General features: G+C 39.3%; 2 protein-coding genes across 2 annotated transcripts in view; both read right to left on the reverse strand.

Annotated features, from left to right (window-relative positions):
• Positions 1-9,451: 9,451 nt before the first annotated feature.
• On the reverse strand, positions 9,452-59,192 carry mtr (5-methyltetrahydrofolate-homocysteine methyltransferase). The gene is made up of 33 exons (XM_071546124.1): positions 59,073-59,192; positions 55,986-56,197; positions 53,945-54,034; positions 52,999-53,068; positions 51,926-52,018; positions 51,095-51,201; positions 50,341-50,400; positions 48,094-48,188; positions 46,942-47,042; positions 45,130-45,191; positions 44,619-44,686; positions 43,631-43,710; positions 43,152-43,264; positions 42,894-43,034; positions 41,166-41,351; positions 40,894-41,073; positions 40,604-40,720; positions 38,886-39,026; positions 36,867-36,956; positions 35,863-36,015; positions 34,583-34,690; positions 33,597-33,697; positions 30,771-30,838; positions 29,874-29,994; positions 29,286-29,367; positions 25,075-25,173; positions 24,192-24,267; positions 22,608-22,763; positions 20,647-20,846; positions 19,594-19,794; positions 16,211-16,403; positions 12,760-12,872; positions 9,452-9,575 (listed from the first exon to the last, which is right to left on the reverse strand). The coding sequence occupies exons 1-33, from the start codon at positions 59,107-59,109 to the stop codon at positions 9,486-9,488; spliced, it is 3,804 nt and encodes a 1,267-aa protein (XP_071402225.1). The 5' UTR covers positions 59,110-59,192; the 3' UTR covers positions 9,452-9,485.
• A 9,294-nt stretch (positions 59,193-68,486) lies between these two features.
• Positions 68,487-72,089, reverse strand: part of LOC139666803 (alpha-actinin-2-like) — a 3,681-nt gene continuing 78 nt past the window's right edge. The window contains exons 2-3 of the mRNA XM_071546122.1: positions 70,159-70,321; positions 68,487-68,645 (exon numbers count right to left, since the gene is read on the reverse strand). Of these exons, the coding sequence (XP_071402223.1) occupies positions 68,487-68,645; positions 70,159-70,321 (322 nt within the window). The remainder of the gene's footprint in view (positions 68,646-70,158; positions 70,322-72,089) is intronic.

The raw sequence follows: 72,089 nt of genomic DNA on the forward strand, positions 1-72,089 counted from the left end.
ACTCCATTTCCATCTTCAGTCTGACATTGCCTCCACTCTAACCGATTTCCGTGGGGGAGGGGGATTCGATTTTCCCTAACCAATCACTAGAGACCAACGTATCCGCCTGAATCTAACGTCATTTTAAGTCGACACTGATGCGTAGCCATGACAACACCAGAGACGGTTCAGAAAGTATAGAGCATCTTTGACAACACGGAGCCAAGTAAAAACAAAGTACGACGACTTTTAATGGATTTAGAACAGCCTCGATAGCAGCGTCTATCTTGTCTATAGCAGCCGCCATTGTTGTTATTACTCCTCCTTGGTTCCGGCGCACAGCTTGACAACAGCTTGACAATGGCGTTAGTCCTGCCCGTGGCGCTGATTGGCTAATCGTTAGTCCCCCCGGCGCTCATTGGACCGATCATTTTTCAACCGAGAAACCGCTGTTTCATGTCACGATGCCAGACCAGAATCAGTCAACTGGTGGAGTGGGCGGATTCAAAGGTCTGGACCCAGGCAAACCAGGCCTGGGAGGAAGGGTAAAAGATTGAGCCACAGAACAACCGTTTGGAAACCACACACAAAAATGAAGGGCTTGGTAGGTTGTTTTGTATAGACGTGTTTGGGATGCGGGGTACGTAGAAATCAGCACCATCTAGTCTTTGAGGCTATCTATTGCCAATCCCTGATGTCCTGATGCCTGTCAAAGGTTTGGACCCACCTGATAGAATGTACTATGTTTTTCATTCTCTTAAAGCCATTTTGATCTAAAGGCTTAGGCCGCGGCCACACTGATCCGTCAGAAAACGGGCAGAATTACTAACGGATAGATTTCTGTCCGTTGGGCTGTTTTGGAACGTCAACACTATTTTTAAAAAAATGCCTCTGATTTGCGGTGAAGAATCCGTCCGTCCAGAAAAAGTTCAACTGGGTTAAACTTTCTGTCCGTCAAAACAGACGGAAATCTGACGGAGACGGATGTGTCATCAGCGCTGCCAGGACAACAGACAGCTCTCATTGAAAATGAATTGAAATGAACGGAGATGGACAGACAGAACGGATCAGTGTGGCCCCGGCCTTATGCTTAAATGCTTGAAATGTGTTTCTTAGAGAAATATAAGTAGTGAAGCTGATGCCTATGTGTGAATTTCTTTCCAAAGCCTTTGCCTTTCCATCAAGGCAAAGGGCGGCTACTTTAAAGAATCTAAAATATAAGATAGTTTTAATTTGTTTAACACTTTTTCAGTCACTACATAATTCCATTTGTGTTATATCATAGTTGTGATGTCTTTACTATCATTCAAAAATGTGGAAAATAGTAAAAATAAAGAAAAATGTGGTGTCCCCATACTTTTGACAGACAGTGTATTTGTCCAATCGCCCAACCCTAACCTAAACAAGCTGGTTTTTGGCTTTGTTAGCTAGCTATCTAGCCAGATCAGATGTACAGTGATGGTTACCTGAAAATATATTGGTAACACTTTACAATAAGGGTACATTAATTAAGGGTTAGTTAATGCTTAATAAGCATTAACTAAAGTGTTACCCAGATATTACGGTTAGCTAGCTAACAAGCTGGCATTACCAATCAGATGTAGGCTATCAGTGATAAAATGATCAGTTCCCAGTCAAAAACAGCACAGAAATTAACCATATCTATTAAATTATGTTGAAACGGCCAGTTATATATTCAGAAACATAATCAGCTGTTCACAGCCACCGTTGCCCAAGAGCTGAGGACCTCTAATATGGCTGCCAGAGGGGTTACATCACCTGAAAGCCTCTATTGGCTCTATATTGGACTCCTCTGCTCAGTCTATTTCTACTGTCTGCAAACACCAACACTTCTCCTTAAGAGATGGAATGAACACAAACACACACACACACACACACACACAGTTTCTCCCATGCTGTTTGCTTTGTGTTGAGACATCAGCAGTCGCCAGTAATCATGTATTGATCTCCATTCAAATTGCACTTTACAGGGGGTGCTGCAGGATTAGAGGGAGGGGAGGAGCGGAGGAAGATGAAACGTGGGAGTGGAGGAGGAGGAGGAGGGAGAGTAGAGGAGGAAAAGGAGGCGATGAGGGGATACACAGAGGGAGGGGGGAAAGGAGATAGAGCGAGGAAAGGGAAAGCCTGAATATGATTTTACAATTTCTACTAGAATCTCAGCATTGTTGGATATAAAAATCTCATTTTTTTCTAAAGGGAGATACTGCTTTGCTGCTTTTTGGAGTCCTGGACATGTACGTCCCTGAGGAGGAAAGTATTTAATGCAAATTTAAGCCCTTTTTAATGGACATGATATTCAATTTAAGACCAATTTTGCAACCATAATAAAGAAACAAACCTGGTGAAAACAGACTATAATGAAGTTCACCAAGATATTACATGTTTGGCGTGATTATGTCCAATGTGTTATGCAATATGTGCATATTGTAGGATATTAACCCTGTTCTGTAGGCTATTCATCTAAGAGTGGACTTCTGTAATGTGACCAACTGGAAGACCAAGTAATGTAATACAGCATTTGAAAATAAAACCAACACTATTTACTATCTTTTGGTGAAACTACACAATTCATGGCATTTGTCTCCTGTTTCATTTGTCTTTGGCTGCTTTCCAACTCTGCCTCACTATAGTCTAGTCTTGTTTATTTATATAGCTCTTTATCACAAGCATGACTCAAAGGGCTGTCATATCCATACTACATCATATATATACATCCTACACTATGTCATGTAGGTCAGTGATTCTCAACCTTTTTCATATCAAGGACCCTAATTTAGTCCACATTAGGGCCACAGACCCCCCATTTGATGAGATTTTGTCTCTCGGACCCAAATCTGAGAATATCTTTATTGTCAGATATGATTTTGTCCAGAATTCCATGACTATCTGTATTGTAGGTAGAGAGATAACAGTGAAACTATGATCAAAACAGTCATTCTTCTACATTCTCTAATTGTGTTAACTTCTTGTAAATGAAATAATGGTGAAGTTTAACAACTCATCAGTTTGCTGGGGACCCCCTGGAACCCCCTCAAGGACCCATGGTGGTCCCCGGACCCCATGTTGAGAACCACTGCTGTAGGGGGCAAATTGTCCTTGTAGGCCTACTGCAGCAGTTCATGTTAATAGTCTACTGTCTATATTATTTCTAGCAGTATATAGCCTTATTTTCCTTGGTTGTATCCTATAGTATTTGTAATTTGCTGGGGACCCCCTGGAACCCCCTCAAGGACCCCTGCTGGTCCCCGGACCCCACGTTGAGAACCACTGATGTAGGTTACATACTTCATATACATCATATACATACCATACATCATAGCTATCACTAGATATCACCTAATATACAGTAATGTGTCAATACCACTGTCTAATTGCACTGGCCTGGTTACATAACGACAAAATTAAGACACCAGAAACTGTATTTAAGAATACTTTTCATACGTTTAAGGACCTGTGGATAACTTGGGGGGGGGGGGGAATATCTGCGGAGAAAAGGGCGGGACACCGGTATGGTTTGAGCGGGCAGGGAGCCGCTCAGTCAGCCTGGTATTGACAGACGTATCATGAGCTATTTTCAAGTGGATGGAGCTCGACACACACAGTACCGGATCAATGGCAGAGCCGGCCGCAGGTAGGCGGCATCAAAAACAGCTCAGTCACATAAAGCAACAGCCGAGGAAATCATTTACAGCCAGCAGCCTTCTAGAATTTGCTGTAGCCGTAGTGTGGAGTGAGCTGAGCTGCTCCCAAAATTAGATATGAAGAGTGATCTTCTAAAATGGTTTACAGCAGCGATTCTCAACCTTTTTCATATCAAGGACCCCTAATTTAGTCCACATTAGAGCCACGGACCCGCATTTGATGAGATTTTGTCTCTCGGACGCAAATCTGAGAATATTTTTTATTGTCAGATATGATTTTGTCCAGAATTCCATGACGATCTGTAGAGAGATAACAGGGAAACTATGATCATAACTTCTTGTAAATGAAATAATGGCGAGGTTTCATAATTTCACAATTCATCATTTTGCTGGGGACCCCCTGGAATGCCCTCAAGGACCCCTAGGGCCACGTCATCCATGGCCCTAATGTGGACTAAATTAGGGGTCCTTGATATGAAAACGTTTGAGAATCACTGCTATAGGATACAACCAAGACAAACAGGCTATATACTGTAAATAAGCACTGTAGCTGGGGGATATTAAACTCTATTGTAGCTGCTAGAAATAATATAGACAGTAGACTATTAACATGAACTGCTGCAGTAGGCCTACAAGGACAATTAGCCCCCTACAGCAGTGGTTCTCAACGTGGGGTCCGGGGACCACCAGGGGTCCTTGAGGAGGTTCCAGGGGGTCCCCAGCAAACTGATGAATTGTTAAACTTCACCATTATTTCATTTACAAGATGTTAACACAATTAGAGAATGTAGAAGAATGACTGTTTTCATCATAGTTTCACTGTTATCTCTCTACCTACAATACAGCTAGTCATCGAAATCTGGACAAAATCATATCTAACAATTGAAATATTCTCAGATTTGGGTCCGAGAGACAAAATCTTGTCAAATGGGGGCCCTAATGTGGACTAAATTAGGGTCCTTGATATGAAAAAGGTTGAGAATCACTGACCTACAGCAACCATAGGAGGATTTTAGGTGCCCTATTATAACCCCAGTAGAAGCAGGAGATCAACTTTTCCTACAATATAATCATGAGAAAATTACAGGGTTTTTTTTTTTTTACACATTGTTCTTATCATGCTGTGATTATAATAATGACCATGCACTCATAAGGTGCTTATAATGCGCTTATGATGCCTTCTAATCTCATATGAGCACCACGCCAAGCAAAGTGTTACCACCGGTTATACTCCGCTTATGATATTTTGACATAAAAGCTCAACTGTGGGAGAGCAGGATCCCCATAGATGATTATAATATAAAAGAAATATGGCGAGCAGCAGCAGGCCTACAACTGATCTGCTGTTTCCGAGGCTCGACAAGAATTAAATTCCAAATTAAAATGTCAAATCTAGATATTGAGTATACTGACACAAAATGTCGGCTATAGGGCACTTATCAAAAGCCAGTATCAGTCAAAACCTACAGTAAATGTAGGCAGTGATGGGGACCGGTGGCCTGTTTGCATACTGAGCAGGAAAGGCTCGGGATCCTGAAACCCTGCAGGGGATTCTGTCCTCACCGCAAACCACCAGGACAACTCCTGCTGGACTGTCCGATGATATCCCCCAAAAAAAAAAAAAAAAAAAAAAAAAAAAAGTCACATGTGAAAACCTACTTGTGAATTCAGAGCACATGTGCTTTTAGGGGCACATTGAAATTTCCCATTTCCCATGTGAAAAAAATGACATTTCCACCTGTGAAATGTGTGGAAGTTTTCTCATGTTTTCTCATGTGAAATATTGTCATATAGGGTAATGGCAGGTGAAAATGTGAAAAATGCTCTAGTGGGAAAAAAAAACACATAGGCTATGAATTGGAAATTTTCCCTCCCGAGGTAAAAAAAAAAAAAAACAGCCGCGTGATGTCAGAATAAAACGTGAAAAAAAAAAAAATGCTCATGAAATCCAACATGTGTCCAAAAGCCTCCTGTACTTTGAATTCACATGTTTCATTCACATGGTTTTTCATATGAGCATGTTGCTGTCTAACTCATATCTCCGATTCAATATCTGACAAATCTAGTGTCAAAAAAAACAAAAAACAAAAAAAAAAACATGATGTGGGCTGAGGTTTTAACGCGCTGGACTGAAAGTGAAGCAGCAGATGCAGCAGCCTTCATAACTGCCGGTGTTGCACCGCACTGCGCCCCGCAATTCCTCCCCAACACACACACACACACACACACACACACACACACACACACACACACACACACAACACTGGTGGAGAGACACGGGAGTCTGGGGATGCTTGCTTTTTGCCGTTCGTTAAGGAAATCACAGAATAACACCGGGGGGGGCTGCAACACACCACAGACACCACGGACACCCCCCCTCCTCCTCCTCATCCTCCCCCTCTCTCCTTCTCTCTTTCTGTCTTTCTTTCCATCTGTCAGTGTTTTGTCACACCTCATCCATCCATCCGTCCGGACTAGTGTCGCCCCCCCTCCACCCCCCCCCACCCCGGGGCGCTCAGGTGAGAAAACGCATATTCATAATCGGGGTCCGTCTGTCAGAGCGTGATGCGCACTCACTGACTAATAAATATCTAGTGGAGCTGTCATCCTTAATGCGGTAAACTCCCCTGCCCGCACCACACTCACACACACACACACATATAGACTGAGCCAAGCAGCAGCGGGGAGAGGGAGAGAGAGAGAGAGAGAGAGAGAGAGAGAGAAACACACATCTAACCGCTCTTGTATTAATAGGAATTAGAAATCACTTACAGTCCGCAGGAACTGGATTTCATCCTCGCCTTCTCCCCCTTCAGCCATGGCTCGGTTTCCCGTGGACAGGGAGGATGTACTGTATGTGTGTGTGTGTCCGTGTATATGTGTGGTACAGATAGAGAGCGAGAGAGAGAGAGAGAGAGAGAGAGTGTGTGTGTGTGTGAGAGAGAGAGAGACGGCCAAAGCCAACGTACGGCGCTCGTCGCTCATTGGATGGCGCGCACACACCGAGGGAGGAGCTGCGCAGGTGTGTGTGTGTGTGTGTGTGTGGGGTTCGCTTGTCAGTTTGCCCCCCCTCTCGGTCAGTTTGGAAACAGGTGATGCAACAACAGGTTGATGTATAGATAATAAATCAAATATTTTATTTTATGTAGATCCTTCAAATCTGACGTTTATACATTTAGTAGAAGTATATTAGGCTATGCATATTTATATACACCTGCCTGTTTATTACATTTAAGACTATAAATATCAGGTAACACTTTACAATAAGGGTCACTAAGTTAAGGGTTAGTTAATGCTTAATAAGGGTTAGTTAATGCTTATTAAGTATTAACTAACCCTTAATAAGTTAACTAATTTGTAATTTACTAATGGTGTTCATGTTAACTAAGGTATTAATTTATGCATTATTTAATAGTTTATAAAGATGACTTAAATAATGTATAAATTAATACCTTAGTTAACATGAACACCATTAGTAAATGATTACAACACATTAGTTAACTGTTAATTAAGGGTTAGTTAATGCTTATTAAGCATTAACTAACCCTTAACTTAGTGACCCTTATTGTGAAGTGTTACCAAATATCATAATGAGGTTCCAGCTCAAAGAAAGGCAGACAGCACATTATCTTGAAATGATTTATTCTTAACAAAATAACACTGCCATATTCAACAGTAAACATTGTGTTCTTTTTCAATCTTCTATTTAAGACAATGAGACCCATTAAGAAACCGGCTTCATACAAACTGACATCAGCCATTGGCAGTCAGCGCTGCAGCACCTCAGGGCTTTTAAGACGCAGTGTGAAATCCAGTTCAGTCAAGTCTTGCAGAAACCTTCCATTTCCAGTTTTGACATTTTTAACCTGTCTGTGATTGGCTGCTGAGATTTTGTTCCATGTGTAGATGTTTCAGGATCCTGGGAACTATACATTAATAATACATGGGAAAATGTAAAAAAAAAAAAAACTGCATGGATCTCAATGGTAAACCAACAGGCTTTTTCTGAATTTGTAAAAATGTCCACATTTTTTTTTTTTTTTTTTAAATAACATGTTTTATGATGACTCTTGGAATTAGCCTAAATATTAATAACCTGTGATTTAATGGAGGGTAAACCCACCTTAACTAAGTTTACCAGCCTTTTTAATTTGAAGATTAGAGTTTACCACATTGTTAGTCTGACATAAATCTTTAGGATTGAAATAGTACATCACAGTAAGTGGTACCAAACTGATGCAAGTTTAGGGATAGAACATTTTAAGGAAAAAGTATAATGGAATGCTTGAAATATAATTTACTTCTGTTCATATTGGTGGTTGTTCGCCTTGTGATGATCAAAATTTACCCTCATTTATATTGACCTCTCCATCACTAGTACATGGTAAAATGCAAAAAAAAAAACACATGGACATTGATACATTTTTGAAAAGTTGGCAGTTTTTTGGAAGAAAAAGATGATTCTATAAGCCTCTGATGGTTTACAGCCATCATCACTCTAAGCTGCAACACAGAGAGGTTAAAGGAAACTAGGAACAGTGACACTTGGAAGATTTTGCAAAACTATTGACGACTGGAAAAAGGCATCTACATCCCCATCAGAAATTATGTACACATGTAAACAGACGATCAGCAATTGTAAACCAGCCAATCGACGCATCAATCAATCACCAGAACCTCCAATACAATCGATAAGGCAACACACAACACTTTCTGAAGTGAACGATGACAAGTAAGAGGTTGAATGAATCTACTGTGAAGTGTGGCTTTGAATCTTACATGGTGTTAAGACTATTCTATAAGAACTAGAAAACAGTGTTAAAAAAAAAAAAAAAATTAACAGAATCTATGCAGAGATCCAGTCTTTCACTTCTACATACAGATCTAATTATTCTAAATCAAGCTCTACTGTCAACTTTTTTCTTTTCTAGATGGTCTAAAGCAGTGGTTCTCAACGTGGGGTCCGGGGACCGCCAGGGGTCCTTGAGGGGGTTCCAAGGGGTCCCCAGCAAATTGATGAATTTTTAAACTTCAGCATTATGTCATTTACAAGAAGTTAACACAATTAGAGAATGTAGAAGAATGACTATTTTGATCATAGTCTCACTGTTATCTCTGCCTACAATACAGATCAATACAAATCATATCTAACAATAAAAATATTGTCAGATATGAGCCCGAGAGACAAAATCTCATCAAATGGGGGTCTGTGGCTCTAATGTGGACTAAATTAGGGGTCCTTGATATGAAAAAGGTTGAGAATCACTGCTCTAAAGGCCGGTCACCTTGGATTTAATTCAATTTAATGATCCAATTAACACCTTCGATACTGGAGGGACATCCAGATTTGATTCTGATCTGGAGCCAGCTGGCTTATTGCTTTCAATGGGAAATGTCACCTGATGTAGGCTTGAATGAATCGCTCAATTAATAAAAAAAAAAAAAAACAGGGAATATACAGTATGTAAGTGAGGACTGAATCATTATGAGCAATGTATTGTGTGTGTGTGTGTGTGTGTTTGTGTGTGTGTGTGTGTGTGTGTGTGTGTGTAGTGTAGTAGTAGGCAGTAGTAGCAGCTTAAGAGACAGCAAGGCAATATGGTCCCTTCCCAACCGGATTAGTTCATATTCAACATGATAAGACTTCCGTTGTGAACTCTCTGCCTGTATAGAAACCTACGGTAACAGGATAGGTAAGCTCAGCCTAATTTGCATGGCTTAGAGTCCCCGAAATGAAATGTAATCTCTTATCCCCGGCATGCTAAATCATGCCCCCCCCCCCCCCCCCCCCCCCCCCCCCCCCTCTGTATTCCAGTTTTACTGACGGAGGACTCGGGCTGCTCTCTATGCATCGGCATCATAACCCAGGATGGGACCCAGCCATCTCTCCGCCTCCGCCACGCTCATCTCCTTCCTCCTCGCGTAGTCCTCCACCTGAAGAGAGGGAGAGCGGAGGAAGGAGGAAAAAAGTCAAACCTTATTTAATGTGCTGGGGGCCCGGTGGCACAAAACACCTTAAGTTTTCTCCTTAAGTATGACACTTAATTTCTCCTTAGCTGAGGGACTTACTTAAGGGTGTTGCACAGAATCCCTTAAAAGGTTTCCTTAGTTAAGGAAAAACGTTAAGGCGTTTACTGCATTGAAAGAGATTTTACAGCAAACAGAAAAAACAATAAATGTGGGAGGAAATTGCAACGAAAATCAATTCAAGAAGTCTGGTGAAGAGGTTCATCCAAGAGGTCCAAAAAAAATACAGCAACTTCTTCATTTATCGCCATAAACTCGGCCATGTTGCGGTTAAGATAGAGTCAGAGGTACCTTAAGTTTTTTTCCTTACTTGGGTTGCTAAGGTCTTTTGTGCAACGGTTTAACTAACTTTAAGGGACTCCTTAAGTATAAGACAAAGATAAGGAAAACCTTAAATACTTAAGTGAACATTTTAAGGAAACCTTAAGGAGAAGACTTAAGGGTGTTTTGTGCAACCGATTTTATTTTAAGGAAACCTTAACTCGGACTTTAAGGAAAGTCTTAACTTAAGGTGTTTTGTGCAACCGGTCCCTGTCCTTTAATGGCATCTTAAAACCTACAGGAACAATCCACCCACAGATCCTCCATCCTGTTAGATACCAATCTGTGATGTTCATTCCAGGCCTTATTTTGTGATGAAGTGTTGTAATTAACTTTTTTAGCGTGTCCAATGTCCCTTAACCTGTCTGGTCGACTCCTACTTCTGTTCATTTGCTACGTTTCCCAGAATTTAAAGTATGACTCCACACTAAAACACTTAAACTGGTATTTAGTACTATTTAGTTATGAAATATTGTATAATGCGTCTTGTCAACATTTAAGCACAGATGTGCTGGTGCTGTATTTATCTCGCTAAACTGAATTCACCTTCCAGAGGTTAAAATGAGCCGTTTGTCTCCTCGCCAACTTGGTCCAACCCCAAATCTCCCTCCTCTCCCCCTCTCTTCACACCTGCTTTCTTGCATTTTTTTCAAAATCATGCAGTAGGCAGAGAGAGGAATCCGTGTATCATTCGTTCTTTTCATATTCTATTGAGAATCCAAAATCGGAAAATGAAAAAACGATTCGTTATTTCGATTTGTATATTCGAATCTGATACCAAAAAAACAAATAACGGTTTGTTTTTTGTACTGTCGATTTTATGCTCAGATCAAAAATTGGAAATGAAAAAACGGGCCACGGGCCGAACTTGATTTTGATATTTAATTTGTCCGATTTGTGTGACCCATTTCTTCATTTCCTATTTTTGACTTGAGCATAAAACCGAAAGTACGAAAAACAAACCGTTATTTGTTTTTTTGTAACAGATTCATAAACGAATAACGAAATAACGAATCGTTTTTTCATTTTCCGATTTTGGATTCTGAATTGAATATGAAAAGAACGAATGATACACGGATTGAGAAGCTCAAAATGACTAGTTGGTGATCACTGGGGCGTGTCTATGATCGTGACTCACACAAAATATACACGAAACACCTTAAGTTAAGATTTTCCTTAAAGTCCGAGTTAAGGTTTCCTTAAAATACAATCGGTTGCACAAAACAGCCTTAAGTCTTCTCCTTAAGGTTTCCTTAAAATGTTCACTTAAGTATTTAAGGTTTTCTCCTTATCTTGGTCTTATACTTAAGGAGTGCCTTAAAGTTAGTTAAACCGTTGCACAAAAGACCTTAGCAACCAAAGTAAGGAAAAAAACTTAAGGTACCTCTGACTATCTTAACCGCAACATGGCCGAGTTTATGGCAATAAATGAAGAAGTTGTGGTATTTTTTTGGACCTCTTGGATGAACCTCTTCACCAGACTTCTTGAATTAATTTTCGTTGCAATTTCCTTCCACATTCGTTGTTTTCTGTTTTCTGTCTGTTTCTTTCAATGCAGTAAATGCCTTAACGTTTTTCCTTAACTAAGGAAACCTTGTAAGGGATTCTGTGCAACACCAACTGCTGGTGGGGCAGTTGGTATATCCGCTTCTGTAACCATAACCAAAGTTTTCTGATGTAATTTGCCGGCATTTAAAACGTTCCACCCTGCATAAATAAGTCAGTAAATGGAGCCGTGACAGTATGGTTGTTTTAACCTGATATCAACTGTTGGATGGCACAGAATTGTTCAGTCCCCCAAATTCTATCAGTCATATTGACAGTGGCCTTGGTCCTCTGTCTGCAAATGTGAAGCCCGCTGCCAGAAACTTGGGAGTACTATTTGACTCTGACCTAAACTTCGAACCACAAATTAAAAGAAAAATGTCCAGTCCTGCTTCCTTCAACTGAGAACCATTTCCAGAATCAAACCAATACTATCACACAGCGACCTGGAAAAAGTAATCCACGCTCTAATCTTCTCACGACTCTTCTTACTGGTTCTAACAGACGACATCACATCACCCCGATCCTGGCTTCTCTCCATTGGCTCCCTGTTCGGTTTCGAATCGATTTTAAGATTTTACTGATCACTTTTAAAGCACGTTTGGGTCTGGCTCCAAGCTACATAACAGATATGTTGACCCCGTATGAGCCGGTGTGCAGCCTAAGATCCTCAGGCGGGGGCCCTTCTGGCTGTTCCAAAGTCTAGACTTAAAACTAAAGGTGAGCGTGCTTTTTCCATCAGGGCCCCTCGGCTTTGGAAAGACCTGCCTGAGGAGAGAAGGCTAGCAGAATCAGTGACTTCTTTTAAATCACTTCTTAAAACCCATTTTTATAGACTTGCTTTGATGTGATGTCATCTTTTTATTGTCTTTTCTATCTTTTATCGGCTTTTTATTGTCTCTTTATCGGCTTTTTATCGGCTTTCTATTGTCTTTTTACGTCTTTTATCTTAACTCTGTCTTAATTTTATCTTACTTTTATTCTATTACTTTATTTATTTTGGTTTTCATCCTACGATTATACCACTATTTACTTGAATGTTTGCTCTTTTCCACCTCTGTCCTATGAATTTAATCCCGGTTTCTTATTGTTTTATTGCCTTTTAAATTCAGAATTTGAGCATTCTGCTTTTATTTTGTCTGTTAAAGCACTTTGTAAACTCTGTTTTTAAAGGTGCTATACAAATAAAGTCATTATTATCATTATTATTATTATTAGTAGTAACCTGTTCCTTGGTGATCTTGCCCACGGCGAAGTAGGAGGCCTGAGGGTTGGAGAAGTAAAGTCCAGACACTGAGGCAGCCGGCGTCATGGCCAGGGACTCAGTCAGACTGATACCTACACACACACACACACACACACACACACACACACACACAAATATTACATATGTATACACATGCACAGGGAGGCAGGGATTGGCACGTGAATTTTCAATGGTGGAGACCTCCTCTCCCCTGGCTATTTACTGTACCAGTCATGTGACACACTGACTGTTAAACATGTTTCTGTCACACATAGGTGATCTTTTCTTTTGGAATCCCATGATACTCAAGTGATACAAGTGAAGAGAGAATACCTGCTGAAAAAAAATATAAATACTGGCCAATAAACAATGCTTGTGTCATCATGCTTGATTGTATCCTGTTCTTCTGTTCTTCAAACACTGATTTATATTAGTTACAACATGGATCCTGCAGTTAATAATTCACAGAGATTGATCTTACTGATCCTAATGGTTAACTCACTTATTTATTCTTAATCAATGACATCAGCTCTCCAGTGACCTTAGGCATTTGCTAAAAAGTAAATGTGTGGATATTCAGTAGTGAGGGAGGAATGAAATGAAATGAATAATCTCTTATATAAGCATAAAACATTTTTGCACCTCTCCCTTGTCAATCTTCCACCTGTTGATAAATGATGTGTCGCTTTCAGTTGCACTAATCAATCTATGCCAAAATCCTCTGGCTTACATTTTTTTTCTCAGTATTTTTCTCTCACTCTACTTGATATGACCTAGCTAGCTAGGTAATGCCAACACCCTGTCAGTGTAGCTGTCATTACCTAGCTAACGTTAACATTTGCTGAACTTCAAAATTAAATAAAAAAAATCAAAAGCACCTATCACAGAGTTCTAACATTGGTTAAAAAAGGGTGCTGTATTCTATCCGTTTGTTTCTGAATATTGGATTACCACAGAATTTCTTTTAGTATCCAGCTATAGCCCATTATTCAATTGCTGTGTTTATAGCAAAAAAACTAAACAAAAGATGTCTACTTTCCTAGGAAGTACGCAATTATATCATTATTTGAGTTATTACCAACCTAAAACGGTCACAACTACACAGTACTTAGTTGAGTTGATGGGTAATAGTGGAGGTTTTTCTTAGTATTGCAGCTGTAGTTTCTCTGTATTTACCTACTTATTTACAGTGGTAATTACCCAATAATATACTATAATTTACCATATATTTACCAGGTAAATACTGATACTATTAGGGGGACTGTAAAAGGAAGGGTTACCCAATTTTCAAAGTCTGTAACCACTAGTGTATTTTTAATGATGTGGAGACCTATCTTAGTAAACTCACTTAATATCTAGGACATCTGCCCAGCTAGGCTGTCCAGCAGTCTGTCACACACTAGTTAACAAAAGAATCAAAACATAACAAAAACCAAAAATATTAAAAACTCAAAAGGGTTGTAAGATCATCGGTGGAAGGAACTACAGAGTGTAATGCATGTTCCCATTTCTCGTCTACGTTGATTCTTTCCCCTCCCTGGTTGTTACCATAGATACAGCTGCTGGCAGTCAACAGTGTGCATGCACTCTATGGGCAGAGGTGAGCAATATGGTGACTGGGGAGTGTGTAACTCTGTGTCACACTGCACTGCTAATCGCCCCATTGGAAACAAATGAGGTGAATCGTAATCATGAAAAGTCGCGATTAGTGCATTCCATTTATTAGGCTTCTCCTAATAGGCTACTAGGTTGAATAAGAGTTTTGTTTTATGATTCTGCTAATAGGAGCGATGTGAAGTTGAAAACATGTTTATGTTTTATGCAGTGGTGGAAAGTAACTAAGTACATTTACTCAAGTACTGTACTTAAGTACAATTTTGAGGTACTTGTACTTTACTTGAGTATTTCCATTTTATGCTACTTTGTACTTATATTCCACTACATTTTAGAGGGAAATATTGTACTTTTTACTCCATTACATTTATTTCACAGCTATAGTTACTAGTTACTTTTCAGATCAATATTTTATATTTAAAACATTTGATCATCTTTATAAAATAACTATAAAATAGCATTGTTATAGATTAGATTACCCAAAAGTATAGCTAAATTGTTAAGATTAGCTTCACGTTGACAACTTTAAAATGCTGCTTACATATACATGTATGTCAATAAATCAGTATTAATATTCCAATAATTTATGAAAAATATAACTCTCTAAATGGGGACAGTTTGCATAATGAGTACATTTACTTTGATACTCTAAGTACATTTTGCTGCCAATACTTATGTACTTTTACTTAAGTAAGATTTTTCATGCAGGACTTTTACTTGTAATGGAGTATCTTTACATTGTTGTATTGCTACTTTTACTGAAGTAAAAGATCTCAGTACTTCTTCCACCACTGTTCACTACCAAATTGTCCCGGTTTTCACCACAATTCAAATAATAATAATAGTATTATACAATTTTGAGATACTTTACTTGAGTATTTCGATTTGATGTTACTTTATACTTCCACTCCACTACATTTCAGAGGGAAATATTGTACTTTTCACTCCACTACATTTATTTGACAGCTTTAGTTACTTTTCAGATGGAGATTTGACACAATGGATAATATAACAAGCTTTTAAAATACAACACATTGTTAAAGATGAAACCAGTGGTTTCCAACCTTTTTGGCTTTTGACGTCTTACAAAAAGCAGTGTGTAGTCGGGTCACATTTCAGATGTCTATGAGTTGTTAACAGCTCCACCAAATAGTGATTTTTCCCTCTAAACCTCACATGGGTTCATTTCAATAAATGTTCAAATGATCCAATATTTCAGCAAAAATCAAAGATTAGAGAAAAAGTCCAAAAACTGAAAACAGATTTGTGTATCAGAACTTTGTTTTTTCTTCTTTCCTCTCCCGTTAATCATCTCACGACCCCTCCGATTTATCCGGTGACCCTTTGGAGGGGCCCGACCCCTAGGTTGGGAACCACTGGACTAAACTAGCTAACTGTATATAAAGTAGTTCAAACTAGCTCCACCTCCAGCAGCTACAACAGTAACATGCTGCTTACACACTGATGCTTCAGTATTAATAATCTAATGATGTCATATATAATAAAATATCAGTCAGAGGGACCAAACCACTACTTTTACTTTAATACTTTAACTACATTTTGCTGCTAATACTTATGTACTTTTACTTACGTAGGATTTTTCATGCAGGACTTTTACTTGTAATGGAGTATTTTTACATTGCTGTATTGGTACTTTTACTTAAGGAAAGGATCAGAGTACTTCTTCCACCACTGCTTTTATGTTTATGTGTATCAGATCTGTCACATGGGAAAAAGGGTTAGGGTTAGAAATCAGAAATGGGACACTTTCAGCAGCAGTGTGAGACTAGACTGAAGTGGTAGTTTGTCCTCTAACCGGTCTTCTCCAGGACGCCGGCCAGGCTCCACATGGTGCTCTTCTCGGTGTGGTCGGGCTGGCTGGGGTAGCCGGCGGCGGGTCTGATGCCCTGGTAGCGAACCCTGTGGAGGTCCGCCGCCTCCAGGACCTCCTCGGCGCTGTAGCCCCACAGCTCCTTGCGAACGCGGGCGTGGAGCTCCTCCGCGAAGGCCTGGAGGAGGAGGAGGAGGAGGAGGAGACAGATGAGGAGGAGGCATGTGGAGGGGGCAGGAAAGAAAGAATATGGCAGCAGGGAATATATTGTCCACCACCAATAATGCTGATAAATAAATCTGAGCCAATCTGTGACAAATTATACAAATGTGGTTAATTTAATCAATTCATGTTAAGGGCGGTGTAGTATTGATCAATTCTACAACAAATATAATAACAATAATAATAATAATAATAACTTTATTTATATAGCACCTTTAAAAACAGAGTTTACAAAGTGCTTTGACAGACAAAATAAAAGCAGAATACTCAAATTATGAATTTAAAAGGCAATAAAACAATAATAAACAGGGATTATATTCATAGGAGGACAGAGGGGGAAAAGAGCAAACATTCAATAGTGGTATAATCGTAGGATGAAAACCAAAATAAATAAAATAATAGAATAAAAGTAAGATAAAATGAAGATAGAATTAAGATAAAAGATAAAAGACGTAAAAAGACAGTAGAAAGATGATAAAAGATGATAAAAAGCCGATAGAGACAATAAAAAGCTGATAAAAGATAAAAAGATGATAAAAAAGAAATATGTAATCAATCAAACTGTATACAGCTCAACTGTTTCAGCTCAACTCAAGCACAAAGCCTCAGAATACGTATACAAGGATTAATTGAAATAAATCATTGATATGGGTGATTATGCCTAGTTTATACATTTTCTTATCAAATATTGAAACATGTAGGCTATATACACCACCACACACCTGACTGAATGTACTCTGTTTTTCATTATCTTAAAGCCATTTTGATTTAAAGGCTTCTGATTAAATGCTTGAAATGTGTTTCTTTGAATAATATAAGTAGTGAAACTGATGAATATGTATGAATTTCTTTCCAAAGCCTTTGCCTTTCCATCAAGGCAAAGGGCGGCTACTTTAAAGAATCTAAAATAGTTTGTTTTGGTTTGTCTAACAATTTTTTGGTCACTGCATAGTTCCATTTGTATCATTTCGTTGTTTTGATGTCTTAACTACTATTCTAAAATGTGGAAAATAGTAAAGATAAAGAAATATATGGTGCATCTAAACTTTTGACTGGTAGTGTATGGTCAACATAAAAGTCAAAAGTCATTGAATAGTTGATTACAACATTGCAACATAGTGGTATGTACATGCCACTGTACAAAACTCACCAGCAATTCGTTTTTAAAAATATATTTTTTCAAGATATTTTTTTAGAGATTTAAAGAGAGAGAAAATGTCCCAGCATCTATAAGCTAGTTCACAGATTATATGATTATATATGATAATATATGATATCACAGCTGAGCCTGTCATCCACTTTTGGAATAATAGGTATGAGTTAAGAGGGAACTCTTTAAAATTATTTCCACTAAGGTGTTTCTCTGAAAAGAGAAAAAACTTCTTCACACTTGGTGCTGTAAGAGTAGGGTTGCAAAATTCCGGGAATTTTCAAAGTTGGAAACTTTCCATGGGAATTAACGGGAATTTATGGGAATTAACGGGAATTTATGGGAATAAACGGGAATAAACCAGGAATTTACGAAAATTGAAGGTGTGCTCTTAATAGGGAACTTAAATATAGTTGGGGAAAATATATTTTAGCATAATCCTGACTAAAACAACCAGATATCATGCAAGTACAGTTGAATATCTATGCTATTCCTCAATCACATGCACACATAGCACACTGCTTACTGCAGGGCTATTGAGACCACGCCCCCTACATGCACTGTGCATTCCTGTGCATTTTTGTTAATTTTTGAATGGGTTGGGTCGGGGGGATGAGTAATATTTAACTCAACATTCATGTTTTTGTTTTTCAATGAAAGAATTGATTGTTCAATAAAATATTTAACACTTGATAAAGTTCTACTTACAAATAAATCTGTTTTAATTGTATTATTTTGGATGGATGTCTGCTTATAAAAATCCAAGCATAAACAAATATTTATGCTTGGATATGATACCTTTCCATTAAATTACCCTCAATTCCCAGTTAATTCCCATAAATTCCCATTAATTCCCATAAATTCCCATAAATTCCCATCATTCCCATGGAAAGTTTCCAATTTGGAATATTTCCAAAATTCCCCAGCTTAACTTCCCATGGAAATTTACCGGAAACTTTCTGGAAATTTACCGGAAATTTTCCACCCCTTTGCAACCCTATGTAAGAGCATGGAATGAGCTTCCAGAGGATGTAGTGCAGGCTCATTCAGTTAATTCTTTTAAAAATAGATTGGATAAATTCTGGTCAACAAAGGATATTTTGTATAATTATAAAGCTGATTTGTGATTATTTGTGATTATCTGTGAAATTACTGTGATTTTAAAAAAAAAACTATATTGTGGTATTTTTTTGTTGTATGGTTGTTTGTTTTGAGTTGTAGAGTCTGGTGTGGAGGATTTCTATCCTGTACCAGAAAATTTTCAATAAATTTCAATAAATAAATTCAAATCATGTCCCTGGAACCCCCTAGCATTTTGTGGGAAGTCTCCTTTTAAAGATTGTTTTTATAGCATTTCTGCTTTATTAGACAGTTCACAGTAGGGCTGGGCGATATATCAATATTATATCGATATCGTGATATGAGACTAGATATCGTCTTAGATTTTGGATATCGTAATATGGTGATATGGCATAAGTGTCTTTTCCTGGTTTTAAAGGCTGCATTACAGTAAAGTGATGTCATTTTCTGAACTTACCAGACTGTTCTAGCTGTTCTATTATTTGCCTTTACCCACTTAGTCATTATATCCTCATTACTGATGATTATTTATCAAAAATCTCATTGTGTAAATATTTTGTGAAAGCACCGATAGTCATCCCTACAATATTGTCGCAATATCGATATCGAGGTATTTGGTCAAAAAATATTGTGATATTTGATTTTGTCCATATGGCCCAGCCCTACTTACAACTGAACATTTAGCCCACTTCGTAGAAAATACCGAGATATATATCGTGTATCGCCATTCAGCCTAAAAATACCGAGATATGATTTTTGGTCCATATCGCCGAGCCCTAGTTCACAGTGAAAAGAGTCTAATCAGATTTAGATTGCATTTAGTGGTTCTGCACAGTGATTTCCTTTTAAACTTTTATTAAGTTATTCCTAGCAAACCTGGTGGACCTCAAGTGTCTATAACCCGTCCATGATGTACCTCAGCCAGCCGGTCAGCCAGGGCTTTGACCATGATGCTGTTGTAGTCGTCTCCCTGGGCCAGGAACTGCTGACTCAGCTCCTCGGCTCCGAACACACCGACGGCGAACAGGCCGATGTAGTCCGCAACGCCGCTGTCTGCGGACGCCACGAAGTCAGACACACACAGGTAGGGCTCTGAGCTGCTACGGTCCTTCTCTGCCTGCAGCACGCACACACACACACACACACACACACACACACACACACACACACACACACACACAAAAATGCTGCGTCAGAGATCTCTTGCCGACCTCTTTGTGCCTGTCATAGTCATATGTAACCTGTATATAAATCACTTTCATTTGCCCACATAATATTTATCTCTAGGTTGTTGTTTTTTTTACACAAAGTACAGCTCTGCAGAGTAGTCCCATATTTTGTCGTTATGCTTTTTGTTTATGTATTGCATATATTGATATACAAGTTATTACAAACTGCAAATATTGTAATATATTTTGATATATTCTCACATTGTACTTATACTTCCATTCATTTTTCTTTGCTTCGCTAAGTTCTACTGCCATTCTACTGCTATTTTGTATATATCAATCTTTCAATATTGCATTCAATATTATTAATAATAATAATAATAATAATAACTTTATTTGTAGAGCACTTTTCTAAAAACAAAGTTTACAAAGTGCTTTACATACAGTAAAACCCAAAAGCAGTGATGTGAAACTAACACAATGAATGATAGAAAAATAAAAAAAAATAAAAAAAAAATATATATATTTTTTATATATATTATATATATAATAGAAAATATCAATAAAAGGTAATATATGAGGTAAACAGGTACAACTAAAAACAAACAGAGATACAATTCAATATTGCATTTGTATGCTCTACTGTTGAAATTGCGTATCTTTATATAACTACCATTTACTACATTCTTATTTAGATTCTAATTACTCTGCTGTATGCTATTACTATTTGCTGCTGCAAAGACCCAGTTTCTCCACAGGGATCAGTAACGTTTCATCGCATTTTATAGAATGTCCCTCACCTGTTGCCGTAGGCCATGGAAGGTGGCGAGGGGCTCGGTGTTGCTTTGCGGTATGACATCGTCGGCGTAGACGTTGATGTCATCGCCGTCGCTCTGGGCACGCCAGAACCCCACCAGACCCCGCCCCCACAGGCCTTGGCTGTCAATCAAACGGCTGAGTAGCCGCTGGGCGTCGTCGAAAACGCGCCGGGCCTCCGTGCCTGCAGTGATCACATGACCAGCATTAGCCGTAGCGCTGGGCAATATATCAATATTATATCGATATTGTGATATGAGACTAGATATCGTCTTAGATTTTGGATATCGTAATATGGTGATATGGCATAAGTGTCTTTTCCTGGTTTTAAAGGCTGCATTACAGTAAAGTGATGTCATTTTCTGAACTTACCAGACTGTTCTAGCTGTTCTATTATTTGCCTTTACCCACTTAGTCATTATATCCACATTACTGATGATTATTTATCAAAAATCTCATTGTGTAAATATTTTGTGAAAGCACCGATAGTCATCCCTACAATATTGTCGCAATATCGATATCGAGGTATTTGGTCAAAAATATTGTGATATTTGATTTTGTCCATATCGCCCAGCCCTACTTACAACTGAACATGTAGCCCACATCGTAGAAAATACCGAGATATATATCGTGTATCGCCATTCAGCCTAAAAATACCGAGATATGATTTTTGGTCCATATCGCCCAGCCCTAATCAGCCGCCATGGTTTCTTCTTTCTTTTCTTTTGAGTTTTTTGTATTTTTATCTTTATTCTACTTTTTCCTCAAACTCGGCACAAAGCTTATCAAAACGGAACAAGGGAGACGTTAATTCATCTCTATCCAGAGATCAAATCATGTTTTTTTTAAGATGACAAGGGAAGAACTGGATGGGAATCTGCAAACAAACCGGTAAATGTAGTAGTTTTCACATGAACCGGGGCATGTGCAGATAAACTGTGTTATGTGGGAATTTTTGGTGAGCTATTTCTATATTTACCACATTGGCGGTAAATGTAGGAACTGACCAGTCAATGTATACATGTACCGGAAAATACACTACAGACAGATTGACTGGTGCGTGTGTACACTGACAGCTTTTCCACACAAACAGTAACATATACACCCCACCCTAGGCTTGGGTCAATACTTGATATTATCGAGTATCGCGATATTTCGGGAATATCGCGATATTCCCACGATATCGACAATAACCATGTGTTGCTTAGATCATAGATTTTCATATCAAAGATCCCTAATTTAGTCCACATTAGGGCCACAGACCCCATGAGATTTTGTCTCTTGGATCCAAATATGAGAATATTTCTATTGTTAGATATTATTTTGTCCATAATTCCATGACTGTCTGTATTGTAGGCAGAGAGATCACAGAGAAACTATGATCAAAACAGTCATTCTTCTACATTCTCTAATTGTGTTAAGTTCTTGTAAATTAAATAATGCTGAAGTTTAACAACGAATTTGCTGGGGACCCCCTGGACCCCCCTCAAGGACCCCTGGTTGTCCCCGGACCCCACGTTGAGAAACACTGGCTTAGATCACAATTGTGCAAGCTTTTAAATTTATAAACCTATAATCTACTTGTGATCGGATTAAAAAAAAAAAAAAATCATACTTTAAGTGAAAAATGTGTCCTTTTAATTCAGGTGGGTTTACTTTTCTACAATCATAGAAAAATGGCAGGAATGAGCAAATTACAGCTACTGGCCGTTGTTTCCTCCAATACTTGAATAGTAAGATCAAATTTCAAGGCATTTCGTAATAATTATTCTTATTATTATTAAATAAAATGCCCCACCAAAAAACAAAAAAACCCCCAAAAAACGCACACGATAATATTGTATATCGCGATATTTTAGTGGGACAATATCGTGATATTAAATTTTGGATATGGCCCAAGCCTACCCCGCCCCCGAACACACACATGCTGCCAGTGAGCTCGTACCGACAGTCTTGTCGTTGAAGATCTTGGGGTAACCTCTGTTGGGGTATTTGCCCCTTAGCTGCCAGATGTCAAAGAAAGGTTTCCAGTCGATGTAGTCCACCAGGCCAGGCAGGTCGTACCGCTCAAACACATGGGTGCCCAGGAACTGAGGCCGCACTGAAACACAGAGACACATGCACTTGGTTTGGACCGATATGGGTTCTGAAGGCCGATGCAGATCATTTTGGATTAAAGTTGTCAATAGTAGGGCTGAACAATTAATCGAAATTTTATCGAAATCGCAATATGGCCTACTGCAATTTTCAAATTGCAGGAGGCGCAATATTTGTTAAAGGTGAAATGTGTCAAAATAGCATTTTAAAGTAAATATTGTGGTGCTGCAGAGATGTCCTGGCCTACACATCATATTCTATAGACTTAAGAAAACATCTTTGTTTGGTACAGATCCCTGCAAAAACCACACCATAATCATTTGAATACGTTTTTCAATGAAAATGAGAATAATGATGTAAAAATTATCATTCCCTCTAATATCGCAAATCATATCGCAATTGCAATATCAGTCAAAATAATTGTAATTAGATATTTTTTCAAAATCGTTCAGCCCTAGTCGACAGCCAATATTTTTGTTGATATCCAATATAAAAATAAAAATCCAAAACAAAAAAAAGATTATATATACTGTATATACAGTACTGTGCAAAAGTCCTAGATGTTTTATATAAATTCTGTCTTAGATGTTTATTTGTTTTCTGCATTAGTGTGTCAGTAGACTGCTCTTTATAGTAAATGTATTTATATTTATATTTAGAAACTTTTCATTTCATTATATTTGAAAGCATCTTCGCTTTACAGATTTTTTTTACGTGTCTAAGACTTGAATATATACAGTACTGTGCAAAAGTCTTAAGCATATGTCAAAGATATCATAAAGTGAAGATGCTTTCAAAACTAATGAAATGAAGAGTTTCTGAATATCAAAAATTTAAAATAAACAGCAGTCTACTGACACACTAATGCAGAAAACAAATAAACATCGAAGACTTCTAAGAAATGTATATAAAAAATCTAGGGTGCCTAAGACTTTTGCACAGTACTGTATATACACATACACATACATACATACACATACCAAAATGCATACATACACATATAGAATACCTATATGAATAACTGGATAACTGCCAGACATTTTCTGGCAACACCAAGAGTTATCTGTAAAAATCTAATTTTGAAGTTGTTTCTGAGATTTGCACTTTTATCAGTTCAATTCTCCAAGAGGCAAAATTTCTGGGTCTAATGGGAAGGGAATTCCTATAATCTCAGTTGATATATCACAAATATTGTCAAAAGGCATTCTGGGAAATGCAGGGTATGACTAACTTAGGTAGAATTCGATGAGACAGGTTGAGGGAAAGTGTCTATACCCAAAAAAGTAAATTACAACACCTCATCACAAAATAACTCCTGGAATGCACTGAGCATCACAGATTTATGATATCTAACAGTGCAAGAGTAGTCGAGGCTGGATTTTTCCTGTAATGATTTACACGTTCATTCATCTATTCATCCATCCATCCTTACCAGGCCGGGGTACTGAGAGGAAGTCTATATGTAGACCCTTCTCTCTGGCCTGGGAGAGAGACAGATATCGACGATCCTGAAGGAGAAAGGAAGGGATGGAGGGAGAAAGAGAGGGAGAGGATGAAAGGAAGCATGGCGGAATGAGAGTAGAGATAGGAGGGAGACCAGACAGAGAGTAAGAGATGTGTTCAGTCATGTGGTTTACCATCATCAGTCAAACATAAAAGAAAATGCAATGACACCCATTAAAATTGTTGAAATCAATATCATGATAATCATAAGGATTTTTCTCGATATCAATATATATCACGATATGGTTCATGTATGCAAAATCACGTTAAATAATCAAATTAATGTTCATCTCATTGAACCGAATGGTAATGTTAGGTGTGATGTCAAACAAAACAGAAATATTCAGGTAATATTCCTACCTCATTTTATGAGAGTTTTTAAGTAAAATTTGCTTGTCATCATCAATTTAGACATTTAGAAATGTGTGTCACGATATCATAATATCTTCATATCATCACGATATGATTCCACTGAAAGACGATAAACGATAATATTGAATTATCGCCCAGCCCTACATATGTGTGTCCCTAAAGCTCCCATGGCTCTATCTCTTTACTGGCCTTGAGTGAGTTGTAGTGTTGCTGCTCTTCAAAAGCTTCCATCACCTTTTTGAAGTATACCAAATCCTTAACAAGCACCCATACCTTCATTTGTCCCTTCCAGGCACCCATTGATCAACTCCAATTCATCAGCTCTCCCTCAGTGCTTGATCTCTGGGTGTCCTTTAGTCAATTCTTCAAAGTATCCCCCTGGTACAGTATGTAACTAAGAGGCACCTTTAATTCCAGATGTCCGTACCGGTCGTCCATACCTTCTGGGAGTCGTAGTGGTCCTGCCTGATGTCCTCATACTCCTCAGTCAGCTCTTCAAAGTACTCCTCCCTCATCACCTCATCCAGCAACTGGGAGCACTGGTACAGACAGAATGACAGTGGTAGATAACTGAATTCAATTTTGGTATGCTAAGCCAGTGATTCTCATCCTTTTTCATATAAAGGACCCCTAATGTAGTACACATTAGGCCCACGGACCCCCATTTGACCCAAATCTGAGAATATTCTTATTGTTAGATATGATTTTGTCCAGAATTCCATGACTATCTGTATTGTAGGTAGGGAGAGAACAGTGAAACTATGATCAAAATAGTCTACATTTATTCTACATTCTCTAATTGTGTTAACTTCTTGAAAAAGAAATAATGCTGAAGTTTAACAATTCATAATTTTGCTGGGGACCCTCTGGAAATCCCTCAAGGACCCCTGGTGGTCCCCGGACCCCACGTTGAGAACCACGGTGCTACGCAGTTAGTAAAAATAGAGTTCTTATGAATGAATGGGGCAACTGAGACATCTTTCAAAGGTCATACCATATCAACTAAACCTGAAAATTATAGATGTTTATTGCACTTGGCTATTATATGGGAAGACATCTAATTCATTTTATACGATCCAAATCACCAGAAACATCTATCTGAATTTAAACATTTCTTAGGACTTACATGTATGCTATATACTTATATAGTAGGCCACTAGAAACAATGTATTCAGGGTTCCCACACCTTCTTAAACATCAAATTCAAGGACTTTTCAAGGACTTTCCAGGCCCAATTCCCTCAAATTCAATGACCCAACACGGCATAGTCTGAGACACGGATCAAGGTTAATTACTGTTACAACACTGAGAATTTTTATAATGAGAACTAGCAGGCTTTACGGAAGCTCACAGACAACAATTAAAAAGAGAGAGAGGCTTGAATGTGTGAACACTTCTCAACTGTGCTATTTACTAAGGTTACGTAAAAAAAATATCAAAAGAACTTCAATTTCTATTCTTGCACAAAATATATAAATTCAAGCACTTTCAATGACCCATGTCTATTTATGTCAAGTTTCAAAAAGTTTCAAGGCTTTGATTTTTTTTCCTCAAATTCACAAACTTTCAAGGATTTCAAGGACCCGTGGGGACCTTGTGTGTTTCTATAGCTTGTTCATTTTTCCCATTCACAAAATGGAATGAACACTAGCGCCAGCCACTGGGAATTGGGTCTTGGCGAATCTTGACGCTGGACACCCTAAGGTGGATGCAATCAGGCGCCACAGGGAGTGTTCACTCGATGGCTGACGCCTGATGGCAATGCCATATGCCCAATGGCTCCAGTGTTAGAATACAACACTGGAATGGCTGCACAACATGAATGGGAAAGTCACTGGGTGGCCCAGACGAAGCCCAACTGAATCCCTTTGAATCAGTGAAATGACTTGAAGACAGCTGTTCAGAGATGCTCCCCATTAAACTTGACCTTTAGCAAATCTGAAAGGAATAATGGGAGAAAATCCAAAACATCCAGATGTGCCAAGATGACCCAGATGTATCCAAGAAGGTTTGAAGCTGTAACCACTGTGGGATACCACAATGGGATATTTCTGTATTTCATTTTAACCTCTTCTTCCCTATGGCCCCCGCCGCTGGGTCCATCATTACAAACACAGGTTAGGGTTAGGGTAAGCTTTGTTCAAACCCACAGAACTTTATTTTAAATTCTAGTCAAGATAATAAGTTTTCCAAAGACACCAAATAAGTCATGCTGAATTACAGGGGAATGTGTAGAAAATGATGCACAATCATCTAAATGTTTTCCATTTGATGTAATGGTGCAGCCATAAAAACATGGCGTTTTGTATTTGAATATTTCATTCAATATAAGCAGCTAGAGCTTCAAGAAAGAGTTGGAACGAGCAGATACAGAATATGGATGTGACATTGTTGTACAGTTAGGATTTTTTTTTTTTTTTACTTTGAAGCTGCTTAAGGGGAAATTTAAGGGTAAAGTCAGGGAACAAGGGGTTAAATACATTTGCAAAATTACTTTGTCATGATGGGGTATTCTAAAAAGTCTCAATTCATTTTAAATTCATGCTCCAACACCACAAAATGCGGAAAAAGTCAAGGGGGTTGAATACTTTCTGAGGGCATTGTAGGCAGAGTGTTAACAGTTGTGCTCTGGCTGACTCATCAGCAGCTACTGTGGTGTGACTCCAACCCACAGAGAGGAACACACACAAACACACACACACACATACATATACACAGCTCATTAGCACCCCACGCTGGGAGATGACCAGACTTAATGACTCTCTATAAATAACGCCTGGCAACGGATTTTGATGTTCCTACATCCCTCCATCACTCTTCTCTCTCTTTCCTCCTCTATCTTTCATTCCTCCGATGCTCTTTACATACTGTGTTGCTCTAGCAGCTCAGTAGATTGTAGCTACTATTGTGCTACTATAATAACAATAAAAACATCAATAACAGTGGTGGAAATACTGTACTTAAGTACAATTTTGAGGTACTTGTACTTTACTTGAGTATTTCCATTTTATGCTACTTTGTACTTATACTCCACTATATTTTAGAGGGAAATATTGTACTTTTTACTCCATTACATTCATTTCACAGCTATAGTTACGAGTTACTTTTCAGATCAATATTTTATATTTAAAACATTTGATCACCTTTATAAAATAAATATAAAATAGCATTGTTATAGATTAGACTACCCAAAAGTATAGCTAAATTGTTAAGATTAGCTTCACGTTGACAACTTCAAAATGCTGATTGCATGTACATGTATGTCAATAAATCAGTATTAATATTCCAATAATTTATGAAAAATATAACTCTCTAAATGGGGACAGTTTGCATAATGAGTACATTTTGCTGCCAATACTTTTACTTAAGTAAGATTTTTCATGCAGGACTTTTACTTGTAATGGAGTATCTTTACATTGTTGTATTGCTACTTTTACTTAAGTAAAAGATCTCAGTACTTCTTCCACCACTGATCAATAACAATAACGTGTTCCTCTATTGTGGGAACCCTAACCCTTCCACAGGCAGATCAGAGGTCAGGGTCAGCTACAGAACAGTACCCCTGGAGCTGGTAGGAATTCAATTTGGTGCTCAAGGAGGCTCAATGTGTTGTTCAAAGGTTGCTCAATATATTGATTTCCTCTGTTTGAAGGATGCTCTCTCGAAACACTAGGACACCCTGCAGCCCAAAAGCAACACCAACCACCTCCTAAATGTGCTGTGCCATTTCAGTATCAGTACTGACCAATTGTACCTCCCCCTGGTAGTATCTATTAGACAGAAATGGCATGAAGAACAGCAGTCTGGTTTTCTGGTTTTCTCAGAACCATTTTAGCAACAAGATCACCCTCATTCTACTGGCATTTTAGTGCCAAGAGAAACCCTAACCAAGATTTCCAATATTTTCAGGTATCTCACACAGCACCACTTACTCACACACTCACACACAGACACACACAGAGTCACATATAATTTTTTGTAGTGGTGGTTTTAGCTTTACAGTTGGGTTTCTAGCCTGCTACATTCTTAATGGACAGGATCTGTATGGCCATTTGATCCAATATGTAATCTACTGAACTGCATTTACTGTATGTGCCTTGTGTTTCACACACACTCTCAGTGGGCCAAGTGTATCTAGGTTTTCACTCCAACCAAAGATTACAGAAGCTGATTTCACTGACTGGCACGCCTGCAACCAGAGAGGAGGAACAAGTCAGTGAAATCACCTGATGTAGTCTTGGGTTGGAACCACGTACTCTGGGCCCGCCATGGCAGATAGTTGCCCATCCCTGCTTTACAGTCAGGTTTCTAGAACCCAGCGGGTTGATTTGTAGAATTTGTTAAACCCAGGAAGCAGGCCTCTAGAGCAGTTGGACCCAAATCTGAGAATATTTTTATTGTTAGATATGATTTTGTCCAGAATCCCATAAGTATCTCTATTGTAGAGAGATAATAGTGAAACTATGATCAAAATAGTCATTCCTCTACATCCCCTAACTTCTTGTAAATGAAATATTGCTGAAGTTTAACAATTCATCAGTTTGCTGGGGACCCCCTGGAACCCGCTCAAGGACCCCTGGTGGTCCCCGGACCCCACGTGGAGAACCACTGCTCTAGAGAAGGTCCAGTGAGGTCTGGTAGGTGTTCTTACCACTACCACGCTCCTGGAGGCATCCAGGACGTGGACAACGGGAGAAGTGTAGCGAGGGGCGATCTTCACTGCTGTGTGGGTCCTGCACAACATAAACCACACAAAAACAAACTACCATGTTATGGCAGTAATACCCAAGAGCAGAGATGAACTACTTAATCAGACGTGGATCAGAATTAGCCGTGCTTGCTGTGCCCTTTGAATTGACGACTGGATCGGTGATCAGCCGAACACACCGTTACTAAATCTGGCATCGACATTGGCCTCCAAAAAACTGCTTGGTTCAGTCCTAGCCAAGAGGGCACTCTGTACTGGGATTATGACTATGATGGTAATGCAGCTAGTGTCAGCAGCACTGAAGTGTCCATATCCCACTACAGAGCACTCTAGGCTTTCATAGTCTGAAAGGTTTTCTCCAAAGTAAAAAAAAACTAAATAGCTCCCTCGTTACTACAGGAGTTACCAGGGCAACCAAATAAAATGGCTAACTATCTCCTTGCTCACTATCAGAGTTACCATAGCACATCAGATTATTTGGCTTAAAGTATTGTTGTATATATTATCGTCTCAGGAGTGTGTGTGTCTTACTTAGATGTGGTGGCTCCCCCAATCAGCAGTGGCGTCTTCATTCCCAGTCTCTCCATCTCTTTGGCCACGTAGATCATCTCATCCAGAGAGGGGGTGATGAGACCAGACAGACCAATGATATCTGCAGGAAAACATCACATGACCATAACCATCCAGTAGTATGACTACTGCTATTGCTGCTGCTATTGCTGCTGCTGCTACTACTACTACTACTACATGTAGCCACAAGAGGGAATTAGTGGGGTCCAAGCCTATGGGGCAAATGATTTGACAGTGAAAATTATAAGCTTGATTCATCATTTTGGAAAACTTCTACATCTGAAAGATAGAACATTTTAGCGAGTCCTGTACCTGCTGGTGAAATTGTGTTTAACATATTGCCATTTGAAAAATAGCCAATTTTTGGCCTTCTGGTAAAGCTACAGTGCAACCAAATCTCTGACACACTTTTAGATCTTTACAATCATTTATATGAAGTCTGATTGCTTGAATATCTGGGAATTAAAGCTGGGGTTGGCAACTTTCTTTTTGTAGTATTTGGTGAAAATCTCATAACACCTTTTCAGCAATGAGTAATTCAAATGGTCTGAGAGAAGAGAATGGCCAAAATGTAAAATTGCACGTTCACCATCTGTCTGATGCAGAAGGTGTAGAACTTTTCCAAAATGATGAATCAAGCTTATATTCTCACTGTTAAATCATATGCACTATGGCCTTGGACAGTGCTAATGGCTGCTTGCAGCTACATATTTTCTTATCTTTGCTTATTTTGTATTCATCACAATATTTTGTTGTCTTCACCCCAAATACTTTTGATAATATGATAATTGATAATATGAAGACGGTCAATATTTGGAGGAGTTTTTGTAAGTATTATACAGAAGATTTTGAAGCTACCTGCTTTGTGTCGGATGGCTTCTCTGAGGATGTGATCGCAGGGAATCATCACACCCAGGTCGATCACTCTGAAAGAGTAGAGACAGGCTGAATCCTACTGGAAAACACACACACACTACAGACACACACAACTAAACACAACAGAAGCGTGGCACAGACACGTCCCTGCATGTGCACACATCACTACAGCATTAAAGGATAGACCCACATACTGCCTGGCTAACACTCACACACTGCTGCGCACATGTGCAGGGTATCTTAGGGCGTTTTCACACCTATAGTTGGTTTGCTCTGGTCCGAATCAGTTGATGAGTTTGTAAACTTGTAGCGTTTTCCCTTTGGTTCGGTTTCTTTCCACACGGAGAAAAATCCAAGCGAACCAAAATGCATCACTACAAACCAGGTGAGAACGTTCACTCCGCTTATTGGTCAGATGTGTCTGGGGCGGGAGCAGGAAAGTAAATACAGGAAGAAGGTCCTGTGTTCTGGACTAGTGCACATTGCTATGCAACATGGAGCAATTACCTGGGCAATATATCAGGCAAAACTGTACCAGCAGAATGCCGAAGGAAACGTCTTGAAAATGCTATACCTGCTCTACCTGCTGTACCTGCTACCGGGCTACAGGAGCCGTTTAGCTCAAACTTGTGGAGTAAATTGAGCACACCTGGTAGTTGGGTCGGATGGAGGTCGGATCACGTTCCCACCACAAGCGAACCGCTCCAGAGTTCGTTCAGGACCGGACCGAGACCGCCTCCTCTAAAGGGTCTCGGTGCGGTTGTTTTGGTCCGCACCCGAGTGCGATTACTGTGTTCACACCTGACCAAACGAATCGCACCAAGGGGGAAAACCAACCAGAGTCCGATTTAACCGAACTAAAAGCGCAGGGGTGAAAACGCCCTTAAAACCTAAGGTGAGCAGGTCACATCCCCTATAGACCGTTCATTTAATAACTACTGCCAAAGTGCCCATGAGCAAGGCATTTAACCCTGAACTGCTCCAGTGGAACGGCTCCCAGTTAGCCTTGCAAGCCAGAAGAGCTGATCACACTGCGAAATGTCTGGCCTCCCTCCATGATAGAAGGCTAGGAATAAGGCAGGTCCGGACAATCCAATCCTTTTGTCAGAGAAGATGTTTTTGCTCTTCTTCCTATCGGATATGGCTAGCTCCATCGGTGGTGAAGAAAAAAAAGCACGGAGGGAGAACTCAACACTCATTGTTTTGTCTCCGTTAGTCGCACTCATGGAGGACCGGATTCACAAAAATGCAAAACTGGATATCACTGCCATGCAGTTCGGGTGTTGAGAATGACTCATCCATGGACATTGCATGATTATTTTTGGCAGCCCAGAATCTTGGTGGCTGGATGATAAATGGCGGAGCATGCGTTCTCATCATTGTACAGTGAACTCCAGAATTATTGCCACCCTTCATGAAAACGAGCAAAAATTATAAAAATAAACAATACACATAATGATTCAAATGTTCTGCTCAAACATTTGGGGAAACTACTTACTTTACTTTAATGCTAATACGCTAATAAAAATAAAAACTTTTGCTAAAACACAGGGGTCAAAATCAGTGTCACCCCTAAAGAATATTCAAAATAAATCCAAAGTGGTGTCTGTGATGAAAATCAAATTTTTTTTTATTGAGTCTCCAGAAACTGTATTGCTGCCTTTCACCGTTTCCTGTTTCCCTGGGGTATAAATATGAGACTTGGCCGTAGACAGGCCTTTCAACAAGACTATGACCCCGAGCATAAATCAAAATCAACAGAAACGGTTGCGGGAACAGAAAATCAATGTTTTGCTACGGCCATCTCGGTCTCCGGACTTGAACCCAATTGAAAACCTGTGGTCTGAATTGAAGAGGGCAGTCCACAAGCGCCAATCTAAGAATATCAAGGATAGAGCTGCCGCGGTATTGATTTTTTCCCTTACCGCACAAATTAGCGAAGCCATTCAAACCGTTGTGGTAACCGCCATAAAAAAAAAATATTTAAACCTCTGAACAGTGTTACAGTTGTTGTAAGTGCTTGCCTACGATCCCGGTTGTATTTAGTCACTCTGGCAAATGCCTCGGAGACTCCTAACTGACGTAGTGCAGAGCCGGGACGTCCCGAGGTAGACGGGGTGCCTTTCATTGCATCGTAATAACGGGCGATGAGTGGTCCTAAGATGCGATGCTAGATTTGTCGTGTTTCCTCGCATGACGTTGATTTCCTTGCTGCAAATGCGGCTTCTTCTTCTTCTTCTTCATCGGGCTCAAAGCCTAAATGTTCCCAAACAGGAGAAGTAAGGTTGGGTTTCGCTACAAGATCCACGTTTTTAGCCTAATTTTGAAGCGAAAACTTTCCGTAGCCAACAGTTGCAAAGCACGTTCTGGGGGGGGGGGGGGGCACGTTCTCCGATCGGAACGTTAACTGTGCAGCTGTGAGTGGAATCTTTTGAACACATGGCGTGAAGAAAATAGGCTATACAGTTATAATAATTATTATTATTCTTTAAAAAATAGTATTGCATTTATTTCAGATCACATAACTTTTACAAGCAAAAATTGGAACATAAACAATAGGCCTAAAATAAACGGAAAAAAAAACCCCAGTGGTGAAGCGGTGATCAGCAGAAGACTATGGTTGTACTGGACAGGGTGTGGATGAACTGGGCAGGGTGTGGATGACCTGGGCAGGGTGTGGATGAACTGGGCAGGGTGTGGATGAACTGGGCAGGGTGTGGATGAACTGGGCAGGGTGTGATTGAACTGGGCAGGGTGTGGATGGAAAAGAGCATGGTGCCCAGCAAGAACTAAGCAGTACCAGTTTACCTGAAGTTGTTGCAGCCCAGCACTACACCGACAATGTTCTTGCCAATATCATGGACGTCTCCCTTCACCGTGGCCAGAATGATGGTGCCCTGATAGGGATCCTGGAGACAAAGGGAGTGAACATCAGAGGAAGAGGAAGTGGAGGAGGAAGAAGAGGAGGAGAAAGATTAGGAACAGGTGGAGGAAGAGAGGTTGCATTTTGCTTTTGTACATTGCTGTATGTTTCGGTTTGTCTTGATGCTGCTTTCTTGCAGTGTTCTCAATAAGCACCATCTGATTAGACATTCAGTGCCACAATGTCAGCTTTTCTCATTTTCATACGTTTGGTTGACATGCCCTGTTTGAACTGCTTGTTAGCAGCAAGAGGCTGACAATGGGAACTCGCCATTTCAACTGACCTGGGAGCCAATATTCTCTGCGGGTCCAAGTATTACAATCTATAACCCATGACAGGCCGTGATATATTGAAATTAGGTTACACCTAGGGCTGGGCGATATGGACAAAATCAAATATCACAATATTTTTGACCAAATACCTCGATACCGATATTGCGACAATATTGTAGGGATGACTATCGGTGCTTTCACAAAATATTTACACAATGAGATTTTTGATAAATAATCATCAGTAATGTGGATATAATGACTAAGTGGGTAAAGGCAAATAACAGAACAGCTAGAACAGTCTAGTAAGTTCAGAAAATGACATCACTTTACTGTAATGCAGCCTTTAAAACCAGGAAAAGACACTTATGCCATATCACGATATTACAATATCCAAAATCTAAGACCATATCTAGGCTCATATCACGATATTGATATAATATCGATATATTGCCCAGCCCTAGTTACACCCCCACCCCTCCCCGCCAACAACCACCGCCCCAAGTAAATAGTCAACCTGTATGAAACACTGTGAGTGACTGCATATAGTGTGGACACCTTCAGCAAGCACACTAATGAGTCCATGTGTAGTCCAGACTAACCATCTCTTCAGTTTCCCCGGAAGCCGCCATCATCTCCTCCCTCTCCTTCTCCATGAAGGGAATCAGATAGCCCACCGCCTTCTTCATCACACGAGCTGACTTGATCACCTATACACACACACAAGGACCATAATTGTAGCGCCCCCCTTGGGCCAATCAGTGCATTTTTTTTTTAAATGCAGGCACAATGGTGAGAGGCATCATTTTTTTCAAGTTTCATCCAAATCTGAACAGTGGTGTCTGACACGTTGTGTCTGATGGAAGACCAAACCAACCAATGGAGAGGGACAATGACTTAAATACAGAAATATATATTTTAATATAGTAGTCCAAAAGAGAAGCACTATTACCCGAGGTGACCAACAAGGTTAACATACAGGATTATAGATGAAGGCCGCATAGTCTTTGCAATTCTTGAATATTTATTCTAACAGGATTATGCTGAAAAAATGCCCAACGTTTCAGCGCATTGCTTTCATCAGGGTTATATACGTTCTTTACACCAACAGGTATCACCAATGATAGTGGGATTAGGCATCCTATCAACAACATACAATTTCCTCTCTTTTAACATTTGAATAGTTTAAATCCATAAGTGTATGTTAGAGGTACATTCTTTGTGCTCCAAATTGTGCTCTTTGTGCTTTGTGAGTACAAGGAGTGTACCTATAACAAACACTTGTGGTTTGAAACAATTGTTTATCATGTTAAAAGAGAGGGAAATTGACTGTTGTTGATAGGTTGACAGGATGACTAATCACAGTGTCATTGATAACACCCCTTGGTGTAAAGAACATATAACTCAGCAAAAAAATATATATATCTGCAACATCTTCATATAAATAAATGCTACTTTCTGCTACAGTGATTCAACCTATAGCCAGTTAATTCAATGCTTTTATAGTTGTTTCAAACATCCGGTGTCTGGTAGCTCTTTCCCTGGAAAAATCCTCCGGTACACAGGAAGTGATGCGTTTTACAGTTCCGGTTTGTTTGGAATAAATAGAAGAAGAGCTGGGTAGTTAGCATGAGCAACGACAGCCACCATGGCTGAACAGACAAAGAAAAGAGCTGCAGCCACCTATAGAACCTCAAAATTCACCAACAAGGAAAAAGACATCACAGTACTGCCCACACTGTTTGATTGATGTGATCTCTGAGATGAGCAGTGCAAAAACACCACAGCATTTCATATATTTACATATATTAAATGTAACATATAATAAACATCTATATTTAGTGCGATCCGGTCCCATTAGCTGGAAACAGTGGCGTTGTACCTGTGGCAGGAACATCTTCCCAGCTCCAAACAGATCTCCCACCATCTTCATGCCGTTCATCAGCGGGCCCTCGATGATGCGGAGGGGCCGAGGATACCGGTCGGCCTGGGACCGACACTCTTCTGTATCCTCCACCACATACTTCTCTATGCCCTGCACACACACACACACACACACACACACACACACACACACACACACCCCAACAAGAAGAGTATTGGGCAGAAGAAATATGAACACATATGAAAGAAGGTAGGTAGTTTATATCAGTGATTCTCAACCTTTTTCATATCACGGACCCCTAATTTAGTTCACATTAGGGCCACGGACCCCCATTTGATCAGATTTTGTCTCTCGGATCCCACATCTGAGAATATTTTTATTGTTAGATATGATTTTGCCCAGAATTCCATGACTATCTCTATTGTAGGTAGAGAGATAACAGAGAAACTATGATCAAAACATTCATTCTTCTACATTCTCCAACTGTGTTAACTTGTTGTAAATAAAAAATAATGCTGAAGTTTAACAATTTATAATAATAATAATAATAATAATAAACTTTATTTATATAGCACCTTTCATATCATAAAATGCAGCTCAAAGAGCTTTACAAGAGAAAGAATAAAAATCAATATATAAAGATAAAAACAATCCTAAGGTATAAAAAGCATAAAACAAGTATAAGAAATATAAAACAGGTATAATAATAAAATAAATTAAAAATAATAAAGAACAATCCTAGAATAAAAAGCATAATACAAGTACAAGTATAAAATACACTGAAAATAATAAAAAACGATCCTAGATATAAAAAGCATAAAACAAGTATTAATTTGCTGGGGACCCCCTGGAACCCCCTCAAGGACCCCTGGTGGTCCCCGGACCCCACGTTGAGAACCACTGGTTTATATTACCCCCACTTGCTCTACTCTTATTTAGATTCTATACTTTGTCGTATCCCATGACTATTTGTTGCTTGTTGAGTGTTGCGGTCATCTCACCTTGATGAGAGCGTACTCCAACCTCTCCTCCACACATCGCTCTCTCCACTCGTCTGTCTGGACCACCTTCTTCCCTCCTTTTGCATTGTTCTGTTTCAACAGTAGAGGAGAGGAGTCAGTGTCCTCTACTGTTACACACATTAACACATCGAGTCAGTCCCTCCAGGATTCCGCGGGAAAAAAAATCTCAAATTCCGCGATTAGAAATCATTATTCTGCAATATAGAATAGAATGGAATAGAATAGGATGAAAAGAATAGAATGATCTTTATTATCATTATACTCAGGTACAATGAAAGTTCGCCTGGCTTCTCTCGGTGTAGTTAAAATAAAACAAATAAATAAAAGCAGTAGTAAAAGCAGTAATAGCAGCATAATGTTACGAAAGACTTTGCAAGTACAACTTCAAAATAAAAGGCACTAGTTAAATAAAATTTACACATTTACAAATTTACAATGGTTGAATGTTATAAATATTAATAAATAAATGTTAAATCCTTGTTGTTGATATTCCGCGGACGTTAGGAAAAACAGCTAAAAATGATCAATTATTCTGAAAAATATATATTTATTCATCAATCCAGTTAAAAGGGATCTGTAATAAATTCATAAAATGACCTAAACTCCTACTGTACATGTATTCAACTGGAACTCTTGAAAAATTAGAGGGTTGAACCTCTACATGTGTAAACATTAACAAGATGGAATGAAAAAATGAACCCCTGTAAAATAAATACGTGGGAGCAGTGGCAGCAGTGTGCAGCGTTCTCTTTCTTAAATACTTCAGCTCTGCTTCACTCCAGCAGCTGCTAAAAAGTTTATGGGACATGCGTACCGTCATCTTCTCTTCATCACGATAAACTGAATCAAATCAGATGGTGCTTTTATGAATCGCTTTCACAATATGTAAATGATCAAAAGGGGTGGAAGTGCGGGGAGAATGGTAACGCAAATAACGTCCTGGTATTTCACGTTTATGAATGAGAAAACACCATGACGGCAGTGCCTGAAATGGGCCGGTACTCACCGGTACTGAGTACCGGCACTTCTGATTTTTGTCCACATGAGCACCCTTACTTGTTATTCCGTACCGCCACCTCTTGGTACGCCTTAGTTGAATGAAGAGAGTATCTCCGTATGAAAAAAGTGCACCATAGACTTGATAGGGCTTCATTTAAGCAGACAGCATCCTACAGACTGAAGGCAGCGCTCCACTCACACATGGTGAGTCAAACTGCAGCAAAACAAAGCTGCATAGATCAAGTGAAGAGGTGTCACTTCTTGTGATTACATGTTCTGCAATATTAAAACCATTCTACTGACGTTTTGCCCCGCAAAGGCAGATTGTAAAAAATATAATGGCTTACAATCTGATGCAGGACTTTGTGGGCAAAATGACAATGGAATGATATTAATAGTGTAGAAAAAATAAATACATTTATATTGTGAGCAGAGTGATGCCTCTTCACTTGATCTGATGGAGCAGAGTGTCATGATACTGTCATAATGGTATCTGCCCCTAACGTCACGCTAAACCTGCCGGTAGGTTTTATGAACGAGCCCCATAATGTAACATTATACAAAGGCAGTGATGACTGCCAAGAGATGACAGCTGACAAGGAGAAACTGAAACTAAAACTCACCTTCATAATCGAACTTGTAGCCTTTTCTCTAGAGTAGATCCAGGAGTCAATAAAAAGAGTCTTTGTTGTGGAGCGGTTTAGTGAAGGCCAGAGCTGGCAACAGGAAGCTGTAATGCACCTGTTTCTCAATTCGGAAGCTGTTACCATGACGATGTGAAAAGGGCCTATACCCTAGTGATATCTAGTGGTCATTTTGAAAAATTCATGTTTTCGAGAGTGAATGTTATACACATATTCCGCGGGTGGACCTATTTTCCGTGGTAAATTCTGCGATCGCGCAATCACAGAATCCTGGAGGGTCTATCAAGTACTTTACAGCAGTGTGTGTGTGTGTGTGTGTGTGTGTGTGTGTGTGTGTGTGTGTGTGTGTGTGTACCTGTGCGTAGGCCAGTAGTTTCTCGGTAGCATCAGCGTCTCTGTTCCAGATCAGGTTCTCACACAGTAGCAGCAGCTCTTTATCGATGCCGTCGTACACCGGCAGGTTCCCCGCATTCACTATTCCCATATCCATTCCGTCCTGGGACAGGGAGGGGAGAGAGCTAATATGAGTGTGTGTGTGTTTGTCATGTGATCATACACAGGCAGGCTTCCTGTATCCACAAAGAACACATCCATACATTCTAGGACGAGAGAGAGAGAGAGAGAGAGAGAGAGAGAGAGAGAGAGAGAGAGTGTGTGCAGTGTGTGTCACTGGCTCTGTTTCCCAGAGTAACCCAGCTACTGGTCATGCTCTGGTTAAGACTTTATTCAGGTTAAGCTGTTAACATGAACCTTTGATACCAGGCTGCTAATTCAATATCATCCTGTAAATCACTTCTTAAAACACACTTTTAGAGACTTGCTTTAGTGTAATTTTTGAATTAATTTCATTATTAAAGTTTGAATTAATGAGAATTGAAAAAAAAAAAACTGGTATGATACCCTCGAGTCTCCGTTTCCATGAATAATCCAGTTAACAGAATTTCCCCCCCACCCTCTTTGTATGAGCAATAGTAGCTTCTAATAGAAGGGAAGTAAATGCTGATCCATTTAGTGGTAATATAAGTACTCAAGTGAAATTAGAAAGATGTCTCCATGCCACAGCAATATGGGAGTAAGCCAGGCATCTTAACCAGGTTTCTCATAACCAGAGTTTGAGCTTAGGTCAATCTAACCCAGTTATACTTGAGTAAAAGGGAATTCTCCATACATGGAAATGTGACCAGTGTTGTACACCAGCAGGCTCCGTGTCTTTACTATTCCCATATCCATACCACTCTGGTACGAATATATGTGAATATATGTGAAGAAAGGCAAGCTGCCTCTATCCAGGGTTTCCACACCTTCATAAACATCAAATTCAAGGACTTTTCAAGGACTTTCCAGGCCCAATTCCCTCAAATTCAATGACCCAACACAGCATAGTCTGAGACACGGATCAAGGTTAATTACCGTTACAACACTGAGAATTTTTATAATGAGAACTAGCAGGCTTTACAGAAGCTCACAGACAACAATTAAAAAGAGAGAGAGGCTTGAATGTGTGAACACTTCTCAACTGTGCTGTGTTAGTGATGGCAGACTATGTGGTCTCTTGCCTTCTCTAACACAAATATATAAATTTAAGCACTTTCAATGACCCATGTCTATTTATGTCTATTTTCAAAAACTTTCAAGGCTTTGATTTTATTTTCTCAAATTCACAAACTTTCAAGGATTTCAAGGACCCGTGGGGACCTTGTCTATCCTCTATGCACCATATGTCCTAACCTTCCAGGCAAAAAATACATAAATAAAAAACAAAAAACATATATAGATGTATATTTATACACATACAGTATATACATATACAGTATATTATAGAGAATTTGCAGTATATATATATATAGATGTATACATACATACATACATACATTTAGGCCTGTAAAATTGGGCAGATGCGTTTATCTAAAGCATCTTGCAGTATCATGAGTTCAACCATTTTTTAGGGGTGGCCCCAGTGGAAATGGAACCCATAACCCTGGTAGTGTTGCCTGCCTTAAGCCCCAGAGCTACAAAGCAAAGTGTACTTTTGTGTGTGTGTGTGTGTGTTAGTATATGTGTGCGTGTGTGTACCTTGATGGCGTGGTATAGAAACGCTCCATGCATGGCTTCTCTGATGACCTCCATCCCTCTGAAGGAGAAGGACAGGTTGGACAGACCTCCGCTCACCCTGGCTCCTGGTAACGTCTCCTACACACACACACACACACACACACACACACACGCATGCACACACACACAAATGTAAGACTGGCTCTTCCTGTGGATCATTGGAGTATCATGGAGTATTTTTGCATTGCTGTATTGGTACTTTTACTTAAGTAAAGGATCACAGCACTTCTTCCACCACTGGTGTATGCTACCTTGATAACCTTGGTGGCCCTGATGAAGTTGATGGCGTAGTCATTGTGTTCCTCCATGCCCGTGCCGATGGTGAGGATGTTGGGGTCGAAGATGATGTCATTGGGGTCAAATCCCACATTGTTGACCAGCAGCTTGTAAGCTCGAGTACAGATCTGGACTTTACGCTCCGCATCTGTGGCCTGGAGGGGAGGCGACAGCAAACCGGTCAGAGTGTGTGTGTGTGTGTGTGTGTGTGTGTGTGTGTGTGGGTGTTGTGTGTTCGCCTCCTGACCTGCCCCTCCTCGTCGAAGGCCATGACCACCACGGCGGCACCGTAGCGCCTCACGGTGGCAGCTCTGGTCAGGAACTCCTCCTCTCCTTCCTTCAGACTGATGCTGTTCACGATACATTTCCCCTGACAGCACTTCAGCCCCGCCTCGATCACTGAGAAGTTTGAGGAGTCGATACACAAAGGAACCTATGGAGGAGAAAATTATATGAAAATGAAATGAAACCACATTTCATTTTCATTTAGGTGATGGCCAATGCTATGGACGCCCTGAGGGGTCATAGTGGGGCCAAAAAAAATTTGGGGGGGAATACAAAAAATGGAATAGTTTTGTGTTCCCTCAAAATAGTTTTGCGTTCCCTCACAATTGTTTTGCGTTCCTTCAAAATCGTTTTGCATTCCCTCAAAATAGTTTTGTGTTCCCTCACAGTTGTTTTGCGTTCCCTCAATAGTTTTGCGTTCCCTCAATAGTTTTGAGTTCCCTCAATAGTTTTGCGTTCCCTCAATAGTTTTGCGTTCCCTCACAATAGTTTTGAGTTCCCTCAATAGTTTTGCGTTCCCTCAATAGTTTTGAGTTCCCTCAATAGCTTTGTGTTCCCTCAATAGTTTTGCATTCCCTCAATAGCTTTGTGTTCCCTCAATAGTTTTGCATTCCCTCAATAGCTTTGCGTTCCCTCAATAGCTTTGCGTTCCCTCAATAGCTTTGCATTCCCTCAATAGCTTTGCGTTCCCTCAATAGCTTTGCATTCCCTCACAATAGTTTTGCGTTCCCTCAATAGTTTTGCGTTCCCTCAATAGTTTTGCGTTCCCTCACAATAGTTTTGCGTTCCCTCACAATCGCTTTGCATTCCCTCACAATAGTTTTGCGTTCCCTCACAATAGTTTTGCGTTCCCTCACAATCGCTTTGCATTCCCTCACAATAGTTTTGCGTTCCCTCACAATAGTTTTGCGTTCCCTCACAATAGTTTTGCGTTCCCTCACAATAGTTTTGCGTTCCCTCACAATCGCTTTGCGTTCCCTCACAATCGTTTTGCGTTCCCTCACAATCGTTTTGCGTTCCCTCAATAGTTTTGCGTTCCCTCACAATCGCTTTGCGTTCCCTCACAATCGTTTTGCGTTCCCTCACAATCGTTTTGCGTTCCCTCACAATAGTTTTGCGTTCCCTCAATAGTTTTGCGTTCCCTCAATAGTTTTGCGTTCCCTCAATAGTTTTGCGTTCCCTCAATAGCTTTGCGTTCCCTCACAATCGCTTTGCGTTCCCTCACAATCATTTTGCGTTCCCTCACAATAGTTTTGCGTTCCCTCACAATCGCTTTGCGTTCCCTCGCAATCATTTTGCGTTCCCTCACAATAGTTTTGCGTTCCCTCACAATCGCTTTGCGTTCCCTCACAATCATTTTGCGTTCCCTCACAATAGTTTTGCGTTCCCTCACAATCGCTTTGCATTCCCTCAAAATAGTTTTGCGTTCCCTCACAATCGCTTTGCGTTCCCTCACAATCGCTTTGCGTTCCCTCACAATCGCTTTGCGTTCCCTCACAATAGCTTTGCAGCTCAGTTTGCCTAAGATGCATGCCATGTACCAACGACTTCCTGGGTTTGAGTGTAGCCTGACAACCAAACTATATCACATATCAATCCCTTCTCTCACCCATCTTTCCTGTCTCTCTCTACTATAGCAAAAATGGCAAAAAAAATATATATATATATTTTAATAGGCTTAATCTCCTACCCGTGCAATGTCTGGCTCAGTGCCAATGAAGTTACAGAATCGGGCCATGGCTGCTGGCCCCTCCAGCATCCCCTCATCCATGTTTATGTCCAGTACCTGGGCTCCCATCTCCACTTGGGTCTTAGCTATACTCAGTGCCTCCTGGAGAGGAAAGAGGAAAGCACATGGTAAATAAAGGGTTATGCAACCTAGACTCCCACCTCTACCCAGGATTTGGCTGCAATCTGTGAGAAAAAGTAAAAAATCAAACAGTCTCACCTCATAGTTTCCTGCCATGATCAGCTTAGCAAACTTGCGTGACCCAGCCACATTGCAGCGCTCGCCGATGTTCACAAAGTTGGTGTAGGGGCCGATCCTGAACGGCTCCAAACCTAGAAACCAGGGAGACATCTTAGATCCTAAGCACCATTCATGGGCATTTTGGAGAAGCAGGAGTCTGGAAAAGAAAGGGACTCTCCTGTGGCAGGGCAGGGTGTGTTCAGCACCACTGTTTTATGTGAAAATGACAAAAAATGACAAAAATACATGAACAAACTCTAAAAACAAAGGATATTTTTATGTACAGTGAACAGCTGTGCCTGGACCTTGATTTTTATACTTTAGTTAGAGCTATGAATTTCCAACATCTTTTTTTTAATTTTCCCAATTCATGGCTACTTACAGTACGTTCACTGCCCAATATTTAAATAAAAAACACTTATTGGTAACAAGAAAGGTAACAAAAGAGGTTTTGATACCTGAGAGCAGCATGTAGTCTTGATAAATGTCAGCAGTGGGCGCCCTTGGCTTGCAGTGTTTGACTGCTTCAGATATGGCTCTGGATGTAGAGGGAAGGAGGGAGGGAGGGAGAAAGATTTAGAAACGTGTTCAACTGTGTACAAGAATGACAGTGAGAGACTAAAAGATGGTAAATATGTTCTGATTGTATGAGTGACCTTACTCAAAATTGACATTACATTTTAATGTAATGTCATCTGAGCATCTGCGCAATCTGAGCAGGGAATGTGACAAAACTGATGTAAAATAGAGCCACTTACACTTGTGTAGAAACATCTCCTAAACAGTATACTATATCAAACAAGACAATTTGGAAGAACACTGCTAATACTACTACTGTTACTACTGTTCATACTGTTATTTTATCTGTTATTTATCTGTTATTTATACTGTTATTTATCTTAGCACACTCATACTACCCCTTACAGTTTATTCTATTTATATACTTAGTGTATTCATACCACTCTGTTCATTCTGTTAATACTGTTCATACTGTATATAAACCATACTGCATATACTATATATATTATTATATACATCTTGCATATTCATATATCTTGCATACTCATATCCACTCTTCATACTGTTGATACTGTTAATACTGTTCATACTGTATATATCTTAGCACATTCTTTCTACCCTTATAGCTTATTCTATTTATATATTATACATATGCACATTACATTGCACTGCACTTTTACCGCTTCTTTGCACTTCTGGTTAGATGCTAAACTGCATTTTGTTGTCTTAGTACTTACTTAGCAATGACAATAAAGTTGAATCTGATCTAATCTGATCTAATGCTACCACTTCTACTACCGCCATTACTACTACTGCTACTACGACAACTGCTGCTACTAGTAGTAGTACCTCCACCACTCCTACTATCACTACTGCTACTACTACCACTACCACTACTAACAATAATACGGTAATAACAATATTGACCTGATGTGTCCTGGAGTAGTCCCACAACAGCCGCCCACAATATTCACCAGCCCGTCCATAGCAAACTCCTACAGATGGAGATAAAAACAAATAGGATTATAGCTGCTAGCAGCAAACTACTGACTACTACATCGAAATGAAAACCTTTGGTTCTGTCGAGGTTACAGTTTCTGTGATGTTGAAATTACCTGGTACACCCATCAACAGTGGCTACACATGATACAAGGTATGTACAACACTCCACTGCAGTTGGGTGTAAACCTGGTAACTCCAATTCCAGTGATTTTCATACTTGAATTGAAAGATTATATGGTGATTTGTGGGCTGTAAGTTGCATGACCCTAGGGCCCATCAAATCCCTTCAAAATCTATTGTACATTTTCTCAGCTGCATGGCCATCAATCAGAAGTTAATACATCTTAATACCAATTCCTGGAAAAGCAACTTTTTGGATATTTTTATCTGACAGCACAGATATGACATCTAGTCCAACATTAATGTCCATAAAAACCTTTAAATTTGTGGCTGTTACTTCTGGGGTCTCATCATACCCTCCAAATGTGTTAGGAAGACCTAAGACAAAAAGAGAATGAGAGGGAGGATAATTAGACAGTTATTTTTTGCAAATGCTGACAAATGATGAACCTGAATTAGGCAGGTGGGCTTTACATACTACAGCTGCTTGGAAATAACAGCGTAATAATTTAAAACTGAAATTTTAAAGTGATTGTGAAGGATCTGGAGGCAGAATCAGGGACTTGTCTATCTCTTACCTTTTATGTGATTTTGATTTTATATTTGCTCATGTTAAACGTTCTATGTTGTTTGTGTGCAACTTTTTGTTTGTCCTTGGCTACGTATACATGCAGGGAGCAACCCGGCTACTGGTCATACTCTGGTTAAGGTCTTATTAAGGTTAATTTAAACCTTTCACAACCTGTGATTGAGTCTCCCTGTTTCCATGAATAAACCAGTTTACAGAATATTCACCCCTCCCTCTTTGACTTTCCCCTCAAAATGTACCCATAATGCTCTGCAACTGAGATTCATAGACAGTAATAGCCAAAAGTTAAAGCAGTAAGGTCTCCATGTCTCCAGTAATCAATTTAATATGAGAGTAGGCCAGGCGTCTTAACCACACTGCTCATGAGTATGAGCTTACTGGGTTTTTCTAACTCAGTTATGACATTTACATGCATTGACCAAAAACCAGAATACTGGACTAACCAATTGAGAAAGGAATTCTCCCTGCATGTAAACATAGCCAGTGATGCTGTTGTCTTGACCAGGCCCCGAACACGTGCCCGCACTGAATCCTCTATAACGGTGGTTCTCAACCTGGGGGTCGGGACCCCCCAGTGGGTCGCAAGATAATTTTGGGGGGGGTCGCAGGGTGATTTATGGAATAGGAAAAAAACATATTTCTACTATACAAATGTTTTATCATGTCTATTTTTTCTGATTTTTCCTTAACTTTTGCTTTTTTTCTTGTAAAATACTGAATTGTTTTTAGCCTCTGTGCCTCCTCTGATAATGAATCAAATGAAACAACCTGAAAAGGGAAAATCATTCCTTGGTTAAAACTCTACATGCTTGTGTCTGGGATTGCGAGTAGACATTGCTTCGTTTTAAGCCAAAAAGGTTGAGAACCAATGTTATAGAGCAGTGATTCTCAACCTTTTTCATATCAAGGACCGTAATTTAGTCCACAGTAGAGCCATGGACCCCCATTTGATGATTTTGTCTCTCTGACCCAAATCTGAGAATATTTTTATTGTTAGATATGATTTTGTCCAGAATTCCATAACTATCTGTGTTGTAGGTGGCGAGATGACAGTGAAAATATGAACAAAACAGCCATTCTTCTACATCCTCTAATCGTGTTAATTTCTTGCTAATTAAATAATGGTAAAGTTTAACAATTCATCAGTTTGCTGGGGACCCCCTGGAACCCCCTCAAGGACCCCTGGTGGTCCCCGGACCCCAGGTTGAGAACCACTGCTCTATAATATCCAAGCAAAGCTTCTATTTTAAGGCATAAAACTTTTCCCATCAACGAGCCACAATAGCAAATTTAAAATCTGAAAAGTTAACACAGTGATTGAAGATAAGATGGCTACAGACTCACCAGTCACTACAAAGATTTACGAGCATTTGGCCAGAGGCAAGCTCTAATTTCAAGCATAAATGGAAAATATATCTGGATGTAAAGTTGGATTTAAGGCCCTGATGCTTTATTGCAAGACGTCAACAAACAAGCTGTGCCAGGCCAGTGCTTCGTTAAAGCTGTGGATGCAAATCTGCAGACTCAGTGTGGGTTTACCTGCATTGGGATAACAGATGATGAGAGCTTCGGTGCTTTTTCCTATGGCCTCAATGAATGGCCTCATCTCTGTTGCCCCCAGCGCACAGTTCAGGCCAATACTGGAACACATAGATGGACAATACTATTGGGAAATTACAAATCAAAACCATGATAAATATACAACTGGAATCAAGGTTTCTGTTAACCGGTATATTCCAGTTTTTGGCTTTTCATTCTGTTGTTGCAGAACCTCCGTACCACTTGGTTTCTAAAATAGTCACCAAAAAAGAAATACAATTGCATTTGTTGGATCATAACATTTGTTTTGTATTGTTTATTCAGATAAGAGATAAGACACTATTTAAAAAAGCAGATGTGAAATACACTGAAACAAAGACATTAGAAAAGGTGGTAACACTTTACAATTAGGGTACATTAATTAAGGGTTAGATAATGCTTAATAAGCATTACCAGACATATTACCAGACATATTAGTTAACTGTTAATTAAGGGTTAGTTAATGCTTATTAAGCATTTACTAATGGTGTTCATGTTAACTAAGGTATTAATTTATACATTATTTAATAGTCATCTTTATAAACTATTAAATAATGTGGAAATTAATACCTTAGTTAACATGAACACCATTAGTAAATTACACATTAGTTAACTGTTAATTAAGGTTTAATTAATGCTTATTAAGCATTAATTAACCCTTAACTTAGTGACCCTTATTGTAAAGTGTTACCGAAAAGGTAGACTGACACTGTAACACAGACACAGGAGAGTTAGGAAAATAAAATGGAGTACAATTAAAAAAAAAATATATAAAGCAACAATGGAAAAACAAGATGAGTAATGGTGTTGAAGAGCTAACGTGAGCAACAAACACCAAGTACCTCAAAGAGCTAGTACTAATTATACTAAAGTATTCGGTGATTCACTCAGAAATGTGTTCCTGTCACAGTGGAACAGCCTCTAAAAAATATTTAGACCACGGGACACTAAAACCAGGATAATAACAATAACAATATCAGAAGATACTGTCTGGTCGATAGCAGTGATTTAATAAAAGGCCAACATCAGCAAACCGATAGTCAGTCTAAACCTACTACCAGCTACACCTTCATAATACTGATATAATACTATTTAACTCCTGATGTAACTCACCATAGTGGTTTAGCATGGGATACACTGATCACAAAAGCCTCCCCTGTCTGGCCGGACAGAGTGCGTCCACTCCGGTCAACTATGGTCCCTGAGATCTGAATGATGAAGGCAACAAGACGGCAAGATGAGATGAATAAATTCATTCATTCTGTATGAGGTGCATGCTGTATTCAATTTGCAACCCTTCAGATTGCAGCTCATTGATTTCAATAATTATGGTCTAGTTAGATGGTAGCAAAATGTGATACTGTATTTCCTCTAATATTGGCCCGGGCCTTTATTTACCTCAACTGCAGAGGGTACCAGGCCTTTATTGGAAGCAGGCTTATATTAGAGACAGGCCTTTATTTCTAATTCCCTCTGTTTGATAAGTATATTTGCTCATATTTTAGTACGAAGCCTCCTTGTTTTCTGATCTGCTTCTGTTGGGGTTCGTTAGGTAGCCGTTTTTTTGTTACTGCAATGCATTACCGATAATTACGGTAATCGATGACGGCACGCTCCAGAGACTTCCGCCGGCCGAGCCATCTTGTGTCATACTGCCATCTTGTGGCACTTGAACGTTACTATAAACTACAGTTACATTATATAACAGGCACCAGGAGTTTACCGGTATCCACTGTTGTTTTTTCCTTTGTTTTTTTCCCCGGCCTGTATTTGGGGCCGGCCTTTATTTGTTCGTGTCGACCACAGACCCGGACATTATCGGAGACCCGGCTTGTAATTGACTACCGGCCACTATTAGAGGAAATACGGTAGATGGTAGCAAAATATGATAAATGGTAAATTATGGGTTGGTAGAGAAGATAGGATGAAACTTTAAAAGATCCCCGGGGTGAAATTTGGTCATTGCAGCAGCAAATAGTTATAGGACACAGCAAAGAAAACACAGGATAATAATAAAAGTATAGCACCAGAGGGACAATTTATAATTATATGATCCCAAGTGTGTAGCTTATTGTTAGCAAAGTTACTGCTTCAACTTGAAAATGGTTACAGAAATCAATGGGCCCAGTGCCATAAGAGAGCTAAATATACTGTATGTAGGCAAAAATGTTTAAGTTTGAAAAGCCTGTGTGAAACACAGACTGCTGGTTAGTTAGCTAGCTCAGTGGTTCTCAACGTGGGGTCCGGGGACCACCAGGGGTCCTTGAGGGGGTTCCAGGGGGTCCCCAGCAAATTGATGAAATGTTAAACTTAAGCATTATTTCAAGTATTATTTCAAGTATTATTTCATTAGTTAACACAGTTAGAGAATGCAGAAGAATGACTACTTCACTGTTATCTCTCTATCGACAATACAGACAGTGAATTGTGGGCAAAATCATAACTAACAATAAAAATATTCTCAGATTTGGGTCTGAGAGAAAAAATCTCATCAAATGGGGGTCCATGGCCCTAAAGTGCACAAAATTAGTGGTCCTTGATGTAGAAAAGGTTGAGAATCACTGAGCTAGCTAACAAAGCCAAAAAACAACTGTTTGTTCAGGTTAACTGAGCTGAGTGACTGAACTTTTTAGGTTACTGTGACAGTTCATTGTGTCACAGTTCACTGTGTCACAGTTCACTGTGTCACAGTAACCTACATTTGGAAACAAATCTGCCTTATCAGACTATTCACTTTTACTGATGACTGTTACTGGTTACTGAATTATACCCACACCACAGCAATCTATCTCAGGCATCTCTCTTTTTCTAGCCTGGTTGTTATGTTTTTAGCCATTACTTACAGATAATTCTCCAGTGGATCTCTGATGGAAACATACATGATTGCTAGGAGATTTTGACACAACTGCAAAGCCTCTATAGCCGTCTCCACTATCCTGTATCTACATTTAGCCCTAGGGCTGAACAATTAATCGAAATTTTATCAAAATTGCAATATGGCCTGCTGCAATTTTCAAATCGCAGGAGGTGCAATATTTGTTAAAGGTGAAATGTGTCAAAATAGCATTTTAAATTAAATATTGTGGTGCTGCAGAGATGTCCTGGCCTACACATCATATTCTACAGACTTAAGAAAACATCTTTGTTTGGTACAGATCCCCGCAAAAATCACACCATAATCATTTTAATATGTTTTTCAATGAAAATGAAATGTAAAAATGATCATTCCCTCTAATATCGCAAATCATATCGCAATTGCAATAACAGTCAAAATAATCGCAATTAGATATTTTTTTTAAATCGTTCAGCCCTACTTAGCCCTTAACTGTTCCCATTAAACATCATAGATTTTATACGTACAAATATAGGTTTTGGTTCGTAGCTCTTTTCAAACAGCAGGTCGATGGCAAACAAGGCTGCCTGAAAAATGAAACAGAAGACAGTGACATGAAAACCCTGTTCATAAACACAAATGCTTTCATAACAGTTAAATGCAGATTTCCTTTGAAAAATTAAATGAAAATCCAGAAAAAACGAAAACTTAACTTTTGCTTTACTTTTAATACTGTTTCTGAAGAGGCTATCCTGGGTGAATAAAGTTCTACATGAAATAAGTATACAACATAATATGTTATATGTCATATATAACATGAGATTATATATTAAAATATACATGAAATAAGAGATAAATGTATATCAAATATTTAAGTGTATGTTAAATATACTGTATTTTAACTATTGGTAACACTGCACTGTGATGCATCATAAAAAGATTATAATCTCAGTAGAAGCAGAGATAAACTTTTCCTATGATTTAATCATCAGAAACACATAAAGTTACAATCAATTTAACATCATTTCATTGATTATACAGCTGCCCCATAAAGTATTCAACCCCCTAAATGTTTTCCACATTGTGTTTATTTATGATAATTATAATCTGAGCATGATATACTCAGATTATAATTATCATGCATTCCCAAAGTGCTCCTAATGCGCATATGATGCCTGCTTTCTGAGCACCGCTTTACCAAGCTATTTCTTTTTTAGAAAATTAAATGCATGAAATAAAGTAAATGAAATGATTAACAGATACCAATCAGACAAGGGCTACCTTGGCGTTTGCAGTGTCGAAGATGGTTTCCACCAAGAGGATGTCTGCTCCTCCGTCTAATAAGCCCCTGACCTGCTCTGAGTAGGCTTCTACTAGCTCATCAAACGCTGGGGAGGACACACACACACACACACACATTTAAATAAGTGTTATTACATACATTACAGTGTACATTTCCTGTGATGGTATGTGTTAAAAACTGGACTCTCTATTTATTTTATTCTTTTTTAATGTACAGCCTAACAAAACCCCCAAAAATATATAAATACATAAGACAATGGCTATGTTTACCTGCACATTTCTATTCCCATCTTAACCAGGGGCAAGGTGGGTATACAACAAAGGAAGCTTAACACACCCAGGGTTTCTTTGCATTAGCTAGCATGGCAATAGCATGCTATTGCAATAGCAATGGCAATACCTGGTAATTCAAGACTTTATTGCCATACACTACTATACTACACTACACATAGTGTCAATCAAAATAGTTGGTGATTAATTCAATAGTTGACAACTAATCGATTAATCGATTAATCGATTAATCGATTAATCGTTGCAGCTCTAAAGTTTAGAGAGTCACAATGTGAAATGCAGTCATTTGTGTACAATGAGTATAAAAGAGGTGACAGGACGGGGTGACAGGACGGGGTGACAGGACGGGGTGACAGGACCAGGTGACAGGACCAGGTGACAGGACCAAGGTTCATACATTGTACCTTTATCACATGCCTCTCCTATCTTCTGTGTAACATTCTGCACATTGTCTACTGTCTGACAAAGCAGAAATACTGTGACTCAATCGTTAAAAAACGAACCAAAAGATGGTCTTACTGATATTCCTGAAGTCGGGTCTGTCCACAGAGGGCGACACAGACAGGGTTTTATTGGTGGGACCCACTGCTCCAGCCACATAGCGTTTACAGCCTGGTAATAAAACAGACAGATTACTGGTTAATGTTATACACATGGGGAAATCCCCAAAGATTTAAGCTCTTCATTTCTTCAGCTACCGCTACACGTCTAAATCACACCAGCCTTCTAGAGACTACTATGGTTGTAATGTTAAAGAATGGTGGGTCTAGCCCTTGCACTCAGTACCATTGATGTTTCAGATAGTTCAACATGTTTCTGCTATTAAACTCCATTGTAGCTGCACTGGAAATATCTAGACGCGATGTCACATCATCTATGTTTTGGCCAGTTAATCATGGGAACATCTAAAATCTTATCTAAAATGATCAATTTCTCCTGTTCCTATCAAGAGAACAAACCGTTCTTGCTTTGTGTATTCCTTAAGTTTTGTTAATCACCTAAAAGAAAAATGTGGATATTATTTGCTTATTGGAAAAGTGAAGTGAAGACGGAGTCCAGAAGACAAAGATCAGGCTGACAAATTGAATGCAAAGGAGGCAGAACTGGGGCAGAGCACATACACTGTATGAAATAACAAATCGGACCATTTGGAGTCATTTATTCATATTTCCATGAGTGTAAAAGCACATGAGATGCTGAAGTACAGGTCCAATATCAAAAAGTTTAAAAAAAAAATACTGATTTGGTGGTGTTAATAAATGTGCCCAAATATTTTTAATACTAAAAGGTATGGATGTACCAATCGATGAGCAATCAATTAGAATGGGCCAATACATGTTCTACATAAAGATAATTCTACATTTGTTATTTATGCTCATGTTCCTTTTGACTGTCATTTTATTTTTTAACAGAAAACAGGCCCATCCGTTCTTTAAGGGGCCTTGCTATTTTCATTTCAGACAGAGACTTGGTCCTTTAATGTCACTGCTTTGTGAACAGCTAAATTATTGGATTCATTCACAGCTCACATATATTCATTTCTGACATTGTGTTATGGATTGCGTAGATGGATTTGAGTAGAGCCGACTGACCGGTCTGTTTGGTGACATCCCTGGCTGCCCTCCTGGCCAGCTCCGCCGATGTCCTGTTAAGACGATAAGCCTGCGCAAGAAACACAAAGAAATACACAGGAATACAGAAAAAAAAAAGTTTGTTGTTTACTCAAATACAGTTTTAAGTTTCAATTTCCTTCAAAAACCCATCAACAATTGGTTTAGTCATAAAGAAAAATAAAATAAACGTTTTAATCTTTAATCGTGTATTAATCGAGATTACAATTACGGCCACAGCGGTGTGGAAATCGTGAAAAGTCTCAAAAAATTCGGACCACTAGAGGGCGACAGAAACCGCAACAAATTTGTAAATAACACACAGCAAAGCCACTGCACTACGGAGGCCTACGAAGGACATACATCGTAAAGCACTAGGGCTGGGCGATAATTCAATATTATCGTTTATCGTTTTTCAGTGGAATCATATCGTGATGATATGAAGATATTTTGATATCGTGACACACATTTCTGCTGTCTAAATTGATGATGACAAGCAAATTTTACTTAAAAACTCTTATCTGATAAAATGAGGTATGGTAGGAATATTATTTGAATATTTCAGTTTTGTTTGACATCACACCTAACATCACGATTCGGTTCAATGAGATGAACATTCATTTGATTATTTAACGTGATTTTGCATACATGAACCATGTCGTGATATATATTGATATCGAGAAAAATCCTTATGATTATCATGATATTGATTTCAACCATATCGCCCAGCCCTATAAAGCACCTTGCATATAGGCTAATAACTTAAATAAGACCTTAACCAGAGTATGGACAAGAGCTGGGTTAATATGGTATGTAAATGCAGTCAGTGAGAAATTTTTCAGCATCTTTACAGTGGGTGTGTGGTTCATGATCAACAGGCTTCTTTAATGAGAAATGTTGCAGGTGTTAGCTGTATCATGCTTCATACCATGTGTTCCAGTCCATAGTCAGCCTGGGCAATGCTGGTGCTGCTGAATGTGTTGGTCTCTATAATGTCAGCGCCAGCTAGCAGGTACTCCTATGGACAAACACAGAGGAGTTACACTGGGTTACACACACACACACACACACACACACACACACACTTATCCTTGGCAGGTGCATTTTTTAGTTTAGCAGCCCTTGGCAGGTGAGCCAAAACAAAAAGTTAATCTGAGACACTGATACTATCACTGCTGATGGTAGTCTGGCACACAACAGACATAACCCAAAGGAAATCATCTTCCGTCTTTCACTCACCAGGTTATACTGTATAAATTCACTCAGTGCATACTGTAGGACAGTGATTCTCAACCTTTTTCATACAAGGACTCCTAATTTACTCCACATTAGGGCCACAGACCCCCATTTGATGAGATTTTGTCTCTCGGACCCAAATCTGAGAATATCTTCATTGTCAGATATGATTTTGTCCAGAATTCCATGACTATCTGTATTGTAGGTAGAGAGATAACAAAGAAACTATGACCAAAATAGTCATTTTTCTACATTCTCTAATTGTGGTAACTTCTTGTAAAAGGAAATAATGCTTAAAGTTTAACACTTCATCAGTTATGATTTTGCCCACAATTCACTGTCTGTATTGTTGATAGAGAGATAACAGTGAAGTAGTCATTCTTCTGCATTCTCTAACTGTGTTAACTAATGAAATAATACTTGAAATAATGCTTAAGTTTAACATTTCATCAATTTGCTGGGGTCCCCAGGACTCCCTCAAGGACCCCTGGTGGTCCCCGGACCCCACGTTGAAAACCACTGCTGTAGGAATTCACCGAACTAGTCACATCAGCCTAGCTACATACACACATGGCTTTCATCACTGCACAACACACACACTTCTCACTCTCTCTGTCTTTTTCCCATGGTGCAGCCGAGGGCATCACAAGGCAAATTCAGGTCAGGCATTCAGTCAGTCAGTCAGTCAGTCAGTCAGTCAGTCAGTGAGTCAGTCAGGTAACGCTTAGTGAGATGTCGCTTCGTGACATGGCCTCTAGAGGGCGTCTTTGATTAAGAGATGGCCCCGAGTCTCTTGGCAGAGGAAACAAATCTAGGCTAAATCAAGGGGGTCATTGGGCCGGAACACACCTGTACGCAGTTCCGGAGTGAATCTGACAAATGTAACTTTACTAAACCCTAGCCTACTAGTTCTTGTCCAACTTTACCTCCCTTCCTCCTCATCTCCTGCCTTTCTCTTCCTTGGGAAATACCTCAATAAACTCATCTGGAAGACTAAGCAGGGGTCTGTTTTATCTGATTTAACCAATAAGGTCTAATATGAGGGAACTTGACCTACCTTACGTTTTGAACTCTGTCACAAAATTTGCCATCAGTAACTGTTAGCTAATTATGTCTCTTAGCTAACCTTAACTAATTATTGACTGTAAGGAAGCTAGCAAAACCAGCAGAAGACTTGAAGTAACGTAGCGCTAGATTAGTCGGGGCAGAGAGACAATTTCTTCTAACTGGCAGTTTTAGTTTGTTACTCATGCTGAGTTTAGCTAACGGAGGAGAGGAGAGGAGAGGAGGAGAAGAGGAGAGAAGAGGGGAGGAGAGGAGAGGAGGAGAGGAGAGGAGAGGAGAGGAGAGGAGAGGAGAGAAGAGGAGAGGAGAGGAGAGGAGAGGAGAGGAGACAAGGAGAGGAGAAGAGGAGAGAGGAGGAGGTTATAAATTTTAGTAAGCTAAATATACCTAAGAGAAGTACCTTGTGTATTTGGTAAACATGCCTAGGTGAAGTACCTCGTGTATTTGCCTAGGTGAAGTACCTCGTGTATTTGCCTAGGTGAAGTACCTCGTGTATTTGCCTTGGTGAAGTACCTCGTGTATTTGCCTTCGTGAAGTACCTCGTGTATTTGCCTTGGTGAAGTACCTCGTGTATTTGCCTTGGTGAAGTACCTCGTGTATTTGCCTTGGTGAAGTACCTCGTGTATTTGCCTTGGTGAAGTACCTCGTGTATTTGCCTGGTGAAGTACCTTGTGTATTTGGTAAATGACATCTGGCTGTGTGATGCTGAGCATGTCGTTGTTGCCCTTCAGTGGGAGCGGGTGCTCTTTAAACTCTTCCCCCCTGAAATCTTCCTCTTCCAGGTTCCGCTGCTGGATCATAGTTCCCATGCCGCCGTCCAGGACCATGATCCTTTGCTGCAGCACCGCTCGTAACTCCGCCTCCAATGGACATCTGCATCCTGGAAAGGAAACATCATTCCTATTGCTCAAGGATGGGCAACCATTGTGGCATTTGCAGGTTTTTTTTAATTAGTTTAAATGCGACCTGGAGTTTCATTCAAAGCTGGGGCAGTCAGCTTTGGAGAAATGAGCAAGAACATGAAAGTATACAACAAGAAAATACACCATCCAAACAAGGGTCAGGCATGTGCATGTCTGTCAATTGAGGGGCAAACTTCATAAATTCCAAATCTTTCATGCAAAACACAGCTCTGTTTGCTCAATCTAGTTGTTACTAAAACATTCGTAGAAAAGAATACAATCCCAAATTTGATAAAATATAAAAAAATATCCAATAAACTTCAATACTGCCCAGGCTATATTAGGTGAGAAAAATGAATGCTCAATATTAACAGCAAAATATGTTGTGTCCCATGTTGGTTGGTTATTATAACTACTACATTTTTTTGTTTTTGTTTTTAAATAATTACACAATTTAATGCTTTGGCAATATGAGAATACCTGTCAATAAAGCAAAACTAACCCTAACCCTCTGAAGTAGCCTAGACAATAAAGGAGTTTCTTAAGGATTATGTCCACATTATCTGCATGAAACACATTAGATATATACAAATATCCATGAAATGGTAAAAAAAAACATGATTTTCTAAATATAGCCTACCACAAAAATAAGTTCATAACATCTCTCTTGATAAATTACTTGTTTTTAAGTTATTGGTGAGTTATGTTGGTTGCCCCTGTAATCCTGCCAAACCAATTTGATTTTTGACCTGATTTTTTCCAGAGATACGGACATCTGAAAATAATGCCATTTTGGACCATAACTGATCATTAATTTCTCAATAACTACTTGGAATTTAAAGTCCCAGCTCCATTTTTGCTTTTATACGTAGTTCCCATGGAATAAGTGTGTGGAAAAGTTGATACTAAGCTGTCCAAGTCAAGTTTGATAACAGTTCTTGGTGGTTTTTCTTGTTTGCCGTGGAATGGTAGTAATATACGTTTTTTAGATTTTAACTTATAAGTATTGGCAATGGAGTAGAATTATGGCATTGTGACAAGTTGACAACACAACCTCTCACATGTCTCTTCCTGAAATGTTGCCTGGTTTCTGCAGGCCAGTGGATAGGCCTATATGATACTGACTATATTGCACAACACCTGATGATACAATGGAGAGTGGGAGTCAGTCAACAACTGCAGAATAGAATAGAATAGAATAGTATACTATGGCACTATCTCAAAGTATGGTAACTAACTGATGTCAATCAGCCTGACAATGTGAACTGGAATTCTCACTCAGCCAGTGTTTGGCTGGTTGATCTGTGCAGGGTGCTTCCCTGCCTTCTGCCCAATGCATGCTGGGATAGGCTCCAGTCCCCATGTGACCTTGAATAGGAATTAGGGATGGGAGGATATAAGATTTTATCTTTTATCGTGATAAAAACACTTAAGATAATTTTATCTTGGTGAATTTCCATTATCGGGATAATCGTGAATATCCTCACATGAGCGTGAATATCCCCACGAGTGACTTGAAAAAGCTGTCCAGCTCACTAACGTACAGTCCTATTGATTTCCTGATTTAGTTTGAATTGCCATTTGCCACAAGGGGGAACAAGTTATTCATTTACTGTGCATTTACAACACATAACTAATTGAACCATGTGAATGCTTGGATATCAGGTTCTTTTTATTAATGGATTTTTTTTCTCAAATTGTGATTACCTGTTTGTTTTTCACTAAAAAGGATGTTCACAAAAAAAAGATGCAATAAAAATATTTGTTTCTTAACAAAATGTCAGGTAAAGTGATTCCAGTATGTTTTAGTGCCATTTTAGGAGTTTTAAGCATATTTTGATGATTATCGGGATGATATTGTGAATCGCAATTATTTTGGCCAGGATAATTGTGACATGAAATTTTCATATCATCCCATGCCTAATAGGAATAGTGTGAAAATGAATTAAAGTTCTAGTGTGAATTTATCAGTTGCATATGTTCATATAACCCCCATTTGCTCTATTCTTATTTAAATGCTATTCATTTTTACTGCATACTGTTAGATCATTGAAGTTTCATCTAATCGTGTCTGATAAGACACTGTACCATCAGGAAATTCCATGCACTCTAACACAATCTAATATTCTTAGTATCTGTTTTACTGCTAGAGTGTCACTGCATATTTATTCTGACTCCACTGAGTGCTACTCATATAATAAAGTGGCAGATTTTACGCTTTTATTTTGAAGGCAAAATCGCCTTATTCTCGGTCTGATTCTGATTGGCTTGACGGAATTCAACTGGCCACTAGGGATGGTCAAAGAATACAACGGAGAGTGGGAAAGATTAGAGTCAGTCAACAACTGCAACAAGTGCAGAATAGAATAGAATAGAATAGAATGGCACTATCTTAAAATAATGTGAACTGGAATTGTCACTCAGCCAGTGTTTGGCTGGTTTGGCTGGTTAACCTGGTGTGCTCAGGTTGCAATAAATTCCTATGGATAACAACTCTGTCATATTAGATATCAGTTAGAATAAATAGTCTGTCACATTAGATATTATTCAGAATACCCAGGCTAATATGTCATATTAGATACTAGTTAGTAACTTTAGACTGTCATACTGTTAGATACTAGTCAGAATATTAAATACTCTTCAGAACAACTGGCATATCTGTCATATTAAATACTAACCAGAACAGTCATAACAGTCTGTCATATTAGGTACTAATTAGTATAACTAGTCTGTCATAGGGAAACACGTGGTGGTCCCCAGTCACAACTGGACAGCAGTAAGTTAGTTTTGGAGACGGAGGGCTAGCAAGCTAAGCAGCTAACGATGCTAACGGTAGCTGTTAGCTTTATTTACCTGCTCCTGAAGAGTATTCGTGAATAGTTGGAGCCATGTTGTGAACAACCAGCCTTGAAAGCAGCCTGACGGACCGTCTGAAGTTGAAACGACTAATCTTGTAAATGCTGGGAATGTTGAACCGGCTCTTTTCCACCAGTGTCAACACTCTCAGAGTAAACAATATGACTTCCGGTTAGCGCTTTCAAAGTAAACCTCCTAAATATGATGCAACGTTTTTTGAGTATTACAAACCAACGTCAAAATAAAAGTACAAATCGGGGTGGGATCCCATTTTGCCCCCGCAACTGTACCAACCATCAGACCACATTCAAAATTGTTTAAATCAGTGTCTAACCCTAACCCATTCTAATATAGCAGTGGTTCTCAATGTGGGGTCCGGGGACCATCAGGGGTCCTTGAGGGGGTTCCAGGGGGTCCCAAGCAAATTGATGAATTGTTTAACTTCAGCATTATTTCATTTACAAGAAGTACACAATTAGAGAACACAGTTAGAGAATGTAGAAGAATGGCATCATAGATCATAGTTTCTCTGTTATCTCTCTACCTACAATACAGACAGTCATGGAATTCTGGACAAAATCATACCTAACAATAAAAATATTCTCAGATTTGGGTCAGAGAGACTAAATCTCATCAAATGGGGGTCCGTGGCTCTGATGTGGACTAAATCAGGGGTCCTTGATAGGACCCCTGGTGGTCCCCGGACCCCACGTTGAGAACCACTGGGGTAGGCTACTGCAGTTTCATATAGTAACTTTACATATTCTGCATTCATTCTTTTTGTTTCATTAAGTTCTGCAGCTGTTATTTTGCACACCGTAATAATGCTGTAACTCAGTTTTTATTCATATATTTCTACATAATATAGGTGTGAAGGTGAGTGTATTGATTCTAGTCTATAGCCCTTTAAGCATGTCTCAAAGGGTTTAACATAGAATCATATACAGTACATGTCATATACATACTACATACACATCATATACCTACTTGATATACACCATGAACTACATCATATACATACTATACACCACATACTAAGTCATATACATCATTTTACTAGATCATACACATCATATACCATATTACACACAAAAACACTCATTTCTATGGGAAATTTAGGGACTTCAATCCACCTGACCTGTATGTCTTTGGACTGGTGATCTGCGCAGGGTGCTTTCCTGCCTCCTGCCCAATGCATGCTGGGATAGGCTCCAGCCACCATGTGACCCTGAATAGGAATAGTGCGAAACTTAATGAATGAAAGTTCTAGGGTGAATTTGTCAGTTGTATATTTTCATATAACCCCTATTTGCTCTATCCTTATTTAAATTATATTCTTTTTTTACTGCATACTGTTAGATCATTGAAGTTTCATCTAATCTTGTCTGATAAGACACTGTACCATCAGTAAATTCCATGCACTCAAACACAATCTAATATTCTTAGTATCTGTTTTACTGCTAGAGTGTCACTCCATATTTATTGTGACTCCACTGAGTAGCTACTTGGGTACTCATATAATAAAGTGGCAGATTTTACGCTTTTATTTTGAAGGCAAAATGGCCTTATTCTCGGTCTGATTCTGATTGGCTTGACGGAATTCAACTGGCCACTAGGGATGGTCAAAGAATCTATAAAGATCTTAGTTAAAGATTAATAGATTCCTTGACAGCAGTGGTTGCCAGCCCATACTAATAGGGAGCTTAGTTAGTCAGTAGTGACAGTTGTAGTTGGTAGTAGTCTCTTAATTGTTCTGTTGCAGGACAGCAGATGTGATTTTGCAGGACAATGCGGGTGGAAGAGAGAGAAAGACTATGTAAATATTGATTTAATATTAAACTGAATGCCTATTTGCAGTGGCGTTGGATATTAACCTGCTTTAAATCATCGGTAGGCTTTATGAAACGTTTATTTTAAGGACACTATGACCTATTCAATCCAATAAATATAATGAATTTAATATAATAGGCTAATAGTTTGGTAGAAAATCACATTTATGCAAGAATAGGAGGGATAAACAGACCAGTTTCCTTAAGTAGCGACTAGAAAATGCACGGTTAAATAGGCTATATAAAAGCCTACGTTGTTTACAAAAAAAACCCCAAAAAACAATAGGCCTAATCATTGAAATGCGGGACACTGGTTATGACGTGTGGGACAAACGTTCCAATTTCGGGACTGTCCCGCCAAATGCGGGACAGCTGGTCACCCTAGTTGTAGTTGGTAGTAGTAATTAGTGGTTGCCATAGTGATAGTAGTTAGTCGTAGTAGTGACAGTTTTCAGTAGTGTAGTTAGTAGGCCTACTTTGCACTTAGTGGTGACAGTAGTGATAGTAATAGTAGTAGTAGTAGTAGTAACAGTAGTTGTGGTGACAGTAGTCAGTAATGACAGTTCTGATGGTAACATTTAGTATTAGCCTAGCTGTGATAGTAGTCATAACAGTACTACAGTAGTAGTGATAGTAGTAATGACAGTAGTCCTGTATGTTATGTCAGGGTTACATTACTGGATATTGTTATAATTCACTGTGGCTTTTATATTTTCTCCTACTCAGTTGTTGCTCACTAACGCTTATTGTATATACTGTGTGCTGTATATATTTTTAGGAATCTCTTCTTTCTTTCTTCTTTGTCTCTGACGTTTGATATTTAAATAAAATTTATAAAGCTTGCTTGCTGCTTGTTTGTCTGTCTAAATGCTAGTATATTGCAGTGCACCAACCTCACCAAGTCAACTTGGCTTGGTGAGTGATGTGGGTTGGAGGATTATATGCTGAATTTACCAGAACACCCTATTGATTAGTAAAAAAAAAAAAAAAAGTCTCAAGTTATATATTCCAATGTTTTTTTCTACTTTTTTTAAAATTCTTTACCACTTTTTGCTCATCTGTTTGTGTTTTGTACAGCACAAATTAACAAGAAACAAAGGATTAAGTGAGTCATTCACAGTGAATGGTCAGCAGAAAAGAGAAGAGTAATCTGGTTTTACTTTCTGGTTTTTGCACTTTATATTGTATTTTCCAATTTTTCCAATTAAATGAATCTAGTTTGAACTCAGTCCTCTCGTCATTTTTAGAATAGCATGGATCACACCTAACAATGTTCTCTTTTCTAAAAAGTAACTCAGTAACTTTTACTCCGAGTACATTCTGATTGAGATACTTTATATTTTCACTTCAAGTAGATTTGTATAACAGTACTTTTCTTCTACTTAAGTACAATTTCAGCAAAGTAACAGTACTTCTACTTGAGTAGGACATTCTAGTACTCTTTCCACCACTGTTGATAGGTCATGTCCACACTGACCAATCACCACCAAATATGTGATATAAACTAAAGCTTGGCCACATGGGTAAGTTGTCTCCGTGGCTTTATTTCTGAAACGAAATATTTTAGCCGAAATATATTAGAGCCAAAAGTCCAATTAGACAAATGTTTACTTTCTTAATAAGAGGTTACCTATGTTGATGAATGATCACAATGATCATTGTCTGGCAAAGTGCCCTTAGTGAAATAGACCTACAAGTATTGTCCATGTCTGTGAGCACCTATCCCCAACAGAAGAGTGTCTGAAGCACGCTGAATTCATTGTCAGTTGCTTGGTTTGAATGAAGACTTGCGCTAAATAAACTGGTGGAAATATAGGTATTATGGGCTCACACTGCAATCATTTGGATTCAGAACATTTGGATTATGCTGCACGAGCTGTTTGGTACGGAAGCCGAGAACGGCCGTGCTTGCAATTATTTTTTTTAATGCCGTTATCTCGAGATCACAAGTTAATTATCTCGTGATCTCGAGAAAACGAGCTTTGTTATCTCGAGATAACGAGATAATCAACCTGTTATCACGAGAAAACAAAATGTCGTTTCCTCTTATTACTGATAATGTTTATCAGAGATCAGGAGTAGAGGTCTTCACGGGTCTACCCGGACCCTAGGATCCGAGACCCGACCCGGGACCCATACGGGTTCGGGTCCACGTTTTATGATCAGTTGGGTCCGGGTCGGGTCCCATTCTATTACTGCGGGTCCCGGGTCTGTTTATCATTATGTGTAATACCCGAGTGGATCCAAGAAGACCCGTGATCAGCGCCGATCACGTGACGAGACGAGAAACGCACGGAAGCGCTGTGTAACTTGCGTGATGATCAGGCTGACCTAGGATCAGATTACAAGAGCGAAATGAAGGTGAAAAAAACGAGCAGCGCCAGCGAGTTGGAGCGGAGGAAAGGCGCAAGATGGATACCTTCTTCACTGAGGTGAAAAATAAGCTATAAATTAGCCTATTGTTTTAATCATCCATTTAACATGCAATTTAATTTCCATGTCACTTAGCCTGTTGTAGGCTACGTAGCCAAGTAGCTGCTAGATTCCATTATGGAGTCTCACTGTCATCTACTGGACAAACTGTAGAACAGCACATCTTGGCAAGTCGGAAACTTGGCTGTTATTTTGATCTCCTTTTATTAGGCTATCATATGTTGTATCCGACATGATAAATGTTTTTAGCAGTAGAACAGCATTTAGCAATTTTAATTACCGGGTTTGTCGGGTCCATAAAACGGACGGGTCTCGGGTCTCTCTCCTCTCGGACATGCACCGGGTCGGGTCTGTAATATCTCGGGCAAAAACGGGTCGGTATATATATATTTTTTAAAATGATCGGGTCCAATCGGATCTCGGAACGAATTTCCGGGTCCATTAGGGTTCGGGTCCATCATTTTGGACCCGTGAAGACCTCTAATCAGGAGTGCCATGCCAGCATGCATAGATGGTGTTTTGACAACTGTAGCAACTGATTTAAACTGAAAATGTCAGATCAAGGAGTATCCATTATTAACGCATCAGACTATACTTCAATCAAGGTCTAACACAGGCAGAAATTGCATTGTGTCTTTCTGTTAGAGATAACATTCAGATCAGTCCTCGTCATTTCAGGAAAAGACTAGCAGTTATGAATCCTCCCCGACAGTCATGACAGTGATCTTGAAGGCTGAAATCAGGTGTGATCAAATGAACCAGACACTCATTTTCGAGTTCTCCATAATTATCCCGTGATCTCGAGAAAACAAAAGTCGTTTTCTCGTGATAAATTATCTCGTTACCTCGAGAAATCGGCTTTTGTTTTCTCGAGATAAATTAACCCGTTATCTCGAGAAAACAAGCTTTGTTATCTCGAGATAACAAAATAATTAACTCGTGATCTCGAGATAACGGCATTAAAGAAATAATTGCTAGCATGGCCGTTCTCGGCTTCCGTAGTTTGGAGTAATTTTATAGTCTTTTTTTTTTTTGCCCTTTTTGGAACTCCTAAGAACCAGCTCCTGGCCTCTTCAGTTGTTTTGGAGCTGCACTAGCTAACTCACTGTATGTTATGTGGACATACAAACTTCACTGGTGTTTTTCGACTGACATGAGGATATAATGAGTAAATAATGACAAAATTTGCGTTATAGGGTGAACTATTCCTTAAATGATGATTGGACAAGCTACCATGAAGTTATGACCCATTTTGTGATGGGCCACAAGTGCTAACAACTTCACTGGTTGGGAACAGCCAGATGATGAAAGACTTTTCATCATCTGGCTGTTTCATTTCTCTAAGACCAATTGTTGCCAAGTTCTGACCTTTTGAACTTTTTACTTTTGACCGGTGGTTACAGCACCACCATCTGGAATATTGCAGTCATAACTGATTCTGCACAGCTCCGCAAGTAGCTGCACAATTTGAAATTTGAATAGAGTTGATATCTTAAAGTGTGTTGGAGTTATGCAAGTCCAAAGTTTTTGGAAGAAGAATATGTAAATAAATACGACCGCAAAACATCAATATTCCAAGCAATCAGAACTGCATGAAAAACAGACAACACAAAAAAGACAACACAAAAAATAATTGCGTTATTGTCACTGACTTTATTTCTGCTTGTTTACTACAGTTTATAATCAGATTTTCTTTTTGACCAGCAGTTATCTTTTACATTTCAGGCTTAAAAACAACATTGAAAGTGATATGACGGCCGTATTTTCACTCATTTTGAATACAAAGATGAAATATTTGGTCAGTTTCAAAAACTGCTAATTATCAAACAATATTTCAAATAATATTTGTGGATAATTCTTTTTAGCATTTGTTTTAATATTCCTGGGTTATCAGTTGGGTACCTTACTGCATCAGGACAATTATGATACTGTCAGCTGTCAAATTGTCAATGACAAAAAATGAACTAAACTGACTATCACATACTTTCTTGTGGCACATGTTCCATGTTAGCTAAACATTGTGAATTTTCTTAGAGAGAGAAAGCAACACTCATAATTCTTTCAGGACTGGTGAGGACCCTAACCCTAACCCTAGCGGTGCTGTAATACAGACCTGCAACAAATACACCTCAACAATGTATAATCTCATGTTTCTTATTTATCAGGATCTGATCAAGTAACTCAGGTACTAGCACTTTGTAATCTAGATACATGTTATCTGGACGTTGATTGCATTCACTGAGTTTTTATACTGTAGGATTCTTCAATTTTTGTGGACATGCATGGGATCAATAATACCATTCATAACATCAGCATGGTCAGTTGACAAACATTGCAAAGAGCAGTGGCCTGTCTCACGAAGCGAGATTAGCGAACTAACTTTGGGTTTAACCCTGGCTTTTCAGTCTCACAAAGGCGGCTCACTTTTTACCGGGGTAGATCACCATGGTAACCTATGTATATATTGGGAGTATGATGCATATTGTACAGAATTCTTATTTCTCTTATTTCTATATTATTATTATTATTTTTATACTCATTGTTATATATTGTAGTATAATGCACATATTTTACATATTTCTTACTTTCGTATTTCTATTTTTCTTATAGTTTCTTATAATTTCTCTACGCTTGTATATATTCACTTCTACAATGTGAGCAGCTGCAATGTAACCCAATTTCCCCTCGGGGATCAATAAAGTATTTCTGATTCTGATTCTGATTCTGATGCTGCACGGCTAACCTGCTCCGGAGCAGGTTCAGTTCAGGGTATCGGATCAAAACGGATGAAAGGCCCGCCTCCTGACCATCAGCTCTCTGGAAACAGGGAGTCACCATTCCTACTGGATCCCGATATGGACAAAAATACTGCATTCAAATGAAAATGACAAGTAATAAAGAAAACTGTTGTATTTTCAATGTATGTATTTTCAAACTATGAACAGATCTAATCATGCCTATGTCAGATAGTAGCTGCAAGTAATTCTTAGCATTTGTTTTAACCTGTAGTATGAGATGGTGGGATAGGCTACACTGCATCAGGACGATTCTCAGAGTGACTGGTAAGTTAGTACACTAACTTGACTTTAGTGCACTTTTTGGCACCAATTTTACAGTCCTATGTGGCAAACCCCACTCCTCTGACACTTAAAGGGTCTACGTGTAGCATATTGTCTTTCTTGAAATTAAGATTTCCCATGCTTCCTGTTACACAGATGATGTTGCTACTTGTGTACCCTCCCCCTCCATGTTGTCTGTTTTGAAGTGCCAGAGGAAGGATAACAGCCAATATGCATTCAGAAAAGATAGGCAAACATCAAGTTCAATCTATGCAGGTACAATAGTTACACTGGAATGAAGTTGTGGATTACTTGCAAAGTAAAAACACTTCCTGTTTTGTACTGTCAAGCAATATCTTTGTGCTGTAAAAAAAAAAAAATCAATCTTCTCAGTGATGGTCACATTTGATCACGGTAATCATGCTTATGTCCCAAAATGAATGTGGTAATGATGCATTGTTCAATGTTCGGCAACTTTGGAGAAATTAGCATAAATTGGAAAGTATAGAACCCCCTCTCTCGTAACTCGAGGCTCAGGCGCGTACATGAGAGACGGGGCCAATTTAATGAACTCCAAATCTTTTACACAAAACACAGCTCTGCTAGCTCCACGTAGTTGTGATTAAAACATTCAAAAGCAAAAATGTATTTAGTCAACATAGACTAGTCATTGTGGTTATAAACACACAATGCCACAAACCTTGGTCAAGCAAGGTTCACTCTACACTGGGGAGAGAGAGCGCCTTCTGGGCAAACTTGATCATTTCCACACCTGTTATGCAAAACACAGCTCTGCTAGCTCAGTCTAGTTGTCACATACAGATTACTAACAGTTGCAAAGCCATAGCTACCTAACACCGGTTGACTGACTGACCTGAGGCCACATCCACACTAATACGTTTTCGTTTTAAAACGCATAACTTTTGCTACGTTTACGCCTAGCGTCCGCACTGCTCCGGCGTTTTGGGATCCCTAAAACGGAGACTTTTGAAAACGCTGCTGACCCCGATTTAGTTCGAAAACTCCGGGATTGCGTTTCAGTCCGGACGGGCGGAAACGGAGACTTTTGGAAACGATGACGCAGACTCCCCACGTTCACTTCCTGATTGGGTCTTATCAGTCACGACGTGTCCTTCCCTGATTCGTCACGCCCCTATCACGTGACCCTTTTCCGGAAGAAAACAAACGACATCAGCCTTGACTACCGCTGGTTAATTCAACATGGATAACGAATTACAGGCGTTGCTGACTAAGCAAAGAAATCTCTGGTTGTACTTTTCGCCCATTGCTGTTCTTCCTCCGTAGTATTTTCTGCAACTAAGCAACCAACCGCAGAGTAGACAATCTGCTTCCTGTTTACACCGGCACGCTCATGCCCAGTGTACGTGAATGGTCATGTGATATGTGTTTTCAGGCGTGTTAGTATGGGCGGAGATTATTTCTGAAACGCTCGTGTGGACGGAGATGGTTTTCGTTTTAAAAAGCCGTTTTAAAACGAAAATGTATTAGTGTGGATGTGGCCTGAGTGTGGCTCCTTCCTGATGAACAGGTCCTATGCAATGGGGGAAAAAAACTGGTTTCCTTAGTTTATTCCAGTCCCAGTATTCAGTTTGGAGTATGGCTTTGGTATGGTGTATGGTGGTCAGAACTAGACAGAGCTATGTGCACGTGTGATTGACAGGCAGGTAGGGACGCCTCCTTGCAGAGAGCTGTCCTGATTGGTTGTTAAGATTCAGGCGCCCTGAGATTTTGCAGTGGCTGACTACAGGGCCTGGGACAGTCACAGAAACCAGATTTTTTTTCTCAGAGCATTTGATTTATCGATAGCTGTTGGGATGTAAAGAATATGTCCCCAAATATTACCTACCCCAGCTTTAAAATGCTCGATGTAGCACCTTTAAGAAGAACAAACAAACAGTGGAAAGTATTTTAATCATATTTGACCTGTGTCCAATGAAGATTAGGGTTACAAAATAGGAAGCCACTGACTTTGATGAGCATATCCCTTTTTGAGCATATCCCTGGTATGTGTGTGTGTATGTATGTGTGCGTGCCTGTGTGTGTGTGTGTGTGTGTGTGTGTGATGGCTGTTAGAGATCGCTTTCTCCATACAGGGTGGTGGAGAAGGCAGTGTAGTCTAGCGCTCCCGGTACTCCATCAGGTCCAGAGTACAGAGGCATCCGGGAGATGCAGTAGTCAGCCTGGTCTGGAGGAAGCTCCCTACGCAGCTCCTCCAACAGAATGTAAGGCTGGGCAGAGAGAGACAAATATTTTTTTTATTTTTTATTTATATAGTTTATTTGATAGGGACAATGCAAGTTAACATAGTACCACTTCAACTCGTTACAAACAAGTTGATGTAACCGATGTCCCGCATACAGAGATTATAGCTATTGCTAGTTTCCAACTCCTGTCCCTAGTTAGGCTTTTAGTAAGAGAAAAAAAAAAAGGAAAGTATCAAGGTTACATACAATTATAGAACATTATTTAAAAAAGAAAAAAAAGAAAAGAAAAGAAAAGTCAAATCATGAAATAATTAAAAATGCATACAGCTCTGATTTTGCTTCAGCTTTTGCTTTGCTTATTAACCTTTAAGGAATGGACATTTTGGGTGGATTGGTCAATTTTGAGATATTAGAATATTTTGCTTCTATAATAGGGCTGGACGATAATTCAATATTATCGTTTATCGTCTTTCAGTGGAATCATATTGTGATGATATGAAGATATTTTAATATCGTGACACACATTTCTGCTGTCTAAATTGATGATGACAAGCAAATTTTACTTAAAAACTCTGATAAAATGATGGTATGGTAGGAATATTATTTGAATATTTCAGTTTTGTTTGACATCACACCTAACATTACCATTCGGTTCAATGAGATGAACATTCATTTGATTATTTAACGTGATTTTGCATATGTGAGCCATATCGTGATATATATTGATATCGAGAAAAATCCTTATGATTATCATGATATTGATTTCAACCATATCCCCCAGCCCTATTCTATAACTACTATAGTTTGACAAATCTTCTCCACACAGGAAGTGACTAATTGAAGCAAAATACAGAAGTGTCCCTTAAACAGTGAGCGAGCGCTCTAGTGTACCTAATACAAGTGAATACAAGCACCGTACAAGCTTGTATGGTGCTTGTATTCACCTTTTCGGTATTTTTTATACTTTTTAAAATATTCAACTTTTTATCTTTTTTTTTTTTTTGGTGTGGAGCTTGGTACTGGGGGCTCGGAGGAGCAAGCTGCTGCCAGATCTGAGAGTGCGGATGGAGGTTTGCGGGGTAATCGGTTCTTTTAGGTAGGGAGGTGCATGTCCATTAATGCAGTGTTTCTCAACGTGGGGTCCGGGGACCACCAGGGGTCCTTGAGGGGGTTCCAGGGGGTCCCCAGCAAATTGATGAATTGTTAAACTTCACTATTATTTAATTTACAAGTTAACACAGTTAGATAATGTAGAAGAATGACTGTTTTGATCATAGTTTCACTGTTATCTCTCTAAAAAGGTTGAGAATCACTGCATTAATGCATTGGTAAGTTAGTAGCAGGACTTTTATGTATTTGTGTTATCACACTCTCATCAGGATCCTGGCAGCATTTATGTGAATGTACTGGAGCTTCTGGATGCTCCTGCTAGGCTCCTCCCAGTGAAGAGTGCGTTGCAGTTAGTCCAGACTTGATGAGATAAAGGCTATCCATCCATCTTTCCATCCTTTCATCCATCCATCCATCCATCCCTCACCTTATCGGCCGCTAGTATCCTGAAGGAGGCGACGACGTGCACGGCGGTGTCGGACTCGGCCGTTTCTCTGGTCATGAAGTTGATGAAGGCCTGGAAGGTGACTTTGCCTGTGCTGTTGGGGTCCACCAGACTCATGATCCGGGCAAACTCCGCCTCCCCCTGCACAACGAGAGGAGTTATCAAACATCCACGGACCTCAAAATATCATGTGAATATGTGCTTTTGTGTTTTACTGTTATGAAGATTGATATTTTTTCTTAAGTAGGGCTGCGGAATGAGTTCAAGTTCAAGCTGTTTGGATTACAGACCCATCAGTAACAGCTTGATGGTTTATATGCATTGTATCTTAAAGTGACTGACTGACTGGTTCACTGACTGGTTTACTCACTGACTGACTTACTGGTTTACTGACTCACTCACTGGCTGACTGACTGACGGGTTTACTAACTGGGTGGCAGGTATCTCTCCTTGCTGGAGGTCAGTGGTTCTCAATGTGGGTCCTTGAGGGGGTTCCAGGGGGTCCCCAGCAAAGTGATGAATTGTTAAACTTCACCAATATTTAATTTACAAGAAGTTAACACAAATAGAGAATGTCAAAAGAATGACTATTTTGATCTTAGTTTCACTGTTATCTCTCTACCTACAATGCAGATAGTCATGGAATTCTGGACAAAATCATATCTAACAAAAATATTCTTATATTCGGGTTCAAGAGACAAAATCTCATCAAATGGGGGTCTGTGGCTCTAATGTGGACTAAATTAGGGTCCTTGACATGAAAAAGGTTGAGAACCACTGTAATCCTAAACCTCCTAAGACCTTTCATTCTAACAAGGTGAGGGTACATGTATATGTATGTGTGTGTGCAAAAGTAACTTTTTGAACCATCTGCCAATAACAGGTAAACTGAGAAAATGTACCAGCCAAAACTATTTTTACGGGCCATCAAACTAAAAATAATTACCTTAAGTTCTTAGTATGCAAATTAATGTTTAGCCTCACTTAACATCAGATTTACACATTTTCTTCACAGACACACTGCTGCCTATAGTGTTTCTATACTCATTCAGTCATTTCTATAGTAAGTGCTGCCTATCGTGTTTCTATAATCATTCAGTCATTTCCTACAGTAACTGCTGCCTATAGTGTTTCTATAATCATTCAGTCATTTCTATAGTAACTGCTGCCTATAGTGTTTCTATAATCATTCAGTCATTTCCTATAGTAACTGCTGCCTATAGTGTTTCTATACTCATTCAGTCATTTCCTATAGTAAGTGCTGCCTATAGTGTTTCTATAATCATTCAGTCATTTCCTATAGTAACTGCTGCCTATAGTGTTTCTATACTCATTCAGTCATTTCCTATAGTAAGTGCTGCCTATAGTTTTTCTATAATATTTCAGTCATTTCCCATAGTAAGTGCTGCCTATAGTGTTTCTATAATCATTTAGTCGTTCCCTATAGTAACTGCCCCGTATAGTATTTCTCCCCCGGACCATGCTGCCGCTGTAAGAAACAAGAATAAGAGTCTAACAGCCCCACAACATTGAATCTACATACCACAGACACCAAACAGACCCATATTAGACCACAGACACCACAAAGACACACATTAGACCCCAGAGACCAAATAGACCCACATTAGACCCCAAAGACTGAATAGACACACTACACTACACACTACACTGTACGTGTAATAGTGGTGAGAGTGTTCTCTAATTGGGATAATTAGTGAATTAAATCATGCCGTCATATCGAATAATAAGCATAGGATAATTATTGAATTATACTATTGTGGAATAAACTACTCCCCTGTTTTACTGGGGAACCCCTGGAAACCCCTCAAGGACCCCTGGAACTCCCAGAGCCCAGTTTGAGAACCACTGTTGTGTACAATCACTGAAAACATCTGCCACTGTGTGTGTGTGTG

This window comes from Centroberyx affinis, unplaced genomic scaffold, assembly GCF_046629955.1.
Source record: "Centroberyx affinis isolate AG114_WGS23_722 - 3 ecotype Tasmania unplaced genomic scaffold, CSIRO-AGI_Caff_v1 ptg005132l_1, whole genome shotgun sequence".
Lineage (NCBI taxonomy): Eukaryota > Metazoa > Chordata > Actinopteri > Beryciformes > Berycidae > Centroberyx > Centroberyx affinis.

What these genes read in the sequence shown, in the direction of transcription:
- mtr (XM_071546124.1), bottom strand. Translation starts at nt 59,109, where the DNA reads ATGGCTCCAACTATTCACGAATACTCTTCAGGAGCAG. An exon ending in CTTCAACGACAAGACTGTCG is followed by an intron (nt 20,847 to 22,607) that starts GTACGAGCTCAC and finishes TGATCACTGCAG; the next exon opens with GCACGGAGGCCCGGCGCGTT. An exon ending in CGGCGTCCTGGAGAAGACCG is followed by an intron (nt 12,873 to 16,210) that starts GTTAGAGGACAA and finishes GTGTGTGTGTAG; the next exon opens with GTATCAGTCTGACTGAGTCC.